General features: G+C 43.7%; 1 protein-coding gene across 2 annotated transcripts; it reads right to left on the bottom strand.

Moving 5' to 3' along the window:
* Window positions 1-28557: 28557 nt before the first annotated feature.
* On the bottom strand, window positions 28558-46103 carry LOC106600149 (phosphatidylinositol 4-phosphate 5-kinase type-1 beta). 2 transcript variants are annotated; one of them, XM_014191482.3, is made up of 19 exons: window positions 45695-46103; window positions 40882-40919; window positions 40606-40701; window positions 40187-40317; window positions 39800-39917; window positions 38521-38673; window positions 37203-37502; window positions 36672-36871; window positions 36384-36467; window positions 36224-36272; window positions 35513-35597; window positions 35183-35341; window positions 34852-34981; window positions 32979-33014; window positions 32788-32871; window positions 32104-32617; window positions 31221-31295; window positions 30794-30877; window positions 28558-30688 (listed from the first exon to the last, which is right to left on the bottom strand). In XM_014191482.3, exons 1-19 carry the CDS (start codon window positions 45810-45812, stop codon window positions 30686-30688), a joined length of 2457 nt encoding a protein of 818 aa, XP_014046957.1. In that variant the 5' UTR covers window positions 45813-46103; the 3' UTR covers window positions 28558-30685. The 2 variants fall into 2 exon arrangements, with proteins under 2 accessions (XP_014046957.1, XP_014046958.1); XM_014191483.3 differs by lacking the exon at window positions 31221-31295 and having other exon boundaries at window positions 45695-46102.
* Between the last annotated feature and the right edge of the window lie 19552 nt (window positions 46104-65655).

The raw sequence follows: 65655 nt of genomic DNA, 5'->3' as shown, positions 1-65655 counted from the left end.
AAAATCTGAGAAGGTTTCATTCAGGAAGTGGCCTGTCTGACAAGGTGTCGTTCTTCTTGTCTCTGTTTATTGAAGAGTGAGGATCTTAGCTGTCCCGTGACACTTCCTACGGCTGCCATAGGTTCTCAGAAGGCGGCAAAAAGCGGAATCGTGGCTTTGCAGGCTCTGGCTGAAACAAAGTAGCGCGTTTGGGTACTGTGAGACTCAGGCTCGTGCCCGCGTCGACCGAAAGGTTTGTTTTCATTCCTCTGTTTAGCTAAATGGACATTCCCGGTCGGAATATTATCGCTTTTTTACGAGAAAAATGGCATAAAAATGGATTTTCAACAGCGGTTGACATGCTTCGAAGTACGGTAATGGAATATTTAGATTTTTTTTGTCACGAATTGCGCCATGCGCACGACCCTTCTTTACCATTCGGATAGTGTCTGGGACGCACGAACAAAACGCCGCTATTCGGATATAACGATGGATTATTTTGGACCAAACCAACATTTGTTATTGAAGTAGCAGTCCTGGGAGTGCATTCTGACGAAGACAACAAAAGGTAATCAAACTTTTATAATAGTAAATCTGATATTGGTGAGTGCTAAACTTGCCGGGTGTCTAAATAGCTAGCCCGTGATGCCTGGGCTATGTACTTAGAATATTGCAAAATGTGCTTTCACCAAAAAGCTATTTTAAAATCGGACATATCGAGTGAATAGAGGAGTTATGTATCTATAATTCTTAAAATAATTGTTATGCTTTTTGTGAACGTTTATCGTGAGTAATTTAGTAAATTGTTAGCAAATTCCCCGGAAGTTTGCGGGGGTATGCTAGTTCTGAACATCACATGCTAATGTAAAAAGCTGTTTTTTGATATAAATATGAACTTGATTGAACAAAACATGCATGTATTGTATAACATAATGTCCTAGGTGTGTCATCTGATGAAGATCATCAAAGGGTAGTGCCGCATTTAGCTGTCTTCTGGGTTTTTGTGACATTATATGCTAGCTTGAAAAATGGGTGTCTGATTATTTCTGGCTTGGTACTCTGCTGACATAATCTAATGTTTTGCTTTCGCTGTAAAGCCTTTTTGAAATCGGACAGTGTGGTTAGATAAAGGAGAGTCTTATCTTTAAAATGCTGTGAAATAGTTTTGTATTTTTGAGGAATTTGTAATTCGCGCCACGCCTATCATTGGATATTGGAGCAGGTGTTCCGCTAGCGGAACGTCTAGATGTAGTACTGTAGCGCTTGACTACAGAATAGAAGAATGGCTGAGAGAAAGAAATGAATGAGTAGAGATGGAGAGAGTTTCGTCCTTTATGGGCTCCCTACCCTTCTATCTTAGTTGGGACGAGTTGAATATTGATAGGACAGACTATAGAGGAGGGGATTTGTATTTGAAATCAATTACTTTGTTGTCTCCGCCCAAGGCAAAGATAAACACAGACTCTGCCCAGAGATACTTAGGAGCTAAAACAAATTTCAACAATGTCAAATATTTTCTTTACTGTAAAGAGCTGCTGGTTCATAAGCCTGGCAATAAAACGTTTTTCCTTAGCAGCTATAGCCAGAGAGGAACACCATAAACCCCCCCCCCCCCCCCCCCCCCCCCCGACTGATAACACTGTATGTGTGCATGCGTGCGTGTGTCCATGAATGAACTCTTCACATGCCAGAACCTGCATGCAAGGTCAACCATTACATAGCCCTACTACACACAAATAACTCCTACCCTACCCCCTGTCATAGGGTAGTAAGGGTAGTAATCTACAGGGTAGTAATCTACAGAGGTCAGAGCAGAGCAGAGCAGACAGTCTTCATGGAACACTAACACAGTCTGCCTGTCACATCTCCCCTGAGAGAGAACTCCACCTCTGCCTCACCTCTCGCATGACCAGCCTCTCCCTAAACCTCTGAACCCCCTAACCCAACCCATCTTTCCCCCATCTTTCCCCCTCTATAAAAAAAACAGAACCACTACTGTCATAGGCGTCGTAAGGATTGGACCAAGGCGCAGCGGTTAAAGTGCTCATCTTCTTCATTTATTGAAGTAACGTGAACACTTAAAAATAACAAACGACGAAAACAGTTCCATAAGGCACACAGGCTATACAGAAAATAACCACCCACAAAACACAAGTGAAAACAAACCCAACTAAATATGGCCTCCAATTAGAGACAACAACAACCAGCTGCCTCTAATTGGAGGTCATTGCCAAAAACCCAACATAGAAATAGAAAACTAGATATACACATAGAAATAGAAAATATAGAACATAAACCAAAAACACTGAAACACACAAAACAAACACCCCCTGCCACGCCCTGACCAAACTACAATGACAAATAACCCCTTTTACTGGTCAGGACGTGACAACTACACGATGTTGATACCAGGACAGATTGCCAATCATGATGGAGTGCCAAAACCAACCACAGCAGTTGATACCACTGCAACCTTCCAAAACCACACTCCAGGCTCCAAAACCACACTCCATCACCAAATCACATTAGGAATATATATATACATATACAGTAAAGCCTGGAAATGTGTTCATTTTCCAGTAGACATGTGTTCAACATCCACTGAAGTAGATTGCAAGTTTACTAGATAGCTACAGTAGTTGCCTTGGTAACCAAACAAACAAACCTGTTAGTTTAGCTGACTGAACCATCAGTCCAACAGTAGCTTGCTATTATGAAAATCGAATTCAACAATACCAATACTGTTTTCAATTCGACTTTTGCTTTCAAAAGCAGCTCAAACAAAACATGTAAAAACGTACTGTAGCCATTGAATTCTATTCTGCAACTATACCGTCCGTTATAGGGAACTAATGCACGCTCTAGAATGTCCTTCAAGCCAATCAGAAAGGAGTATTCAACAATGCCATGGTATAATTAAGTGATAATGCCAGAGAAGCCGGTGTTTGGAGGATATATTGGCACAGGTGATGTTAGTTCGTCGATGGCCGGCAAAGCGTGCCAATATATCCTCCAAACACCGGCTTCGAGGGCATTAACACTTTTATACAACGGGTTACTAACATATTCAAATAATGAATGACATATTTTCATTTAAAAACGTAATTTTGATGAATTTATTCATACTATTTCATAATTCCAAAAGATATAGTCCCGACACAAATCAAGGGTTGCTACCCAAGCCGGCTGGTTGTTCATTCTATCAGTTTGGTTGCTAGAGACGCAACCCAGTGGTTCAGTCTTCTTGTTCCTTATCGATGGACAAGACCCAATTGTTCATTCTAAATGTTCCATTGCCATACTGGCTGGCAATGTCCTTATCCCTTGGTTGCTAGCTATCTACGGCTAACATACTGTACAGTCACGTCAAAAAAGTGCAGCCAGAATAACAGCAAAGTAGCTGCATTTGCATTTGTTTAAGCTGGTGACATTTATTTGAATATATCCATAACAATGAGCTAATGAGGCCCGATTTCGCCTGGCATAGAACATTTGCTCACTCGTCAGGACACTGTTGTTCAGAGGAGCTAGCCAACAACACTTTTAACACAATCACTTCAAACTGAACCTGGAAAGACTACAAAATAAATGCACTTTGTTTCGTTTTACCTTTTCTCAATTGACATTTCTTTGTATATATCCATAATGATGCCAGCTGATTCATGATTTTGACTGGCTGAGAAATGCTGCCTGACTGTCTCATCCCGACTCGTTCATTACTACGGGACAGCTGGAGGTCGAATTTGAATACTGAAACAATGTTGCAAATGTCGGTGAGACAGAGAACAAGGTTAATATAAATCTCTGCTGTTGAAAATGAAATATTAGTCTAAAAGAAATGTGAGATAATGTCTAGATGCTTTTTATAGTGGAGATAAAGTTTATAAATTGCTTGGCTGGGCTGATGAGACAGTTGATTGCGCAGTCAAATGGAACAGACTAAATAGGCATTTTAACATCCAAGAAATAGCCGGTAGTAACTTGTGGAATAGACACCAGCTGGAATGTAGTTTTAACCAATCTGCATTCAGGATTACACCCACCCATTGTATTACAGCCAGTGTCTATTCCGCAAATTACCACCGGCAAAATCTCGGATTACAGGCAACATCCGCATTGAGCTAAAGGCTAGAGCTGCCGCTCTTCTTGAACTGCACTGTTGGTTAAGGGCTTGTAAGCATTTCATGGTAACGTCTACACTTGTTGTATTCGGCGCACGTGACAAATAAAGTTTGATTTCATTATAATAGAACTTAATTTCAATGTGATTCCTAAAATGACTCCTATCCTGGCAGTATTCTGGCATGTTGTCATGGGAGCAAAGTGTGCAAACTATAAAACCGTCAACAGACCATGGTTGTAGGGCATTTGCTGTGCTGTGTAAATAAATCGTATCTAACTCAATATAAAATCTCAATTTTGGGCAAGCTATCCCATCGTATCAGATTTATATTTATATTACTATATCACTGGTTCCCACATCCCAAAAAACTCTGTAACCTTTCGTTGATTTCTTATGGGGGTTTATCATATCCATGGTAACGCGATAAGAACAGTGATGGCCCAAAAAACATGAGTGGGCTGATAGGGGTGACGCAATGCATGATGGGTAGGTACGTACGGAGTCACCTCCCACACAGGACCAACTCTTCGTCTCCGTCTCGTTCTCTCCCTCTGGAGTTCAAACACTTCCCATCTGCTTTGATCTGCTCTCTCCATCCATCTCCCTCTCTATCCCTTCCTCTCCCTCTCTCTCTCTCGCTCTCTCTCTCTTTCTAACTGATTCTGTCATTCTCTTTCACCCCCCCTCTCTGTTTGTTGTTTCTCTGCTGCTTTCTTCCTCCTCTCCTTTGTTCTCCGGCTCAAAGAATAAAAGAGTTTTCCCTGCAGATGAAACGTTTGCTTTGTTACGCCCCATTTCCCCCCTGATACAGAACATGCAGACTACACAGAAATGAAGAGGGGAGCGGGAGAGAGAGAAAGAGAGAGAGAGAGATGAGAGACCGTAAGGGAGAGGGAGGGGTGGGAGCTCTGTTAACATGTCCACATAGTCATGTGCAAAATATTTGCAGAAAACATGCGAAGCAGGTATAGTCATATGTGAATGAAACACCAATAGGATGTGGTGGGGAAGTACAGAACAGCTCATGTCATCACCATGAATGGGCTGTTTCACATACTCCTCCAGCACAGTGGAATATGAGGAGGACCAAAGCCACCACAAGCCACTGTTTGCTTTATCAGAGTATAGAATAAAAAGACACATTAAGCAAACGTGTCCACACACATAATCACACATGCATGCATCCAAGTTCACATACACCGCAATAAGTGAAATCTAAGAAATCCTACTTTAAATATCTTATGTTGAGTGATAATTCATTTAAAATGTGCTTTTTTCTTGTTTTTTCTTACCAAGCTAAATTATCTAACGTCGATCGCAGATATTTTTACTTATTTTAACCTAAAAAAGGCTTAATACAAGTAATTGATCTTTAATTGAGTTATTAACCTAAAATAGCTTGAAAAATATATTGAAATAAGATAAATTACTTGTAATAAGCATTTTCTATGTTAAAATAAGCTAAATACAAGTAATTGATCTTTAATTGAGTTATTAACCTAAAATAGCTTGAAAAATATATTGAAATAAGATAAATTGATCTTTAATTGAGTTATTAACCTAAAATAGCTTGAAAAATATATTGAAATAAGATAAATTACTTGTAATAAGCATTTTTTATGTTAAAATAAGCTAAATTATTTTAGATAACAATATTGTTGTCACGTTACTCAAATAAGCAGGAGGGGTGAAGTCAGGTGCAGGAGACCAAGGTCCGTGAAAACACATTTTAATAGGTATCAGTCCAAGACTGCCAACAAAATGCAAGGCAGGGCGAAAATACAACAACAGGTAAGAGCCCGAAAACAGAGTAGGGGCGCATCCCAGGAAAACTCGTAAGCCTTAATAAACAACTGGCAGAGGGAAAACCTAAACCCCAACCTAACCAATGTAGACAAAAACAATCCCGCACAATCCACAAACCTAAACAGACAGACTAAATAACCCCCCTACTAACGACCTAACACAATACAGGTGCACACATAAAACAGACCTCACCAAAAGAAAATGAAAAGAGGATCGGTGGCAGCTAGTAGGCCGGCGATGACGACCGCCGAGTGCCGGCCGAACGAGGAGAGGCGCCACCTGCTGTCGACGTTGTGACAATTGTTAGATAATTTAGCTTGGTTAGAAAAAATAAGACAAGCGAATTATCACTCAATATAAAATATTTAGGCTTGCTTAAATTTCACTTTTTACAGTGTGCATACGACCATACATAAAATACACTAGAGTATAGCAAAAATCTGGAACATGGACTTTAGAAGGTTTCGAAAGCCTTCCAAAGGGATGCCCATGTTGTCTCCAATTCTTCCCACAGTTGTGTCAAGTTGGCTGGATGTCCTTTGGGTGGTGGACCATTCCTGATACACACATGAAACGGTTGAATGTGAAAAACCGAGCATCTTTGCAGTTCTTGACACAAACTGCTGCTCCTGGCACCTAGTACCATACACCGTTCAAAGGCACTTAAATCTTTTGTCTTGTCCATTCACTTGACCAGGGATCATAGCTTTCACCTGGATTCACCTGGTCAGTCTATGTCATGGAAAGAGCAGTATATATTGAAAATGTTATCATCTGTTTCCCATAATCATAAATCAATGTCCTTCTGTGTGTTTGTTTGTGTGTGTGGGTGTGTGCTGTAGCCTAGTGGGTGAGCGCTGAGAGGGAGATTTCAGGCCTCAGTCAGAGACTGGACTGCTAATCTCTGTGGGGGGAATTCCGACCCGAGTTTAGTGTGTGTAAATGGAACATAATTCCCTTTTTATGCACTTTTCTCTCTACGAGTAATATGACCATGAATTTAAGCATGCTATTCACCCGCTATTTGTTTTGGGGTGTAGATCAAAGAAATGAAGGTGTGGGGGAGGTATCTCTACAGGTACACCGTATTCCTACCTTGACTTAATTCCCTAATAACTCCACCACCTTCATGTGCAATGAAACTATGGCTAAGGTCAAGCAACCTCTCGGTTCCAAGTGGAACAACATCTACTTGTAATGATTTTCGTAGGAGAAGTATCAGAGTCAGGCGCAGGACACAGGGATGAGTGCAAACAAAACGTGTTTACTCAAAACAATAATCCAACTTCTCCCACAGCAATAAAACACCTCCAACAATTACAAAACAGGAAACAATCATGGAGAAGACAAACAGGAAAGCCAGAGGGTTAAATAATGAACATAATCAGGGAATATGAAACAGGTGTGTATAATTAAGACAAAAGCAAACGAACAGGGAAACATAGATCGGTGGTAACTAGTAAGCCGGTGACGTCAATCGCCGAACGCCGCCCGAACAAGGAGAGGGGCCGACTTCGGCGGAAGTCGTGACACTACTTCATTTTTTCAGATAGAAATAACACCATTTTCCATGTACTGTAATTGACAAATTTATGAGCGCTATTGATAAAAACTAGGTAAATGAGTAAGCCAATTGGATAAGGGGATGGGCAATGGGCATGGGCAATTCTGAATTCTGGCATATGCCAGAAGGGCCGGACCAGATTTTATTGGGGTGGGCTGGTCGAAATTGACCCCAAAAAATATGGGATTGTTTTTTTTATTGACATTTGCGCAACTTCTCTGTTGTCATAATTATCTATATTGAGCATTTGGCTGACCAGTGGTCAACGGCCTGCCCCTTTACCAAGATGGGCATGCCCGATTTTAAGATTGGCTCAGTTGGCGCAAATTCACATCCAAAGTCAAAATGCACATCATTCAAGCTAGTGAGACACGCTCTGACTGTCTGTCAGTCACTCAGTCAGAAAATAAAAATGTGGTGCCAATGTGTGAAGTTAACCAACTTATTGGCTAAAAGTTCTGGTTCTGCTGGTCTGAGTGCTGTGTCTGTGTCTGTGAGAAATGACAGATCAGCTGCTGTGGTGCAGTCGAGGTAGGAAGAAAATGGAGAAAGACACACTTATAGTGCATTCGGAAAGTATTCAGACCCCTTGACTTTTTACACATTTTGTTACATTACAGCCTTATACTAAAATGGATGAAATCATTTGTTTCCCTCATCAATCTACACACAATACTCCATAATGACAAAGCAGAAACAGGTTTTTAGACATTTTTGCAATTTTATTAAAAACAAAAAACCTGAAATATTACATATACATAAATATTCAGACCCTTTACTCAGTTATTGTTGAAGCACCTTTGGCAGTGATTACAGCCTCAAGTTTTCTCGGGTATGACGCTACAAGCTGGGAACACCTGTATTTGGGGAATTTCTCCCATTTTTCTCTGCAGATCCTCTCAAACTCTGACAGGTTGGATGGGGAGCGGCACTGCACAGCTATTTTCAGGTCTCTCCAGAGATGTTAGATCGGGTTCAAGTCTGAGCTCTGGCTGGGCCACTCAAGGACATTCAGAGACTTGTCCCGAAGCCACTCCTGTGTTTTCTTGGCTGTGTGCTTAGGGTTGTTGTCCTGTTGGAAGGTGAACCTTCAGCCAGTCTGAGGTCCTGAGCGCTTTGGAGCAGGTTTTCATCAAGGATCTCTCTTTACTTTGCTCTGTTCATCTTTCCCTCAATCCTGACTAGTCTCCCAGTCCCTGTCACTGAAAAACATCCCCACAGCATGATACATGCTTCACCGTAGGGATGGTGCCTGGTTTCCTCCAGACGTTACGCTTGACATTCAGGCCAAAGAGTTCAATCTTGTTTTCATCAGACCAAATAATCATGTTTCTCATGGTCTGAGAGTCTTTAGTTGCCTTTTGGCAAACTACAAGCAGGCTATCATGTGCCTTTTACTGAGGAGTGGCTGACAATTTTACCATAAAGGTCTGATTGGTGGAGTGCTTCAGAGATGGTTGTCCTTCTGGAAGGTTCTCCCATATCCACGGAGGAACTCTGGAACTCTGTCAGAGTGACCATCGGGTATTTGGTCACCTCACTGACCAAGGCCCTTCTCCCCCGATTGCTCAGTTTGGCTGGGCGGCCAGATCTAGGAAGAGTCTTGGTGGTTACAAACTTCTTTCGTTTAAAAATGATGGAGGCCACTGTGTTTTTGGGGATCTTCAATGCTGCAGACATTTTTTGGTACCCTTCCCCAGATCTGTGCCTCGACAAAATCCTGTCTAGGAGCTCTACGGACAATTCCTTCCACCTCATGGCTTGGTGTTTGCTTTGACATTCACTGTCAACTGTGGGACCTTATATAGACAGTTGTGTGCCTTTCCAAATCATGTCCAATCAATTGAATATACCACAGGTGGACTCCAATCAAGTTGTAGAAATATCTCAATGATGATCAATGGAAACAGGATGCACCTGAGCACAATTTCGAGTCTCATAGCAAAGGGTCTGAATACTTACGTAAATAAGGTATTTCTGTTTTTTATTGTTAATAAATTTGTGCACATTTCTAAAAACCTGTTTTGACTTTGTCATTATGGGATATTGTGTGTAGATTGATGATAATAAATAAAAAATTATTCATTCCAGTGAGTCTGTCGAGAAAATTCAAATTAATTGTTGACCAAATTTAAACTAATGGTTATTGTCACGTCCTGGCCAGTATAAAGGTTAATTAGTATTGTAGTTTGGTCAGGACGTGGCAGAGGGTATTTGTTTTATGTGGTTCAGGGTGGTGTGTTTTGTAAAAAGGGTGTTTGATTTAGTAATTCCGGGTTTTGGTTTATGTTTAGGTATTTCTATGTGGAGTCTAGTGAGTGTCTATGTTTGATTAATTGGGGTTGGGACTCTCAGTTGAAAGCAGGTGTTGTCTATCTGCCTTTGATTGAGAGTCCCATATAGTAGGGTGTGTTTGTGTTTGCTTTTGTGGGTGATTGTTCTGTGTTTCGCCTTGTGCCTTACCAGACTGTTTTTGTTGATCGTTCGTGTTTTGTTATTTTTGTACGTTCATTTTGAAAGTAAATAAACATCAAGATGAGCCTGCACATACCTGCTGCGTTTTGGTCCTCCTTCACCGACGACAACCGTGACAGTTATAGATAAATGTACTGAAAACCCTATTGAATGAAAACTCCATGAGAAAATGTGTTGTACAGCAAGTGGGAGGGTTTTCAGCATTTAAATTACATTTAATTCAGCGTGTGCAAGGGAATCAAACCTGCAAAGCCTGTTACGCCCCTTCATAAGGTAAGTCTAAATACCAACTACTGTGAAGTGCATAGGAAAGGCATGCGTAAGAAAGGCATATTTTTCCTAAGTCTGAATCAAGCCCTATGAGAGGAGGAGACCCTGACCACACTGACACACACGCATGCATGCACACATACACCCACATTTCTGCATTGCCAGTTAGCCATCATTTCATTGCCACTGAGCCTTGTCATCAGCATGCACAAGTACCTGCCCACCCACCTGCTCCTGCCTCATTGGGTCGTCACGTATCATCACCCTGTGCCAGAATCTCCTAACAACATCATTGGGCTTTTATTCGCTCTCACTAACAGGTCTTTGGAGTCCAGTAAGTCACGGTTTCCTGTGGGCCACTGCAACTGCTATGGCCCCCATGGAAACTGTAAAGAGCCAAGGCTCATGAGGGATGATTGGCAGGAAGTGAGTAATTATTACGCACCATTAACACCCGAAACCTGGCAAAAACACACCAACCCAACCAATACATTTTAAAACCTTCACAACTGATGAAGAGAAAGAGGAAAAGAGAAAGAGAATGGAGTCTTCATCATGGGATGGTGTCTGTCTGAGTTTAAAACTGTTTTGACAAGGTGATGACAGAGTGCTTGTGTCTGGACGTCTGGCAGGAGAAAGTAGTTGTGGGGACAGGAAGAGAAGAAGAGGGGGAGAGACACACACACACACACACACACAGGGAATCTAAGGGATATAGAGAGAGATGAGAAAAGGGAGAAATACTCATAGGACTGGTGGTGTGTGAAATAGAGGGAGAAGTACCTTCAGTTCAGAGAGAATGAAGCATACTGCACAACATGGCAAGGATTTAGAACAGGTCAAAAAGGTCACTGATACTAGGACAAGATAGACTGTTTGGAAGACTAGTGGTGCTGCACAGACAGACATACACACATACGCGCACACACACACTCCATGCCTTGAAAATGTAAATAAACACCAATCGCCGTGATGACAGCCAGGCCGTGATGACAGCCATGGATGTCAGGAGAGTGCCACCAGAAGGAAGTTACAACGTCACAGAACAGGAAGAGACCTCGACGGTGGCAAACGGCGTGTGTTTCCTGGGCCAATGTGATGCTATCCAGACCTCATCCCAAATTCCCGAACCAGCCCCACGGCACTCTGATCAGCTTCCGATAACTGCCACAAAAACACTGCAATCATTCTTCACCTTCCCTCTCTCTCTGAACCACTTTAGTCCCCCCCCCCCCCCTTTGCCCCTCCTCCGCTCTCTCAAGGTTCTCGAACCTGTCCCTGTTTCTCTGTGGAACACTAATACAGCTGTAGTGAGTCAAAAAAAATCTTAGCACACACACACACACACACACACACACACCCCCCTTGACCTTACGTACATAATGTTTTGTTTTAACCCAGTAGTCTACCCAGCATTTTGCCCATAGTATTTCCTCTGTCTCTCTCTGTCTCTCTCATACTTTTCATGCCTCTACAAAGCCTCATGGGCATTCAGTGTATTTTCTTCCCAGACTCATTGACTTACTGCACCATATAATTAGCAATTTCTACATGTAGGGTTTATTGTCTTTCTTAGAAGGCATCCATCAAATTCCTTCCTTGCTTTCCAACAATATGTTTTATGTCTCTTTCTCAACAAAACATGAGTTAGAATCTATGATAGAGAAGAGATGAAAAGAGAGAAAGGGGGAGCAAGAGAAAGAGAGAAGAGAAATAGGAATCTTGTTTTCATTAAAGGAGAAGATTGGACCAGCAGCCTGTGATCCCTGTCCATCAGAGATTCCATTATGGCCAGACAGGGCTGAGTTAACACCCGCAATGACATTCACACACACACACACACACACACACACACACACACACACACACACACACACACACACACACACACACACACACACACACACACACACACACACACACACACACACACACACACACACACACACACACACACACACACACACACTCAGAGTCATATTCGTGTAAAGTTTAGAGAGGATCTGATGTCAAGTGCTGCCTCACCTAAAGCCTATTCTGGTGGGAAGCTGCTATAGACCACCAAGTGCTAACAGTCAGTATCTTGATAATATGTGTGAAATGCTTGATAATGTATGCGATATCAACAGAGATGTATATTTTCTGGGTGACCGAAATATTGACTGGCTTTCATCAAGCTGTCCACTTCGAACTGTAACCAGTGCCAGCAACCTGGTTCAGGTTATCAGTCAAACAACCAACTAGGGTATTTAAAAACAGAACAGGGGCTAAATCCTCCACGTGTATTGACCCCATCTTTACCAATCCTGCATAAATCTGCTCTAAAGCAGTATCCACACCCATTGGATGTAGTAATCATAATATACTGCTCAAAAAAATAAAGGGAACACTTAAACAACACATCCTAGATCTGAATGAAAGAAATCATCTTATTAAATACTTTTTTCTTTACATAGTTGAATGTGCTGACAACAAAATCACACAAAAATAATCAATGGAAATCCAATTTATCAACCCATGTGTAACAGTGTAGGTTCCGTCCCTCTCTTCGCCCAAACTCGGGCTCGAACCAGGGACCCTTGCACACATCAACTGACACCCCACGAAGCATCGTTACCCATCGCGCCACAAAAGCCGTGGCCCTTGCAACGCAAGGGGAAACCCTACTTCAAGTCTCAGAGCGAGTGACGTCACTGATTGAAATGCTATTAGCGCGCACCACCGCTAACTAACTAGCCATTTCACATCGGTTACACATGTAGGTCTGGATTTGGAGTCACACTCAAAATTAAAGTGGAAAACCACACTACAGGCTGATCCAACTTTGATGTAATGTCCTTAAAACAAGTCAAAATTAGGCTCAGTAGTGTGTGTGGCCTCCACGTGCCTGTATGACCTCCCTACAATGCCTGGGCATGCTCCTGATGAGGTGGCGGATGGTCTCCTGAGGGATCTCCTCCCAGACCTGGACTAAAGCATCCGCCAACTCCTGGACAGTCTGTGGTGCTTCGTGGCGTTGGTGGATGGAGCGAGACATGATGTCCCAGATGTGCTTAATTGGATTCAGGTCTGGGGAACGGGCGGGCCAGTCCATAGCATCAATGCCTTCCTCTTGCAGGAACTGCTGACACACTCCAGCCACATGAGGTCTAGCATTGTCTTGCATTAAGAGGAACCCAGGAGCAACCGCACCAGCATATGGTCTCACAAGGGGTCTGAGGATCTCATCTCGGTACCTAATGGCAGTCAGGCTACCTCTGGCGAGCGCATGGAGGGCTGTGCGGCCCCCCAAAGAAATGCCACCCCACACCATGACTGACCCACCGCCAAACCAGTCATGCTGGAGGATGTTGCAGGCAGCAGAACGTTCTCCACGGCGTCTCCAGACTCTGTCACGTCTGTCACGTGCTCAGTGTGAACCTGCTTTCAGCTGTGAAGAGCACAGGGTGCCAGTGGCGAATTTGCCAATCTTGGTGTTCTCTGGCAAATGCCAAACGTCCTGGGCTGTAAGCACAACCCCCACCTGTGGACGTCGGACCCTCATACCACCCTCATGGAGTCTGTTTCTGACCGTTTGAGCAGACACATGCACATTTGTGGCCTGCTGGAGGTCATTTTGCAGGGCTCTGGCAGTGCTTCTCCTGCTCCTTCTTGCACAAAGGCGGCGGTAGCGGTCCTGCTGCTGGGTTGTTGCTCTCCTACAGCCTCCTCCACGTCTCCTGATGTACTGGCCTGTCTCCTGGTAGCGCCTCCATGCTCTGGACACTACGCTGACAGACACAGCAAACCTTCTTGCCACAGCTCGCATTGATGTGCCATCCTGGATGAGTTGCACTACCTGAGCCACTTGTGTGGGTTGTAGACTCCGTCTCATGCTACCACTAGAGTGAAAGCTCCGCCAGCATTCAAAAGTGACCAAAACATCAGCCAGGAAGCATAGGAACAGAGAAGTGGTCTGTGGTCCCCACCTGCAGAACCACTCCTTTATTGGGGGTGTCTTGCTAATTGCCTTTAATTTCCCCCTGTTGTCTATTCCATTTGCACAACAGCATGTGAAATTTATTGTCAATCAGTGTTGCTTCCTAAGTGAACAGTTTGATTTCACAGAAGTGTAATTGACTTGGAGTTACATTGTGTTGTTTAAGTGTTCCCTTTATTTTTTTGAGCAGTGTATAATTGCAAAATCTAGAAGAAAAAAAACAATTTTCAAAGACTGGACATAAAAGTGTGTATAAACAATCATACAAGAGGTTTTGCATTGATTCCTATGTTGAAAATGTGAAAAATATTTGTTGGTCTGAAATGTGTAATGAGGAACATCCTGACATCGTACTTGAAGCATTTATGAAATTGCTTCTTCCGCTTACTGACAGGCACATAAAGAAACTGACTGTTAAAACTGCCAAATCCCCATGGATAGATGATGAACTGAAAAAACTGTATGGCTGAGATGGAAGAGGCAAAGGGAATGGCAAATAAGTCAGGCAACACAGTAGACTGGCAAACATACAGTACATTGAGAAATCAAGTAACTAAACTACACAAAAATGATTTTAAAAAACTATACTATGGAACAAAGATAAATTATATAAAGAATGATAGTGGAAAGCTCTGGAGTACTTTAATGAAATTCTAGGCACGAAAGCTAACTCAGCTCCACCCTTCATTGAGGCTGATGGCTCATTCATAGCAAAACCCTTTGATATTGCCAACCACGTTTTTGTTGACAAGATTAGTGAATTTAGGCATGTATGCAAACAACAAATGCTGAGCCTTCATATTCATGCACAACGGTATAAGGGCACAAGGCGAGACCCAAACGCAGACACAGGAGGCATGCGGTAGAGCTCCGATATTTATTATAACAAAAGGAGTAGGCAAAGGCAGGTTGGGGACAGGCGAGGGTTCATAAACCAGGTCAGAGTCCAAACAGTACCAGGCAATAGGCAGTCTCGAGGTCAGGCCAGGCAGGGGTCAGAAACCAGATTTGAGTCCAAAACAGTATAAGGGGTAGGCAGGCTGGTAGTCAGAACAGTCAGAGTGGTCAGGCAGGCGGGTTCGGAGACAAGGGTCAAAACCAGGAGGACTAGAAACAAACAGAGACTGGATAAAATAGGAGCAAGGAAAAATGCTGGTTGACTTGGCAAACAAGATGAACTGGCACAGAGAGACAGGAAACACAGGGATAAATACACTGGGGATAATAAGCGACACCTGGATTGTGTGGAGACAAGCACAAGGACAGGTGAACCAGATCAGGGTGCGACAGTACACCTCCTCTAGGACCGCCACCTGGCGTACTACCTGGGTGCATACCTGGTTGACCGGGGTGTCGGCGGTGGAAGTCGGTGATGAGGGCTGGAACCAGGATGTCTCTAGCGGGAACCCAGCACCTCTCCTCGGGGCATTAACCCTCCCAGTCAACCAGCTACTGGAAACCCTTGCCCCGTGGTCGAACACCCAGGAGGCGTTTTACAGTGTAAGCCGGATGGCCATCAATGACACGGGGAGGGGGGGGGGGCCTGGGGAAGACAAATGACTGACAGAAGATGAAGGACTGTGAGACACGGGCTTAATCCTAGACACATGCAAAATAGGGTGAATATGGAGGGTACGTGGTAACAAGAGACGGACAGCAGGGGAACTAAGGACTCCAGAGATGGTAAAAGGACCAATGAAATGGGGGGACCATTTGCGGGACTCTACCTGAAGGAGCAGGTCCCGTGTGGACAGCCATACCCTCTGCCCAATGCGGTATCGGGGAGCTGGAGACCTGCGACGGTCCGCTTGTCGGCGATACCTGGAGTTGGTCTTGAGAAGTGCTACCCGAGCTCTTCTCCAGGTACATCGACAGCGGCAGTTGAACATCTGGGCCGAGGGTATGCTGACTTCAGGTTCTTGTTCTGGGACGAGTGGAGGCTGGTATCCCATGGAGCACTCAAAAGGGGAAAGTCCTGTGGCTTAACAGGGAAGGGTGTTCCGGGCATACTCCACCCAGACCAGTTGTCGGCTCCAGGTAGTGGGGTTGGTTGAGATCGGGCATCTTAGTGCGGTCTCCAGATCCTGATTAGAACGCTCTGACTGGCCATTAGATTGGGGATGGAATCTGGAGGACAGGCTGGCCGACGCCCCAATAAGGGTGCAGAATGCCTTCCAGATCTGAGACAAAAACTGAGGACCCCGGTCAGAAACCATATCCACCGGGAATCCATGGTTTCAGAAGACGTGCTGCACCATGAGCTAGGCCGTTTCCTTGGCAGAGGGAAGTTTGGGGAGAGGGATGAAATGAGCAGCCTTTGAGAACCGATCCACCACCGTCAGAATGACGGTGTTGCCATCAGACGGGGGAAGCCCAGTGACAAAGTCCAGAGAGATATGGGACCAGGGATGATGAGGGACCGGTAGTGGCTGAAGAAGGCCAGAAGGAACTTGCCGTGGAGACTTGTTCTGAGCACACACTGTGCATGCGGCGACAAAGGCAGAGACATCAGGAACCATTGTGGGCCAACAGAAACGTTGTTGGAGGAATGCTAGGGTACGGCGGGAACCTGGATGACAGGTCAGCCTGGAGGAATGAGCCCATTCCAGGACCCGGGACTGGACTGAGTTAGGGACAAACAGCTGGATAGCCGGGCCCCCTTCAGGTCCAGGCTGGGAATGTTGTGCCTTGCGAACCAGGGTCTCAATCCCCCAACCCACTGAGGCTGCAAGGCATGAGGTAGGGAGAATGGTTTCGGAGACCGAGGGTATGACAGAGGAACTGTATAGGCGGGAGAGGGCGTCAGGCTTCACATTCTTACGCCGTAGATCCTCTCTTAAGGATTGAGACGATGGGACAGGAAGGCACAGGGATGAAGCTTTTTGTCCTGGGCAGATTGCTGGGACAGGATGGCCACAACTCCAAAGTCAGAAGCATCAACCTCTAGCACAAATTGATGGGACAGGTCCGGATGGACGAAGATGGGTGGTGAACCGATGCTTCAGGTCCACAAAGGCTCTGTCGACAGCTGGAAACCATGTGAACGGTATGTCCATGATAAGGCATTGCTCTGCTTTCTTGATATCGCAGTCAACCAGACAGGTCCTACAGGCCCTAGTATTGTCGCACCTGGACTACTGTCCAGTTGTGTGATCATGTGTAGAAGTTTAAGAAGTACATAGGCAAGTTGCAGTTGGTCCAGAACAGAGCAGCACTTATTGCACTTAGATGTACACAGAGGGCGAATGTCAATGACATGCATGTCAGTCTCTCCTTGCTCAAAGTTTAGCAGAGATTGACTGCATCACTATTGGTCGTTGTGCGAGGTGTTGATGGGTTAAAGGTACAAAACTGTCTGTTCAAGCAGTTGGTACACAGTTTGGACACTCATCGGTACCACACAAGACATGCAACCAGAGGTCTCTTCCCAGTCCCCAGGTCCAGAACACAAGCTGGGAAACACACAGTATTAAATAGACTTATGACTAAATGGAACTCTCTGCCACCCCAGGTAACTCAAGCTTGCAATAAAAACAGATAAAAAAATCAGATAAAAGAACACCTTATGGCACGACAGGGACACACAGACACCATTATGTATTTTGTATTGTATTTTGCATTGTATTATGTATGTGATACGTGGTTGAATACCACTGTAATGTGTGCTTGTCTCACCTGGCTATCTTAAGATGAATGTACTGGCTGAGCGCCTGCTAAATAACTCGGCAACATTGGGGATCCTAATAAATACTAAATACTCAAACACACACACACACACACACACACACACACACACACACACACACACACACACACACACACACACACACACACACACACACACACACACACACACACAGCTTTGTTTTCTTTAAATGTCAAATTAAATCAAATTGTATTAGTCACATGCACCGAATACAACAGCCTTACAGTGAAATGCTTACTGACAAGCCCCTAACCAACAATGCAGTTAAAAAAATATGAAAAATAATAAGAAATAAAAGGAACAATTAATTAAAGAGCAGCAGCAATGCAAATAGTCCAGGTAGCCATTTGATTAGATTAGAGTCTTATGACTTGGGGTTGGAAGCTGTTAAGAAGCTTCTAGGACCTATACTTGGCACTCCAGTACCGCTTGCCGTGTGGTAGCAGAGAGAACAGTCTATGACTAGGGTGGCTGGAGTCTTTGACAATTTTTAGGGCCTTCCTTTGACACCGCCTGGTATTGAGGTCCTGGATGGCAGGAAGCTTGGCACCAGTGATGTACTGGACCGTACGCTCTACCCTCTGTAGTGCCTTGCGGTCAGAGGCTAAGCAGTTGCCATACCAGGCAGTGATGCAACCAGTCAGGATGCTCTCGATGGTGCAGTTGTAGAACCTTTTGAGGATCTGAGGACCCATGCCAAATCTTTTCAGTCTCCTGAGGGGGAATAGGTTTTGTCGTGCCCTCTTCACGACTGTCTTGGTGTGCTTGGACCATGTTAGTTTGTTGGTTATGTGGGCACCAAGGAACTTGAAGCTCACAAAACCTGCTCCACTACAGCCCGTCGATGTGAATGGGGGCGTGCTCTGTCCTCCTTTTCCTATAGTTTACAATCATCTTCTTTGTCTTGATCACATTGAGGGAAAGGTTGTTGTCCTGGCACCACATGGCCAGGTCTCTGACCTCCTCCCTATAGGCTGTCTCATCATTGTCGGTGATCAGGCCTACCACTGTTGTGTCATTGGCAAACTTAATGATGGTGTTGGAGTCGTACCTGGCCGTGTAGTCATGAGTGAACAGGGAGTACTGGAGTGGACTAAGCACGCACCACTGAGGGGCCCCTGTATTGAGGATCAGCGTGGCAGATGTGTTATTACCTACCCTTACCACCTGGGGGCGGCCGGTCAGGAAGTCCAGGATCCATTTGCAGTGGGAAGTGTTTAGTCCTAGGGTCCTTAGCTTATTGATGAGCTTTGCGGGCACTATGGTGTTGATCGCTGAGCTGTAGTCAATGAATAGCATTCTCAGATAGGTGCTCCTTTTGTCCAGGTGGGAAAGGGCAGTGTGGAGTGCAATAGAGATTGCATCATCTGTGGATCTGTTTGGGCGGTATGCAATTGGAGTGGGGCTATGGTTTCTGGGATAATGGTGTTGATGTGAGCAATGACCAGTCCTTCAAAGCACTTCATGGCTACGGAGGTGAGTGCAACGGGTCGGTAGTCATTTAGGCAGGTTACCTTAGTATTCTTGTGCACAGGGACTATGGTGGTCTGCTTGAAACATGATGGTATTACAGACTCGGACAGGGAGAGGTTGAAAATGTCAGTGAAGACACTTGCCAGTTGGTCAGCGCATGCTCGCAGTACACGTCCTGGTAATCTGTCTGAATGTTGACCTGTTTAAAAGTCTTACTCACATCGGCTACTCCGGAGCAGCTGGTGCTCTCATGCATGTTTCAGTGTTATTTTCCTCGAAGCGAGCACAGAAGTAGTTCAGCTTGTCTGGTAGGCTCGTGTCACTGGGCAGCTCTCGGCTGTGCTTCCCTTTGTAGTCTGTAATGGTTTGCAAGTCCTGGCACATCTGACGACCATTGGAGACGGTGTAGTACAATTCGATCTTAGTCCCTTATAAACGCTTTGCCTGTTTAATGGTTCGTCGGAGGGCATAGCGGGATTTCTTACAAGTTTCCGGGTTAGAGTCCTGCTCCTTGAAAGCGGTAGCCTTTAGCTCAGTACGGATGTTGCCTGTAATCCATGGCTTCTGGTTGGGCATATGTACGGGAGGCCAGCCTCCCGGAGTCGCCTCTTCACTGCTGACGTTGAGACTGGTGTTTTGCGGGTACTATTTAATGAAGCTGTTGAGGACTTGTCAGGCGTCTGTTTCTCAAACTTGACACTCTAATGTACTTGTCCTCTTGCTCAGTTGTGCACCGGGGCCTCCCACTCCTCTTTCTATTCTGGTTAGAGCCAGTTTGCGCTGTTCTGTGAAGGGAGTAGTACACAGCGTTGTACGAGATCTTCAGTTTCTTGGCAATTTCTCGCATGGAATAGCCTTCATTTCTCTGAACAAGAATAGACTGACGAGTTTAAGAAGAAAGTCATTTGTTTCTGGCCATTTTGAGCCTGTGCTGATGCTCCAGATACTCAACTAGTCTAAAGAAGGCCAGTTTTATTGCTTCTTTAATCAGCACAAATGTTTTCAGCTGTGCTAACATAATTGCAAAAGGGTTTTCTAATGATCAATTAGCCTTTTAAAATGATAAACTTGGATTAGCTAACACAACGTGGAACACAGGAGTGATGGTTGCTGATAATGGGCCTCTGAACGCCTATGTAGATATTCCATAAAAAATCTGCCATTTCCAAGTACAATAGTCATTTACAACATCAACAATGTTTACACTGTATTTCTGATCAATTTGATGTTATTTTAACGGACAAAAAATAGCTTTTCTTTCAAAAACAAGGACATTTCTAAGTAATCCCAAACTTTTGAATGGTAGTGTACATATGAGATGGGTAATGCAATATTTACAAACAATTAAAGTGACTAAGATACCGTAGAATAGTATAAAGTACAGTTTACACATCTGAGATGAGTAATGCAAGACACGGATACATTATTAAAGTGGCTAGTGTTTCATTTCCTTAAAGTGGCCACTGATTCCTAATCTATGTCTACCGGCAGCAGCATCTGATGTGCTGGAGATGGCAGTCAGTGGTGTAGTATAGAATACAATACAGTATATATATATGAAATGGGTGATGCAATATGTAAACCCAATTTAAAAGTGACTAAGATACCGTAGAATAGTGTGGAGTGCAGTTTGTACACATGAGTAATGCTAGATACGGAATATTCTTAAAGTGGCTATTATCTGGGGCCTGTTCCCGGGAAAGCAGTATGTCATTCATGTCGGGCTCATCGGACTCGTTAAAGGAGAAAAAAGCTTCTACCAATTTGTGGTGAGTAATCGCTGTTGTGATGTCCAGAAGTTATTTTCGGTCATAAGAGACGGTAGCAGCAACATTACGTACAGAATAAGTTTTAAAAAAGAAGTTACAAACAACGCAAAAAAAATGAACAAAAAAACACATTTGGTAAGGAGCATGGAAAAACATCAGCCATCTCCTCTGGTGCCATCCTATTTTCCCTAAACCCGAACCATAAACCTAAACTTAAACCTAACCCATATCCTAACCTTAAACATAAACCTAAACCTAACTTTAAACCTAACCCTAACCCCCCAAAAATCTAAACCTAACCCTTAAGCTTATTATAGCATTCAGGACTTGAAAAAAGTCCAGACTTTTCCAAAAAGTTCTGGTTTTCCTACCTTTTCATGACATTCGGGTGAAATGTTAGGACATTGGGGTCCGGGTCCGATAATGTAGGAAAACAAGTACATGTATGCAAGTACACACACGCACACACACACACACACACACACACAAACACACACACACACACACACACACACACACACACACACACACACACACACACACACACACACACACACACACACACACACACACACACATACACATACACATACACATACGCACACACACATATATCTCATGGATTTCATCTTTTGCTCTTGTTTTCCCCTTCTGTGGTAGAGGTGGAGAGTACTGTAGGCAAACATAAAACAGAAATAGAAATGTGTGTGTGCTGCCTGAGATTATAAACAAGCCTCTAGATTGAGTGAGGTTGAGTCATATCGACCCAAGGCAGACATTTTATTTTAGCACTAAAGAAATACACCATCAAAATGTGCTTTGTGTGTCTGGGTGTGTGTGTGCTCTCCTGTGTGCGTGTGCGTGTGTGTGTGTGTGTGTGTGTGTGTGTGTGTGTGTGTGTGGTGTGTGTGTGTGTGTGTGTGTGTGTGTGTGTGTGTGTGTGTGTGTGTGTGTGTGTGTGTGTGTGTGTGTGTGTGTGTGTGTGATCAAGGTTTCAGAATGGAAAAAGGAAAGTCTCTCCAGGGAACAAGAAAAAGGGCAAATCAGAAAACACACACAAACACTCAAGAACACAAGCAAAAAATCATCATACTGTATGGGAAATGAAACACAATTGTTCAATTGAATTTTGTAATAGTTTCAGTAATGTCAATAAACTCAACTCTCCTAAACGGTACAACTTTGCCACCTAGTGGCAAAACCCCCCTAACACAGATTTGTATCCTGTATGCCTCGTGAAATTCTCTTGAACTACTGCAGGTCAGATAAAAAAAAGAAAATGTTGCCGTTTTAAAGCGTGTTTTCTGCAATTCGACACATTGTGCCATGGGGCAGAGAGAACATTTAGCAATTTTATGAACACATGTCACATAATTCTACTCATTTTGCCATGGGGCAGAGATAAAATGTATCAATTTTACAACACATTTCATGCTATTCTACAATTTCTGCCAGGGCAGAGAATTTTTGCAATTTTGCATCTAATTTCCTGCAATTGTACCCAGTTTACCATGGGGTGGAGTTTTTTTGTTTGTTGCAGTTTTAAAGCATGTTTTCTGCAATTTGACATATTTTGCCATGAGGCAGAGAGAATATTTTTGCAGTTGTACAGCAAATGTCCTGCATTTCTACACATTTTGCCATGCATAGGGTGGAGATACATTTTAGCACTTTTAAAGCAAATTTCCTGTAATTCTACACATTTTTCCATGACTTATGCCATGTTAATTGCATGATTGCCTACGGAGCTGTGAAGGGAACGGCACCTCCATACCTTCAGGCTCTGATCAGGCCCTACACCCATACAAGGGCACTGCGTTCATCCAGCCCTGGCCTGCTGGCCTCCCTACCTCTGAGGAAGCACAGTTCCCGCTCAGCCCAGTCAAAACTGTTCGCTGCTCTGGCACCCCAATGGTGGAACAAGCTCCCTCACGATGCCAGGACAGCGGAGTCAATCACCACCTTCCGGAGACACCTGAAACCCCACCTCTTTAAGGAATAGGATATAGTAATCCTTCTAACCCCCCCCCCCCCTTAAAAGATTTAGATGCACTATTGTAAAGTGGTTGTTCCACTGGATATCATAAGGTGAATGCACCAATTTGTAAGTCGCTCTGGATAAGAGCGTCTGCTAAATGACTTAAATGTAATGTAAATGTTAATTATATCTGAGTGAGAGTAGGGCTGTGGCGGTCGTGTTTGTCAGATGGTTATTGTCATGCAAAAGACTGCCGATCTCACGGACCACTAATGAACATGAACACATTTAGCATCTCCAGGCCTCCATAGATAGCAGCTACTGATGCGTACCTTTGGTACATCAACATTTCAAAAAGTCTAATAAATCAATTGAATGTACACCATCACAATAAATCCATGATTTATTTTAGGCAGGTCTAAAGAAACATTATGATATGAAGAACAGGTATTTCAGAAGAACAGAATATGAGTTGGCCTACTGTATGTTATCTGGTTATGCGCCATGCCACATCCCGAGACGTTATTTTATATTATATGATTTTATAGTAAGAAGAATATAATTGAACTTACCTGAATAAAATAGAAAGGATATGTTTCCCATTCTAGAGCAAGAGTGCGCATATGAAGTGACTATGTTCAGCATAAAATTGATTGTTTGAAACAGGTGTTATATGCTAGATTTAAAGTTGTGGATGATACGGACCTTAGAATGCCTTAGAAATCTTACTATATATGGGCTGCTTGATGGACTATAGGCCAGTGATCATTTGAGAAAGTTGCAACAAAAAAAGCATGCGCTCTGTTCTTTGCCTCAGGCTGCACATGCTGTTCTCTCATCAATTTATCATATTTTCACCCATCAGACTATTCTCAATTTAACCGTGTCTTTACTAATATGTAAAATGTGTTTTGATTTAGAATGGTCCGTTATCAAATGGGCAGGAACAGAGGCAAGAGAAAAAAAACACATGTCATCCGTATGCACTCCAATAAGCGAATGGAGGCCACTTTCCTGCTGGTTCATTTTTTACTCATTTTCGGTGGGCTACGCTAATCAAATCAAATCAAATCAAATGTTATTTATCACATGCACCGAATACAACAGGTGGAGGTAGACCTTACAGTGAAATGCTTACTTACAAGCCCTTAACCAACAATGCAGTTTTACGAAAAATAAGTGTTAAGTAAAACCTAGATAAGTGAAACATTTAAATAACAAATAACAAATAATTAAAGAGCAGCAGTAAAATAACAGTAGTGAGGCTATATACAGGGGGTACCGGTACAAAGTCAATGTGCGGGGGTACAGGTTAGTCGAGGTAATTGAGGCAATATGTACATTTAGGTAGAGTTAAAGTGACTATGCATAGATAGTAAACAGAGAGTAGCAGCAGAGTAAAAAGAGGGGTCTGGGTAACCCTTTAATTAGCTATTCATGAGTCTACCAGGGTTCTTCTAGGCAAATGAGAAAGGCTTTGTTTGCACCAAGGGGTTCTCTTCAGAAGGCTCCTAGATCCTAGAGATGGAGAGGAAATGTGGCAGTTGGTAGTGCCAGAACCACTGCAGTTCCAGGCGTATGAAGCGAAGCACGACCATGGAGGTCACTTTGGAGAAAGGAACACCTTTGCGGCAATGCATAAGAGCTACTTCTGGCCTGGTATGCTGAAGACTGTCCAGACATGGGTGAAACAATGTAAACGCTGTGCCTTGGATAGGGATGTGTTCCCCATGCAAAGGGAATGCATGACTTTCAGCAATGTGATGACACCAAGAGAGGTTGTGGCCATGGGCTTCACGCTGTTGGAGAGGACAACAGATGGATTTGAGAATGTTTTGGTCTTAACAGACATGTTTACCAAGTTCAACATAGCAGTGCCGACAAAGAACCAGACAGCTCACACTACGGCTAATGCTGTGTTGCAGTATTGGATCAAATACTATGGTTGTCCAGCAAGATTGCATTCTGACCAATGGAGGTGTTTCGAGGCCAATGTGATCAAGGAACTCTGCAATCTCTATGGTATCGGTAAAAGTCGCAGTAGCCCCTACCACCCTCAGGGAAATGGTCAGTGTGAAAGGTTAAATCGTACGATGCATGACATGTTGAGAGCACTGCCCCAGGATGGTCATGTGGATGTGCCAGCAGGGGTACTGCAAACGGAAGTAGGCATAGAAGAGCCTGAGTTGATGTCAGGGGAAGAGGAGGCACCCCCTGAGGAGGAAGAAAGCATGCACACAGCGAATGAGGCGTTGGAGGGTCCCTGACGGTCAGAGAGGAGCTCTAGGGTTACATTGCCTGTGAGGTTTCGGAAGGCTATGTCTTATCCTTATCCTGTGATACCGAAACTTGAAACCTGTAGAAGTTAAGTTGATGTGCACTGCAAGGTCAAGCATGTGAATTGTTGTTTTCTGTGTTCAGAGATACTCGGGCTTGGCAGGGTTTTGCAGGGGGGAATGTGGCAGAGTCTAGGGATATGGCTTTTGCCGTTCTGTTCAGGGACTTTCCAAGACAACTATGAGGCAGGTGACATCACCGCCGGCTCTGAAAGGTCCTGGGGAGAGGTGGCATGAGTGAGTGTGTGGGCAAGTGTGTTGCAAAAGGAGGAGAGAGTTAGAGAATAATAACGAGTAGAGAGGAGACAAATTCAGAAAGTAACTTCCGTCGGAGTATCGTGGGAGAAAGAGGACGTGCTAGTTCTGGAAGACGATTGTTCCATACCACCGATGTGTCATTTTCAATTGATGGAGCTAGGTACCAGCCGGAGTGATGCTAGCCAGCTACAAACTGGAGTGATGGACATCAAATAATTGTTACCAACATCAGAAGAGAGCCGTAAGTTAAAGTTATTTATTTATAAAAGATTCCAGTGGAAATAACTGTAAGCTCTAATATGCATATCTTGTGTTTTGATTTTATCATCACCTTAGAAAGCACTGTCCATTTTGTTGAGTTAGGCTTTGAAGCAACATCCACAATGACCATGTTTTCCACTCAGTTTCAACCTGTTGTTCATATTCTTTCTTCAAACAGTGAGATGAGGTTTAAAAGCACATACTTTTTTGATGATAAGTGTTTGATGTGATTTTCGGTTGCATTTGCATTGATGTCAGAGTGGTTAGAGGGACAATAGAGCCCTGAGTACCAGACCATTAGCGACCTGATGATCATTAGCGAGTTAGGTATTATTACCTAAGTCATAGACTGTTTTCTCTGCACCAGCACAGCAGGCGCCAAGTCTAGGACCAAAAGGCTCCTTAACAGCTTCTACCCCCAAAGCCATAAGACTGCTGAACAATTAATCAAATGGCCACCGGACTATTTACAATGACCCCCCCCCCCCCCCTTCCATTTTTTTGTACACTGCTGCTACTTGCTGTTTATTATCTATGCATAGTCACTTCACACCTACCTACATTACAAATTACTTCAACTAATCGGTACCGGTACCCCCTGTATATAGCCTCTTTATTGTTATTTTATTGTGTTACTGCACTGCTGCTTGTAAGTAAGCATTTCATGGTAAGGTCTACACTTGTTGTATTCGGCGCATGTGACAAATAAAGTTTGATTTGATTAACGCATGTCCGCATGTGCATAAAAGGAGATTACAGTGACTCAATGGTCGCATAGAATTTTACTGCGGTCATGACTCAACTGCAGGTGTGGTGGTAACATGGTCACCGCAACAGCCCTAAATGAGAGTGACGAACAAAATTAAATCAATGGGGAACCCCTGGAGCTCGGGGCCCCTGGGCACGTGCCCTGCATACCTGGACCCAGTTTCCTGATAGCCCTGTAACATAGGCTTCCAAGTGTTTTAAAGATGCATCTTTCCTACAATGGCCAAAAATGTAACGTTTCCCAAAACACCATGCAGAAGGAATGTTTGTTAAGTGCGTTGTTGGAGCATGTATTGATACTGATAGGATCTAAAGGCAGCGCTGCTCTCAGATCAGCTTTCTCCATTCAAATCTTACCTTAACATCAGAATTATTTCACAATACTGATGACGGATCACCTCCAGAGATATTACCACATACGGATGCAAATATTGAGGCGGCTTATTCCAATGCTTACCAAATTAAAATGCACTAAATCACCGATTTGGCACATCACAGTGCACGTTAGGCTACACATCATGAAATATATTGAAACAAATTATAGACAGTAGCCTACAAGTAGCAAAATAGAACTCAATTGATTGAACATGAAATGTATATCAATATGATTTAAAATAAGCCGATTACTGTTTCGTTTTTTATGCAGTCTAACGACACACTTACCTGTTCTACAGGTGTTCTGAGGCAGGCGTTACGATTACAAGCGTTTTCAAGTGAAACAATAATAATGATGGTTTTGGGAAACAGCTCAGAGTTTTAATGATGCTCCTACGAAGGGTCTAACGATTCATTTAGCCTTTAGATGCTTTTGGGAAACCGTGTCCTAGTTGGTATTCGGACATGATTACTAAGTTTAGATAACTGGCTAGACTCTTAAAAATTGTTAGCCAACATGGCTAATTGAGTGACAGTCAGTGATTGACACAAGAGAAAAACTGTGGATGCACATCCAAATGTGGAAATAGCTCCTTGTCTACTATTCTAACTCTCAACAGTAAGTCGAGACCCTGAATTCCCCCCAAAACACAATAATATTTTTTGGGGGGGGTCGCTAAGTGACCGCTTATGTTTCTTATGCGTGGCGCCGTCCCTGAATATAGTACCTCTATGGGTCAGATTCGTCAAGTATTTGCAACCCTGCGCAAATAAATAAATATCAGCCATTATTTTCACCTAAAATGACTTACCCAAATCAAACTGCTTGTAGCTCAGGACATGAAGCAAGGATATGCATATTCTTGGTACCATTTGAAAGGAAACAGTTTGAGGTTTGTGGAAATGTGAAAGTAATATAGGAGAATATAACACATTAGATCTGGTAAAAGATAATATAAAGAAAAAAACAACCGTTTTTTTGGTACCATCATCTTTGAAATGCAAGAGAAAGGCCATAATGTATTATTCCAGCCCAGGCGCAATTTAGATTTTGGCTACTAGATGGAAGCATTGTATGTGCAAAGTTTTAGACTGATCCAATGAACCATTGCATTTCTGTTCTAAATTTTGTATCAAGACTGCCCAAATGTGCCCAATTGGTTTATTAATAACTTTTCAAGTTCAAAATTGTGCACTCTCCTCAAACAATAGCATGGTATTCTTTCACTGTAATAGCTACTGTAAATTGGACAGTGCAGTTAGATTACCAAGAATGTAAGCTTTCTGACAATATCAGATATGTCTATGTCCTGGGAAATGTTCTTGTTACTGACAACCTCATGCTAATCGCATTAGCCTACGTTAGCTCAACCGTCCCGTGGGGGACCCACCGATCCTGTTAAGTGAGAGATTTAATTTAATAATTCTTACACAAGATATTATTTAATTTTTACTCAGTGATGATAAGCTCTAACTCCTTGTCAAAACACTTTACACACAGCCATTGATTTGTCTTCAAGGGGCAATCTGTACGTTCACCCCAACACTTTTCGGGGGATTGATGATGAAGTCGTACAAGTACAGTATCATTGACAAATTTGAACTAGATCTTTTTTTTTTGTGTATTGTTTCAGGTCAATTGTGTTTTTCCCTTTGTCTGGTTGCCACAGTGGGCCAGATAACTTACAGATTGCACCTTAAAAGGATGGACATTGATTAAATGTTACAGTAATGTTTAGAACCTTTAAAGTTCCCTGGAGTGGAACAATTGTATCTTTTTTTACCCTTGATGTTTTATATTATTGACCAGGACAAAGTGCAATATCCTCTTTTCCTCGCCAACCCTTTCGCTCTTTGTCACCCACGCACACACACTATTTACAATTCACAGAATATATATTTTTCTTCTTAGATGCTGAAGAATGACATTATAGAACTACTGAGGAGTGTATGGACCTCTTATAATATAAACAATACTGATAATCATATTATTATTTTTTAAAGTTACGCTGAAGTTCAACACACTGTGTTGGTCCTGTGCGGCTCAGTCGCTTGCAACTCCGAGGGTGGTGGGTTTGATTCCCGCTGGCGCCACCCATCAGTAAAAATGTATGCATGCATGACTGTAAATCGCTTAGGATTAAAGCGTCTGCTAAATGGCATATATTACTATATTTTATATTACACCTACCCTGGTCCAATTGATCAAAATGAATTTAAAAAAGGAAAACTGATCAAGGGAATATTTCTCAGTAAGGCAATAATAACACATTTGTTCAGTATATCTATAAAAATTAACATTCCCCAGCAATAGAGACAAATAATTCAACAAATAAATAAACTGAACCAACACTTACACTTGACCCCCCCCCCCCCATTTTACATTTACATTTTAGTAATTTAGCAGACGCTCTTATCCAGAGCGACTTACAGTAGTGAATGCATACATTTCATACATTTTTTCTCTGTACTGGTCCCCCATGGGAATCAAACCCACAATCCTGGTGTTGCAAACACCATGCTCTACCAACTGAGCCCCCCTTTTCTAGCTCTGACTTTGCTGATAGCTACTTTATTGAGGAAAAGTGTCCTTACTAGGCATATGATCTGCGATTGTCCCACCTAGCTATCTTAACGTGAATGCACTAACTAACTGTAAGTTGCTCTGGGCAAGAGCTTCTGCTAAATTACTCAAATGTAACATTTAAATGTAAAACAATGACAAAGATATGGTTTCAAAAAAACATTTACAAAATGATAGTTTTAGAGAGCTAATAATGAAATAAAATGTTCAGGTTTTCATGACCATTGTGAAGACTTCAGTGTGCCCTGTGAGAACACGGAGCACGCACAATTCCAGACAGAAATGTTCACGATTCTTAACACGACTTACATTATTGATCGAGCTGAATTTGAAACCATCACCATCAGACCAGTGATCACTACAAAACATTATAAACAACTGAGAGAAAAAAAGTTTTGCTTCAGAAAAAGACAAAACTCTCCAACATTTAACCATAGGAGTCAAAAACCTGACCATGACAATATTGCACATGATATTCAATTCGTGATATTACAGCACAGTTAACAAAAGACAAGCACCAGTAACAAAAGACAAATATCATTCTTAACAGCACAACAAGACCAACTAAAGTACTGTACGATAGTCTCTGGGCAGCCTTAGCTGATGTTTGGAAAGGGTTGCAATATGGTTTTATTCAAAATGCATACTTTCATGTTCATGAGTTGATTTTGTGGCAAAGGGAACATTTTTGTTGCATACTTATATAGGACAATGTTAGAGTGTGTGAGTGTGAAGACGCGTGTGTGTGTGTTAGGAAGGTGTTGCCAAAGCAGAGAAATAACATTTTATTAAGTTTTCCCACAGAATCCTTCTCCATCCATGTGGGTAAAACAAGCCTTCACATGCAGATTGGGCCACAAGGGTTACACAATGCCGTAGAAGCTTCATAGAGCTTCATGGAGCTTCGTAAAGCATCACAGCTTCTGTCTGTAGTCTTCAAGCCTCTCAAGTGATTCGCTTACATTGGAGACTCCACTCAACTTACTGTTGAGAAAAAGAAAGAGACATTTGAGAGAGAGGGCGAGTTCAGAGTTAGGGTATGAGTGAAGGAAACTTCTTTGTAGGGGTATTGACGAAGTGCACACTTACTGTCTCGCTCTCCCCGTCAGAGCCAGGTCTGGACTCTGAGCCGTAGTGCAGAGGAGAGTACACCCAGCTCCTGTCCTCCTGATTCTGTTGTTACGCCACCCAACCAGCAGGGGCAGCAGACACAGGTCAGCATACGCAGAGACAGGAGGAAGAGAGAGAAAAGTACATTTAGGGAGGAAGACCTTCGACAAGTCCTAAATAGCTCCTCTAACCCTATGTCGGGTATTAATTGTTTAGTTGTTTTGCCATTTTGCTCACACTTGTCCAATCTTTTCTGATCTAAAGTGCCTAAGGGGCTATGTTAGGGGTTGATTTGAGATGGGTTCTAGAAGCTCAGAATCAGGGGAAGGAAGCCGACACCACTCTACACCACTTTACATGACACTACAGCTGACTATGGCTTGTGCAACCAGCAGCCGTGACTTACATTGCAGCTAGAGCTTGAGTTGAGCTTCTTACGACCCAGAATTGGGGAGTACACCCAATACCTCCCATCAGCATACTGATAATACACAAACACGTGCATACACAAAGACACACAGACACACATGTAAGGACGGGGGGGGGGGGTAGATGAAGAGAAATGGAAAAGGAAGTAAGAGAAAAAGAGGGAGAATGAAGAGGAGCAAGAGAGACAGAGACACATAAAGAGAGAGAGAGAGAGAGAGAGAGAGAGAGAGAGAGATGGACAGAGGGATGTTGTGACAACATGGGTGGGGTGGGGCAGTGGAGACAGAGTAATACAGAATAATACATATTCAAAATGGATGAGGAAAGAACATAATGTTGAATGAACCACCAGGCCAGATTGCTGTTGACAACCCATCATGATATGACTGGGGGATTATAAGAATGAATCACATGACTGGATTAATATGGATCAGCCAGGCATGAGCAACACACAAGCCACAAGCCAACATGCAATCCACGCGACACAACACAAAAGAGACTTTTAGTACTGTATACTGTTCTCTCTCCCAGTTGCTATTTCAGCAGAATGTTTGTTATCAGGCATGTGGTGTCTCAGGATTCAATCCAACCTCTTTATTGCAGGGAGAGTAACCAACATTGCCACATGCTTTCAAGCCACACTTTGTGATTAATGATCAATGATCAATGACAGCAAACTACACAAACCCTCACCCTCATAGATCAACCACGCTGTCCTTACTGCCCGACTGTAAGAAATCCAAAACCCCAGTAAACCACAAGAGCTTCAGAGCTACACTCACACGCTGAAGACTGTTACACACACACACACACACACACACACGCACACACACACACACGCACACACACACACGACTTACAAAGTAGATGTCTGAGACTGGCACCTCCCCCTCCAGTGAGTTGTGGCTGACGGACGAGGTGACAGACAGATGATTGGACGAAAAGCGTTCTACTGTCACCTGGGGGCTCGGAGGGAGAGAGGAGGGAGGGGTGCTTGGAAGGAGGGGGGAAGAATGGGGGGAGGAGGAGGGAAGGGTGGAGGCGGGAGTGGTGGGAGAGGGAGAGTTGGAGGGTGGAGGGACTGCAGAGGGTGGAAGGGTGGAGGCGATGTGAGCTGATGATTGATTGGTGGAGAAAGGACGAGTGGAAGAAGAAGGGAGAGTGGAGTTAGAGTGAGGGGCAGAGGAGGAAGGGACTGAGGGAGGAAGGGAACGAGGGAGAGTGGAGGCTGGTGGGACTGAGCAGGGAGGTGTGGAGGATGGAGGGGCGGAGGAGGGAGGAGGGGTTGAAGGAGGTGTAGAGGAAGCAGCTGTGGTCTGTGTGATGACTTCCTCCTCTGTTACTTTAGAGTCCTGTAGGTCCTCTGGAACCACACTGTGACAGAGATAGAAACACTGCTGTCAGACAGGTGATAATGTGTGTGTGTGTGTGTGTGTGTGTGTGTGTGTGTGTGTGTGTGTGTGTGTGTGTGTGTGTGTGTGTGTGTGTGTGTGTGTGTGTGTGTGTGTGTGTGTGTGTGTGTGTGTGTGTGTGTGTGTGTGTACCTGGTTGTAGGTTCCCTCTTCACCTCTACAGCCACAGTGATGGTCTGCTCGTGCACCGCCACTACTTCCTGCTGTGGCCTGAAACTACATGGGACAGCACAGGAAGTGACATCGGACCATCAATTACAGTCAGAATGGTCAGATGAGAAGAGATGTGTTAGATTGAAAGGGTACGAAATAAGACTGCTTACCTCCCCTCACGGTCCCGTGGAGAGTGGGTTGGCCTCCTGTGGGGTAGAACAGGGACAGGTGAGTGTGTATCTGTAGGAGCGTGTGTGTGTTAGAGAAAAATATGTAATTTTTTAGGGCCGATGATGATACCGATATTTTAGGCCAATATTCAACATAATAAAATGTTAACATTTTGATGACAACATTTCCCAGAGACAGCCATGTATGCATTAATGCATCCATTTTAAAATCAAACAGCTAGCTAACACTACACATGAAAGGGTTAGTTATCGTAATCTTTGCTAACAGGTCACATAGCCATCTGCTTAGCTAGCTTGCTTATTGCATGAATGTCCCGGGCACCTCGACACAAGCATTATTATTAGTGAATTAACTCAAGTTTGCAGACAAGACAACAGTGGTAGGCATGATTATCAACAAAGACGCACCAGCCTACAGGGAGGAGCTGAGGGCCCTGGTGGAGTGGTGCACTCCCTCAAAGTCAACAAAGTGAAGGAGCTGATCGTGGACTTCAGGAGACAGCAGAGGGAGCACACCCCCATCCACATCGATGGGGGCCACAGCTGAAAAGGTGAAAAGCTTCAAGTTCCTGGTTGTACACATCACTGACAATGTGACTGATGTCTTGAGACGTTGCTTCAATATATCCACATAATTCTCCCCCCTCATGATGCCATCTATTTTGTGAAGTGCACCAGTCCCTCCTGCAGCAAAGCACCCCCACAACATGATGCTGCCACCCCTGTGCTTCACGGTTGGGATGGTGTTCTTCGGCTTGCAAGCCTCCCCCTTTTTCCTCCAAACATAACTATGGTCATCATGGCCAAACAGTTCTATTTTTGTTTCATCAGACCAGAGGACATTTCTCCAAAAAGTACGATCTTTGTCCCCATGTGCAGTTGTAAACCGTAGTCTGGATTTTTTATGGCGGTTCTGGAGCAGTGGTTTCTTCCTTGCTGACCGGCCTTTCAGGTTATGTTGATATAGGACTCGTTTTACTGTGGATATAGATACTTTTGTACCTGTTTGCTCCAGCATCTTCACAAGGTCCTTTGCTGTTGTTCAGGGATTGATTTGCACTTTTTGCACCAAAGTACGCTCATCTCTAGGAGATAGAACGTGTCTCCTTCCTGAGCGGTATGATGGCTGCGTGGTCCCATGGTGTTTATACTTGCGTACAGATGAACGTGGTTTGTACAGATGAACGTGGTACCTTTAGGCGTTTGGAAATTGCTCCCAAGGATGAACCAGACTTGTGGAGGTCTACAATTTTTTTCTGAGGTCTTGGCTGATTTCTTTTGATTTTCCCATGATGTCAAGCAAAGAGGCACTGGGTTTGAAGGTAGGCCTTGAAATACATCCACAGGTACACCTCCAATTGACTCAAATGATGTCAATTAGCCTAACAGAAGCTTCAAAAGCCATGACATAATTTTCTGGAATTTTCCAAGCTGTTTAAAGGCACAGTCAACTTAGTGTATGTAAACTTCTGACCCACTGGAATTGTGATACAGTGAATTATAAGTGAAATAATCTGTCTGTAAACAATTGTTGGAAAAATGACTTGTGTCATGCACAACGTAGATGTCCTAACCGACTTGCCAAAACTATAGTTTGTTAACAAGAAATGTGTGGAGTGGTTGAAAAACGAGTCTTAATGACTCCAACCTAAGTGTATGTAAACTTCCGACTTCAACTGTATGTGTATGCGACCAATAAAATACAGTTCAATTGTATTTAATATTAGCAACAGGAGTTCGATTTTGGTCACTGTGTCAATTCACTTACTTCTGAATACTGCACCTTTCTATTAGAGAATGAGCTAGCTTGCTGCTGCTGCGGTCGTTCTCTAGTGTTTGTGTGTGTGTGTACCTGAAGCGTGGGTGTTCTGGTGTATCAAAGGGTGTGGTAGGGAGAGAGTTGTTTGAAGAGAGAGTGGTAGCGATGGATGCTGTGGTCGCATCCTCAAAAGACGGAGGAGTATGGGGATGCTCTCTCAGACCTGAGAGGAGAGAAGAGAGAGAGAAATGATTGTGATAGAGCATTAGTCATCTACCACCACAGCATGACACTTCACCCAAATAGCCGTGTGGAAAAAAAGCTATTGGTCCTCAAATGCTTGTCGGCCATTTTGGCTCAAACAGGAGAAACAGTTTCCTTAGGTCAGCCTCTGTATAGATATGGAGTGTGGTAACCATCTTACCGTCCTCCTCCAGCAGAGGGAAGCCACGAGCCCCTCTGAGGTGCAGGTCTTCGTTCTCCTGGTTCTCCTCTCTCTCTACGGAAAGCTGTGTTTGGACACTGTTTTTGGGTGCGGGCAGAGCCCCCCCTCGCCCTCTCTTGGAGGGAGAAGACCTCAGGGCTGGAGGGGAGGAGAGGCAAGAAAAAGAGGGTGGAGATGGATGAGAGAGAAAAGAGAAAGCAGTCAAGAGGTAAACTCAATGAATCGATTACTCAATCTCGACATGTAGATTGTGAGCTGAAATATCAAATAAAACATTTGTTGCATGTCGTGTAATGTGTTCCTACTCACAGCAGCTCTTTCTAAAGACGGTGGTGCTGCAGAACTTGTAGAACCTGTCTGCATAGAAACTGGGCCTGTGGACAGACACTGTGTCCTGAGAGAGATAGAGAGAAGGGGAAACCATCTTAGCAAACAAACCATCAAACACATTTGTACAGTCAGGCATAGGGAATTATTGAAATGGGAGAGTTAGTCCATGTCACCTTTTCAAACGTCTAGTTGGTTCTAAAATAATAACCTACTAGCCATTCTCAGTATCAGACTAATGTTGCATTCATTGGTTACTCCTTAAAGGTTTAAGGACACTTTGTCTGTCTATATGCTGTTGACTGTCTGTGTTGAATTATGCAGCTGTAAGTAGAGCAGCTCGTCACCGGGCCTGTGTAAGCCTAGGAAAGGTGCCAAAGTCTGAGGACTGGACTGCAGGTTGGCATTTATTGTCATAAATCTTGCCCTGGAGGCACCTCTGTAGAGTAGTCAACAGCTGGCACAGCCACAATGTCATAAGATCTGGTTTTAAACCTAACCCTAACCTTAACCACACTGCTAACCCTAATGCCTTAAATTAAGAAAAGAAAAGCTCATTTTTGTTTTTATGATTTTTTTTCTCTCGATATAGACAATTTTGACTTTGCAGCTGGCCCATCTAACAGAAATCGCTCAGTTCTGCCTCCAAGGTAAGACTCATGACAATAAACGACAACCTGCAACTGGACTCACCCCGTCACTGATCAGAGACTTCCACGAGTGCTCCAGTTTCTTGATTAGCCTGCAGGACAAGAAAAATAACTCAGTAATTCATATATTATTCAATTAGTACTAGTCCTTTTGATTAGCAGTACATCAGTAGTAACGCAATGAGTGATTTGGTGAAATTGACCTGTAGGACTGCAGGATGTCGATAATTCCAATAAAGAGAAGGAGACGCTCTCCTTTACCATCCACAGCAGGAATACCACCCATCCTGGAGAGAGAGCGAGCGAGAGAGAGAGAGAATCTCATTTAGTGGGAGAGGACTCCAAGACACTGAGTGAGTGTGTGTGTGTGTGTGTGTGTGTGTGTGTGTGTGTGTGTGTGTGTGTGTGTGTGTGTGTGTGTGTGTGTGTGTGTGTGTGTGTGTGTGTGTGTGTGTACATGCATGCCTGTGTGTGTTAGCTCGGTAACTCACGTAGCATCGTGGTCTGATGTGTCTCTACAAGCCTTCCCTCCCTGTATAGACTCCATGGCAGTAGAGTAGAGGGCTCTCTGGGCCTGAGGCTTCTTTTCATCGCCCCCTGCTGGTGAGCCCTGGGACTCTCTCACAGCCAGGCCCAGGTTATGGACCCCCAGCAGTAGACTGTAGTCCATGATCTTAAAGCTCTCAAGCACCTGGAGTACCACAGACAGAGAATGAAGGTCAGAATGAATGATCGGCGGATCTACCAGACAGCACAGACACACAGGTCATAATGGCTTTCATCCTCCCCTTCCTTCCACGTCTAATCTCTCCTCCTCTCTAAGCCAGTCTCTCTTTTGGGTTTACCCCTGTAAGCCCATCCTAAACCACCCTACTCTCCTTCCCCTCTCCTCCCTCCCTCCCCTTCTCCTCCCCTCCTCCCTCTCTCACCAGACAGGGAGGGTCTTGACCAAAGCTCTGTATGTATTATCCCCCCACCCTCTCCTCATGTCCCTGCTCCTCATCCTCTCCTCCCTCTCTCACCAGACAGTCTCTCTGTAGGGTCTTTAGCAGGGCGCTGTATGTATCCTGATCCAGGGTCAGTCCTTCCGGTACATCTGATATAAAGTCCAGATCTTTAAAGGTGGGATTCGATTTCTCCCTCTCTTTCTTCGATGCATGCCGTTTATACGTGGAGCCCTTCAGGTCAAACTTGAGGTGCATGCGTACGGCGCGTGGTAACACATTGTTCATGACCACGATACGGATGTTTTTACCCCCAGACTGGACGCAGTAGAGACCAAAGAACTTAGGAAGCAGGGTCCTCAGGTTCTGATTCAGATTCTAGAGAGAGGAGGAGAGGAAGAGGGGAGAAGAGGAAGGAGAAGAGTGAGAAAAATATAATTATGTGCCTATTGTAGTGTTCTTTACATGCAACAATGGGAAATGATATGGTGCCATCATATTGATTATATAAGAATATTTTGAAGATAAATGCAGAACGCAGAGGAGAGGACGAGAGGACTAGAGTTAACGATCAATAGAAGTTGGTTTTCAGTTCAACATCTGTTTAGAATCTGTGGAATGTCACTCCTGAACTCAGAGCTACATGTGCCACGTTTTCATTGGTCTGTATATTGAGTCGGGAGCAGGATACTTGTTATTTGGCCATTGACCAAGTTGTACTGCAAGGACATCTGATTGGTCAACCCCAGGCTAGGGCGGGGGGTTATAAATGACATCCGGGGAGAAAAGCTGAGGACAGGGGAGACTGAACATCTACCTCCCAGCATAACATCTTAATTTGTCCTTCTCAAATAAACCTATTTTTCTCCCCTTGATTTGCTTTGGAGTTTGTGATATTGAAGAATTACATCAATTGCTAACAATCCAGTGGATTTTAGATATGTCAGTTCGACTAGTTAAATATTTCCCCTTAAAACATTTGTAGAACTAATAAATGCCTGGGAAATTAATGTTCATTAAGCCATACATTGATACAAAAACAAGAATACTGTACAAAAGCTTTATTGATGAACTTGCTATACGTTATAAAAAACGTTATTATAATAACATTAAGAAGGCATGCCTTTGCAGATTCTGCCTGCAGTGACCCTGACTCCTGGCTCCTGTCCAAGACACCTGACAGACGTGAGTCGGTTGGACTTAAAACCTCTGGCCGTGTGTCTACTAAGACGTGTGCGCTTAAGGCGTGTGACGTTTCTTAGTGATGTGCTTAGCCCATGGCAGTCCCTACTGGTGTCATAGCTGAACATAGGTTAACCCCAGGGGCTAAGATGTGACCATCACACACGCACACATGCATGAATTGGAATGAAGGAGGGGCTTGTGACATACTGACCATGTAGTAGCCAGGAAGTAGTTTCTGCAGAAACTCCGCCTCCTTGGCATTGACTGTTTTGATGATGAACTCGTCGTCCCTGGTTACGTAGAATATGGAGCCGCTGGCACCGGGATTGGACAGCTCGATTAGGGGCTCATTACATAGAGAGTACTGAAGAGAAAGCACATATATACACACAGGATACATCAGTGGGCCGTAGAGATAACATATAAAATGGCACCAACACTGGAGAGGTTCACATAGGGCACTTTATAGGGTGCTATAGATGGTCCCTCATTAGACACTTTATAGGGTTCTATAGATGGTCCTTCATTAGACACTTTATAGGGTGCTATAGATGGTCCTTCATTAGACACTTTATAGGGTTCTATAGATGGTCCTTCATTAGACACTTTATAGGGTGCTATAGATGGTCCTTCATCAGACACTTTATAGGGTTCTATAGATGGTCCTTCATTAGACACTTTATAGGGTTCTATAGATGGTCCTTCATTAGACACTTTATAGGGTTCTTTAGATGGTCCTTCATTAGACACTTTATAGGGTGCTATAGATGGTCCTTCATTAGACACTTTATAGGGTTTCTACAGCTCCCTGAAGTGGAGTCTGGAAGGCAAGATAAACACAGGGGCTTGAACAGGCTTAAGGGGAGAGATTGAAGATCCTCTCTACACACTGAGGATAATTACATACCCACGCACTCTCTTTTTTTCTGAGAACAACTAAGAACGTTGCGGAATGGATTCCTTATGCTGGAATAATACAGTGAGTCAAATATTCCATTTTCCTGCAATTGTGAAACCATGCATGTACATAGAAACCCATAGAAACAGACACTCCAACTTTGTCTCTGAGTTGGCCTATACTCTACCGGAGTGTCTACTGTAATCAGCTTGGAGCTTTACAAAGCAAGTCTTAGTACGCTAACCTCCATCTGGTGCAGGTAGTGTGAGGTTACTGGAGCGACTGTGTGTGTGCACGTGTGCATGTGCACGTCTTTACAGTATGTGTGTCAGGGTGGATGTGTGTCCAGCCTGTGTGTTAATCAATCTGTGCATATCTCTCCAGCTCTTAACTGACTTTGCCTAGTTAAATAAAGGTCAAATTAAATATGCATTCCAGTGTGTGTGGCCAGAGCATATGGGAGCATATGCTTCCTTGAAAAATCCAAATGATGTCATGTTATGCAAATAATCACCTGATGTAGGATACTACATTTAACCTAGATATTAACAAGACTATCTGTAGTGTTTTTACTACGGTTACTGTCTCTCACCAGGTAGTCATCGGGTCGGATCCCGAACAGCTCTCTGAAGTAGCGGAAGGCCACTGGGGCGTAGGTCTTAAACCTGAAGTCTGGGTAGTGGTGTGCAGGAGTCAGGTTACTACCCTCACTGGTGAGAAGAGGGAGAGAATATGGGATTGAGAGCCAGAGAGAGAGAAAGACAGGAGAGAGAACGGGGCATCGTACTAGAGAGCACTTCACATTGGAGGTGTTTTAAGTGTCTATGCCACACACACACACACACACACACACACACACACACACACACACACACACACACACACACACACACACACACACACACACACACACACACACACACACACACACACACCATTTACAAACACATCTGCCATCCATACACAATCAGAAACACACCTGGGGAAGAAAATGCTCTCCACCACATAGAAGTCCTGCATGAGGACATCTCTCTCTGGCTTGGAGCTCAGGTTGCCCACCGTGTAGCCGATGCCCAGCTGGATGGCACCTTTCAGGGCAGAGGACGTGGTCTGTAGGGCACAGGCAGTCAGGAAACAAACCCCAAGTCACTTAAATAGAGCCATGAAAACGAATATGAGGGAGGAAGAGGATGAAAGGAGGACAAGTGAGATAGGAGAAGTAAAAGAAGTACAGAAAGGTCAGGGGAGAGTGGAAGGATGAAAACAGAGAGGTAAAGACAAGAAGAGAGGGAAAACAGGTATAAAACAAAGGAGAGAGCAGAAAGAGAAGAGAAGAAGAATGGGAAGATGAGGGAGGAAGGAGAGAAAGGGATGCAGAAGAGGAAAGGAGTAGTGTACCTTCTTGTAGGTGGTCTCTCCAGAGGCGTCTACTCTCCTGTGGCCAATCTTCTTCTCCTGACCTGGGCCTAGACCCTGAGCTGTGGGGGACGGCATCTGAGGGAGAAAAGGGGGGACTAGTTTTATTTGTGGGTTACTTACACTGCAGTGCACGCTTTACTGCATAAAACATGTCATTTTAGGTATATGTAGCGTGTGTGTGTGTGTGTGTGTGTGTGTGTGTGTGTGTGTGTGTGTGTGTGTGTGTGTGTGTGTGTGTGTGTAACTAGCCCTCACCTCGCTAGTTATTGTAGACCTCCTAGGACCAGCGTCTTCTGTTGAATAACAGAGGAGACAGAAGGAGAGAACATCAATGCATGACTTAGGCCTAACTGTTAGATACATGCAGGAACTAGGGAAAAGGGTTCCAGGGCAGAGTATGCACCTGTTATTGCCAGCAGTGTACTAAAAGACTGAAACCAAAGCTACATGCATCAGTGTTCACGCACTGTATCTACACGACTATTAAAAGGTGTATTCCCTCTGGAAAGTATCAGTGGCGTAGTGAAGATGGCCCAACCAGAGCTTGTCTACTATCACCATGTTGGACACCATCCACGACACACACACACACACACACACACACACACACACACACACACACACACACACACACACACACACACACACACACACCACACACACACACACACACACACACACACACACACACACACACACACACACACACACACACACACACACACACACACACCTATCCATCAAATGCCTTACGCTGCGCTTGGATTCTTTACACCTGGTTCTAGGCTCAAATAGCATTACAGGCGTAGAAATACAATGCAGCAGAGTGTAGTTAACTAACACTGATGCCCAGAATTAAAATAACAAACTCAATCAGAATATCCACTGGTAGTACATGAAGGCTAATCCTTCATGGATATGTACACAAGCAATGCCAAACACAACCCAGGAAACAATTTTGGTTCGACATATATTCATATCTTTAACACCCTGAGTACGCGTAAACATATCTACCCTGAAGAGTTTTGAATGTCTCACCCAACTCTTTGTCACTCAAGCCTCAACGTGAAACGGCACTCCAGTTATAGCCACCAAAAACACACAAAAATACCAAAACACCCCAAAACTCAGACCTGACGGTAGTTTGTGTCTGCCTTTGATGTAGATATCATCTATTTCTAGAGCAGATCTGTCCTGGAAAGGTGACTCTTTAGGATCGACAGGCTCTCTAATCTGAACTCCCTGTCATTGGTTGACACCACCACCGTCTCCCAGGAGACCGGAAGCCCTGAGCAGTGAGCAGCCAATCAGAGTGCAGGATTAAGAGGGGTGCCAGCCGCCGGAACAACCGGCGCCAGGAAGTTGGCCCGTGAATAGAAAAAGAGAGACTTACAGATGAGTGAGAGAGAAGGACAGAGAGACACACACACCAGAGACAAAACAATGGGACTCCCTAGAGCCGACCCAATCTCGTTAGTCATCGACCTAAAGGTCTAGCAATGACACTGGGCTAATGACCAACAGACTACAGATCAGCTTCTGGAAGGTTGTCTTGCTAGAAGGGTCTTTTTTGGCAGGACTTTGCCAGTCACGCAGAGTTCTAATTCCTAATTATATATGCAGAACATTTAGAAAGATAGAACACACAGACTCATACCCAGACGGAACGCTCAGACAGACAAAACACTCAACAGACGGAACACTGAGAAAGACAGAAGACTCGGGACACGAAACATGTACGGGACACTGAAGGGGGAAAAAAAAACCCACTCAAGACGGAACACTCAGACAGACATAACTCTCAGAACAATCCCGAGACAGAAAACTGAGAAAGAGCACACAGACAGAACAAAAAATAAAGACAGAACACGCAGATGGAGGAGCACTCGGATGGAACACAAACAGAATCGAACACTCGAACAAACACTTCAGAAACGAACACTCAGGTAGCAAGGTAACTCTGTGCTGTAGGATTAAGGCCAGTCATAATATGCTGAGGAGCTATCCTCAAAGGGCAACTATTACTAGACAATACACTACTAGTGTATCAGGGTCAACATAGTCTCGCGTTGCCATGCTTCCAAGTCTCGTTCCTCACTCGGTTCGTCCAGGAGCAAAGCGAGAAATGTGGGTCAGTGCCTAAGACGCTGGCATTCTTATATGCTCAACGGTTCTTTTTGCAATATAGAGTGAAAAGACTGAATGTTTCAGATCATACAACGACTGATTGGGTTTCCAGGGACTGCGTTGGAATTTTGTAGGCATTAGACTGTTCGGCGTGTGGGTTTTATGGTATAAAGAGGATTAGGCCTCTCACTGGCCAGCTCAGAAAATGGCTGCCTGATGGCAAGTGTTATTGAGACGTAAACAAGAGTTGTGTAAGACTGTCTAATAGCACAACACTGCCGACTAAGGGATAAAGCTGTTACATGCAAGCGTGCACACACGCGCACACGATGCTGTACACACAAGTGTGCTCACAGGCACACACACGTCCCTTATTTCCAACGTAGGAGATTTGAGACAATTCCCTCAGGCTTGAGCAAGTGCAGTTTTGGGCTGGTGCCAACACTTAGTAAGAGAAATCAGACTGCTCAGATAGCAATGTAAACTGAGTATACACAACCTTAAAAACACCTGCTCTTCCCATGACAGACTGACCAGGTGAATCCAGGTAAAAGCTCTGATGCCTTATTGATGTCACTTGTTAAATCCACTTCAATCAGTGTAGATTAAGGGGAGGAGACAGGTTAAATAAGGATATTTAAGCCTTGAGACAATTGAGACATGCATTGTGTGTGTGCAATTCAGAGGGTGAATGGGAAAGACAAAAGATTGAAGTGCCTTTGAACGGGGTATTTTAGTAGGTACCAGTTTGTGTCAAGAACTGCAACGCTGCTGGGTTTTTCACGCTCAACAGTTTCCTGTGTGTTTCAAGAATGGTCCAGGACCCAGAAGACATCCAGCCAACTTGACAACTGTGGGAAGCATTGGAGTTAACATGGGCCAGCATCCCTGTGGAACGCTTTCAACATCTTGTAAAGTCCAAGCCCCGACGAATGGAGGCTGTTCTGAGGGCAAAGGGATGGGAGGGTTAAAAGAGAAAGAAAAAAGGAGAGAAAGAGAAAAGAGGAGAGCGACTAAAAATAGAAAGCGAAAGAAGAGAGAGAGTGAGAGAGGAAGAGAGAGGGGCTAGAGGTCTGCTGGATGAGGATTCGACCAGATGCCAGTCTCTAGCTCCATCACTAGTCTAAGTGCTGCTGATAAGCTGATTACAGCAGATAATGGTCTGCTACTGTGTGTGTGTGTGTGTGTGTGTGTGTGTGTGTGTGTGTGTGTGTGTGTGTGTGTGTGTGTGTGTGTGTGTGTGTGTGTGTGTGTGTGTGTGTGTGTGTGTGCAGTTGCTGCTTCTCTACAGATGGGAAACTGTAAAAATTCAATAGGGAAATGACTGCAAGAAGAGCTGCAAAGAAAACCAGTCAATTATGTTGTACAAATCAAATGTATGTGTCAACTACAAACACAAATACCCCTGTTGCCCATGCAATTTCCATTTACTCCATGTGCAATAGGGAATCTGCCATGGTATTGAAATTCATTCATTCCTACTCCGTACTGTTCATTCCCTCATACTTGGTTTGTAAAAGGAGGAAAGCACAAATGTGTGTATGTGCAGTGTTCAACTCGGCTTGAACAGCTTCACTGAGAGGATGCACAGAAGGTGGAGTACAGCTTGATGGGTTGGTTAACATGAACCTAACCATCGAGCCAAACCATCAAGCTGTAATACATACATACTGCTTTCCAGTTCATCTCGGACTCTTGCCTTATCATCTTTAAATAAAGATTGGTTACATTATACTGCTGTTATACCAGAGTAATAGCAGTGGAACTATGCAATAGTCTATTGTGACAGATATCCTGTAACGGACTAGAATACAATGAAGGACTAAGACAGTTTTCTGTTTTTCCATTACAATTGCACGTTCGCTTACATACATATCTGGTACAAGGTGTTCTTCCTATATTCAAGGCTACGTAGGATTATTGTAATATAGGCTAAACTGTTGCGCTGCTGCCTATTCACTCTATATAGTCTGTTCTCCTGGTCATTCAGTGTACACTCAGGTAAAGCAGAGGCAGAGAGGCTCAGGACATTTCTGTTCATTTATCATTCGACGCCGTTGTATTAAGTTTCTATCTGCTTCCTGGTGTTTCATCTTTAATTGTAACACTTTTATGTGACAAAGACATTGGCCTAGTTTGATCTCTAAAGGGAAAGGGGGGGGATACCTAGTCAGTTGTACTACTGAATGCATCCAACTGAAAGGTGTCTTCCGCGTTTAGCCCAACCCTTCTGAATCAGAGAGGTGAGGCGGGCTGCCTAAATCGACATCCCACGATTAAATAAGATAGTGAAGATGATGATCAAAGAACCATATAGATAGTCTGTTACACAGACAGACAGACAGACAGACAGACAGACAGACACTCTCTCCCTCTCTGCAAATCACAAACGTATACAATCATGAGCTCGACAGTAAAGGCCCGATTCCCTCTCCTTTTGATAGAAATTGACCAATGATCTGATGCCACAGACTGGCAGACATGACCTTTAATTGGGTTCCCGAGCGGAAACTAGACAGTTTGTCTTGACCTGTTTCACATAGTCAGGCCCTGGACATTGCCTACCAACTAATGCATGCTGTACATTTTAATCTGGACTTGGTCAGCTTCTGTATGCTCAATGTCTGCATTAATTAATTAGGCTTTTGCTTTTGGTGATTGCTGGCAGCTTGTCCTTGTCTTTAGAAATAGCAGGATGACCATCTTGGTTAGTTATAAGCCTATTACCATAAAGAATTTATTAGGTCTGGAAACTGACAGATAATTTAGTCTACTGAGACAAAGCATAATTGACAGCTGGACCAAAACCTGAATGAACCCTTATACTCACCGTCGAACGGTGCCAGCGCTCTCCTGCCAGTTTAGCTCATCTGAACAATCTCTCATGCAAAAGTATTTAGCCAATTAAACTAGTCTCATAATAAAGCACAGACATACGAACCCATGTCTCCAGAATCCAGCTTGAGAGAGAGGCCGGCCGTATCCATCTGGTCCGATCTACCCGCCCCCGATGTGGGCATGCCTCCCCCGGCCTCTCCCGCTGTCGCAGTCTCATCCATTTACAATTCCAGGATAAGCGTCGCGATATAATAATGTCCTTTGTTGAAGCAAGGGCAAATACGAAATGTAGCCTACAGGGCACTCTGACATCACGTTGAATAGGCTAAATACGTGGCCTCATCGACATTTCTTCAACACCAGTCTTATTTGCATCGTGGTAATTGTACACCCATAATACAAACAATAGCCTATTGGTGATGCCTTGTCGGATATACTACCGCTATATCCTAGGCAACTGCTCGTCTAGCAGCGTTGCATGACAGCGGTTGCTGCGTCATTCACGTAGGAGGGTCTGTCATGCATGTCATTGGAGCATCCTTCTCTCTCTCTCTCTCTCTCCCCCTCTCCTCTTGCTGGTTGACATGCTCATATAGAATGACAGAAAACCAGTTTATGCGAAATCAACTCGTAATTTCATTGCGCATGTTTGTCCACTAAATGGTGTCGGAATGGGTAGCCTACTGAGAGCAAAAAAGGATTTCCGTTCCAAAATGGATAATAAGGATACATTATGTTACATACAGAGTACAGATCTTGCAGCAACACTGTCATGACATAGCTCTTTCATTATAGCACGTAACTGTCACCATTGAGTTGTATAATTAGTGTGTGCTGTAATGTAGCTTACAATTGCAGACCGTAAACAATGTCAGTAGCTTTCAGTTTATTCTTCATTCTATCAAATGCAATACAATAAACACATTCGGATTGTCATACAATAACACTGGTACATAAAGGTGTATCCAAAAGTACAGTTAGACATTCATTTCAGTGCCCTGAGGAGGCAGTACTTCTCATCTTTGTTGGGGTGGGTTTTGACAAGGGGTTCAGGGTGTTAGCAGCTACATCAGTTGTGTGTTACGGACGCGCATCTTTCACTTTCAAGACGATTCGATACATATCTAGATACATGGGCTCCGATACATTTACATTACATTTACATTTAAGTCATTTAGCAGACGCTCTTATCCAGAGCGACTTACAAATTGGTGCATTCACCTTATAATATCCAGTGGAACAACCACTTTACAATAGTGCATCTAAATCTTTTAAGGGGGGGTTAGAAGGATTACTTTATCCTATCCCAGGTATTCCTTAAAGAGGTGGGGTTTCAGGTGTCTCCGGAAGGTGGTGATTGACTCCGCTGTCCTGGCGTCGTGAGGGAGCTTGTTCCACCATTGGGGTGCCAGAGCAGCGAACAGTTTTGACTGGGCTGAGCCGGAACTGTGCTTCCTCAGAGGTAGGGAGGCGAGCAGGCCAGAGGTGGATGAACGCAGTGCCCTTGTTTGGGTGTAGGGCCTGGTCAGAGCCTGAAGGTACGGAGGTGCCGTTCCCCCCACAGCTCCGTAGGCAAGCACCATGGCCTTGTAGCGGATGCGAGCTTCGACTGGAAGCCAGTGGAGAGAGCGGAGGAGCGGGGTGACGTGAGAGAACTTGGGAAGGTTGAACACCAGACGGGCTGCGGCGTTCTGGATGCGTTGTAGGGGTTTAATGGCACAGGCAGGGAGCCCAGCCAACAACGAGTTGCAGTAATCCAGACGGGAGATGACAAGTGCCTGGATTAGGACCTGCGCCGCTTCCTGTGTGAGGCAGGGTCGTACTCTGCGAATGTTGTAGAGCATGAACCTACAGGATCGGGTCACCGCCTTGATGTTAGTGGAGAACGACAGGGTGTTGTCCAGGGTCACGCCGAGGCTCTTAGCACTCTGGGAGGAGGACACAAGGGAGTTGTCAACCGTGATGGCGAGATCATGGAACGGGCAGTCCTTCCCCGGGAGGAAGAGCAGCTCCGTCTTGCCGAGGTTCAGCTTGAGGTGGTGATCCGTCATCCACACTGATATGTCTGCCAGACATGCAGAGATGCGATTCGCCACCTGGTTGTCAGAAGGGGGAAAGGAGAAGATTAATTGTGTGTCATCTGCATAGCAATGATATGAGAGACCATGTGAGGATATGACAGAGCCAAGTGACTTGGTGTATAGCGAGAATATGAGTGGGCCTAGAACAGCGCCCTGGGGGACACCAGTGGTGAGAGCACGTGGTGCGGAGACAGATTCTCGCCACGCCACCTGGTAGGAGCGACCTGTCAGGTAGGACGCAATCCAAGCGCGGGCCGCGCCGGAGATGCCCAGCTCGGAGAGGGTGGAGAGGAGGATCTGATGGTTCACGGTATCAAAGGCAGCAGATAGGTCTAGAAGGATGAGAGCAGAGGAGAGAGAGTTAGCTTTAGCAGTGCGGAGAGCCTCTGTGACACAGAGAAGAGCAGTCTCAGTTGAATGCCCAGTCTTGAAACCTGACTGATTAGGATCAAGAAGGTCATTCTGAGAGAGATAGCAAGAGAGCTGGCCAAGGACGGCACGTTCAAGAGTTTTGGAGAGAAAAGAAAGAAGGGATACTGGTCTGTAGTTGTTGACATCGGAGGGATCGAGTGTAGGTTTTTTCAGAAGGGGTGCAACTCTCGCTCTCTTGAAGACGGAAGGGACGTAGCCAGCGGTCAAGGATGAGTTGATGAGCGAGGTGAGGTAGGGGAGAAGGTCTCCGGAAATGGTCTGGAGAAGAGAGGAGGGGATAGGGTCAAGTGGGCAGGTTGTTGGGCGGCCGGCCGTCACAAGACGCGAGATTTCATCTGGAGAGAGAGGGGAGAAAGAGGTCAAAGCACAGGGTAGGGCAGTGTGAGCAGGACCAGCGGTGTCGTTTGACTTAGCAAACGAGGATCAGATGTTGTCAACCTTCTTTTCAAAATGGTTGACGAAGTCATCCGCAGAGAGGGAGGAGGGGGGGGGGAGGGGGAGGAGGATTCAGGAGGGAGGAGAAGGTAGCAAAGAGCTTTCTAGGGTTAGAGGCAGATGCTTGGAGTTTAGAGTGGTAGAAAGTGGCTTTAGCAGCAGAGACAGAAGAGGAAAATGTAGAGAGGAGGGAGTGAAAGGATGCCAGGTCCGCAGGGAGGCGAGTTTTCCTCCATTTCCGCTCGGCTGCCCGGAGCCCTGTTCTGTGAGCTCGCAGTGAGTCGTCGAGCCACGGAGCAGGAGGGGAGGACCGAGCCGGCCTGGAGGATAGGGGACAGAGGAAATCAAAGGATGCAGAGAGGGAGGAGAGGAGGGTTGAGGAGGCAGAATCAGGAGATAGGTTGGAGAAGGTTTGAGCAGAGGGAAGAGATGATAGGATGGAAGAGGAGAGAGTAGCGGGAGAGAGAGAGCGAAGGTTGGGACGGCGCAATACCATCCGAGTAGGGGCAGAGTGAGAAGTGTTGGATGAGAGCGAGAGGGAAAAGGATACAAGGTAGTGGTCGGAGACTTGGAGGGGATTTGCAATGAGATTAGTGGAAGAACAGCATCTAGTAAAGATGAGGTCAAGCGTATTGCCTGCCTTGTGAGTAGGGGGGGAAGGTGAGAGGGTGAGGTCGAAAGAGGAGAGGAGTGGAAAGAAGGAGGCAGAGAGGAATGAGTCAAAGGTAGATGTGGGGAGGTTAAAGTCACCCAGAACTGTGAGAGGTGAGCCATCCTCAGGAAAGGAACTTAAAGGTAAAAAGATACGATACAGGAACGATAGTTAAAACATATTCGGTGCAACTCGGTTTGATTAGAGAACGAATCGGTGCGATTCGGTTCGATGCACTAACATTTGTGGCATAAACACGTTCATTGTCCATTTATCTGCTGTTGATGGAGCTCATGGGCTGGGCCTCTCTGAGGTGGATCTGTCTTCTTGTATCCCCCCCTTTTGACTTCCTCCTTTCCCGCACGAACCAGTGATCCGGGTCAATAGCATCAATGTAACAGTTTTTCTTCCGTCCCTCTCCTCGCCCCTACCTGGGCTCGAACCAGAGACCCCCTGCACACATCAACAACAGTCACCCACGAATCATCGCTCCACAAAAGCCACGGCCCTTGCAAAGCAAGTGGAACAACTACTTCAAGGTCTCAGTGACGTCACCGATTGAAACGCTATTAGTGCGCACACCACTAACTGGCTAGCCATTTCCAGTGATGCCAATTTAGCAATTTTGTTGCTAGATTTAGCAACTTTTCAGACTAGCCTGGCAACTTCTTTTTCAAACAGCACCTAGCAACACATTTAGCTACTTTTAAAAATGTATTTGGAACTTTTAGCAACTTTTGAAAAGTGACTCAAACGTTAAAAATGCACACATTTTCCCTCTAAATGACACAAAAACTATTTTCTCTGTCACACACTCAGTCACAACAAACGTGCCTGGCTGCAAAAGTGCATTGTGATTGACGTCAGCAGCAGGCGCTCAGCTCGTGCACAGGCAGCAGCAGGCCAGCAGCAATTTCAGCAAATTGCAAATCATTGTTGGCTGATGCAGCAGCAGTATTACTGGTTCGACAAGCCAAACCCAATGAATGTAGTTGGTGACTAATGTTTGATCTTGAACAGAACTTACAACATCAATCAACATGTCTCAATTAAAATTGTACAGCCAGAAGTACAGAAAATAGTGGGAGTATGTACCTGAACAAATGTCAAATCATATTTTTTGGCCGAGATGGCCAGTCAATTTGAGTAACGTTATTGTGTATTCTACATAATGACGCAGTTTTACGTTATTACGCAATGACATCACAACGTCATTTAGCAACTTTTAGCAACAAATCAACCTGCCTCTAGCAATTTACCCTGAAAATTAGTTGGCAACACTGGCCATTTCACACCGGTTACAATAGCACAATTTTGGATTTCACCCACCATCTCAAAATCGAATGGTTTTGAGCATTTAAACGTTTTTGTATAGTGATCTTCTCTTCTCCTCTTGATTCGGTCATGCAGTGCATCTCGCAAATGTGATTGCTGTCCCCACGATGAAATTATAAATTTGACCCTGTATATCAACAAATTACCATATACACTGATTGTTTAAAGCAAAACTACCAAAACTATTACTGATGGTGAACCTGAACAATCAAAATAAAATCTATTGTAAGCCCCATTCAGCAGGTATATCTCCAGTAGCTTACTTTTATTCTGGTAAAACACCATTTCCAACAGCCCATAGATAGCAATAACCTAGCAAATGACAGATTTCACTCACTGAATAAATCCTAATGTCACGAAAGCCATTGTAGCATTTTAATTCTGAATGTGCTAGCATTTGAATGCTGAAGGTGCCACGCAGATTAGGAACAGGCTGCCTACCTCCCGTTGGTCAGACACAGACCGCCACCCCTTGTCTTACCGGAGGCAGCTGTTCTGTCTTGCCTATGCACGGAAAAACCAGCCAACTGTATATTATCCATGTGGTCGTTCAGCCACGACTCGTGAAACAGTATTTTCTTCTTTGTGTTCCTTTGGTAGGATAGTCTTGAACGGAGGTCATCCAGTTTATTCTTCAATGATTGCACGTTGGCCAATAGGACGGCTGGCAGAGGTGGGTTACCCACTCGCCAACGAATTCTAACAAGGCACCCGGACCTGCGTCCCCTGTATCGGCGTCTTTTCTTGAAGTGAATGACGGGGATTTGGGCCTGATCCGGTATCTGGAGTAAATCCTTCGCATCCGGCTCATTAAATAAAAAATCTTCGTCCAGCTCGAGGTGAGTAATAGATGTTCTGATATCCAGAAGCTATTTTCGGTCAAAAGAGACAGTGGCAGAAACATTATGTACAAAACAACTTACAAACAATGCAAAAAAACCACTAAATAGCACAATTGGTTAGGTGTCACACCCTGATCTGTTTCACCTGTCTTTGTGATTGATTGTCTCCACCCCCCTCCAGGTGTCGCCCAACTTTCCCATTGTGCCCTGTGTATTTATACCGGTGTTCTCTGTTTGTCTGTTGCCAGTTCATCTTGCTTGTCAAGTCAGCTCGCGTTTTTGTATCAGCTCCTGCTTTTCCGCAGTCTCCCTTTTCTCATCCTCCTGGTTTTGACCCTTGCCTGTCCTGACCCTGAGCCCGCCTGCCTGACCACTCTGCTTGCCCCTGACCCTGCCTGCCATCCTGTACCTTTGCCCCGTCTCTGGATTACCGACCTCTGCCTGACCTGACCCTGAGCCTGACTGCGTGTACCTTTGCCCCTGTTGCTGTAATAAACATTGTTACTTCAACACAGTCTGCATCTGGGTCTTACCTTATCCTGACAGGTATTTAGGCTTCTCCAAGCTCTGATGCTGCTGATGGCCATTAGTAGCCTACCAAACTTTCTAACTGCCTGGTACTCAGTACTCTATTGTCCCTCTAATCACTCTGACATCAATGCAAATATTATCGAAAATCTAATCAAACACTTCATGAGCTTATGTTGCGCAACATTTCAATAGGCTATGCAATTGCGTGATGGCCTCTATTAAAAAGAGGAGGCTCCCATTAGCTTTCTATAGGCTTACTATATACATTTCTCAACTTTCGTAATATTAAGCACATTGCTTCTCTTTACCACAGGAGTATACCCTACCTGGCTGGCATGAAAATGAACCACGAAAAAGCATCCTCCATTCGCTATTTAAGTGCATAGAATACCTTTTTTTTACCCTGCCCCTGTTTCAAGACAGGTGCATGATAATGATCCATTCTAAATCAAAACAAATTTCACAATTATATTATTTAGTATATGTAAAGACAGGATTAAATCAAGAATAGTCTGATGGGTGACTATATTAGCCTATCACTTGTGAATGATGCCCAGCTTGTTTGCAGTAAGGCAAGAAACAGTGCAAGTCTTCTTTTTTGCGACTTTTTCAAATTATAGTCGCACACCTAATGTAGCGTAGCCCATAGGCCTATATGTTTTGGAAAGGTATGTATCACTAAAGTGGCCAAATAACTTCTTAAAACTAAGCACATTAATCCACTTTACAACAGGTGTAGAGCCTAACTGGTATACATTTTCACCATAAAAATGCACCATTATAATGAAAGCATTGCAGGCATAAACGCATTTGCTGTCATTTTTGAGAATGGTGTTTTCCCGTTAATTGATTGTATTTTGGAACATTTGCGTTATAGTCTACTATCGTGTGCGCATTGCTGCGCTTATAATGTGAAGAAATAGCCTAATAGTTTATCCACAATTTAAGCTAAACATTCTGATCTGTTGCATCATCCTCATTGCTTTTAAATGTTTTTTTGATGTGAGTGGTTGTATTAATTTGGCATCCCACAACTGTCCCAGACTATGTTTGGAACATTTATTTCACGCACAGAATAGGTCAACTTTTGTACTACGTGGGAGAGTAGATTGGCATAGGCTAGTGGTTTTGCTGTTCATTAGGCCTACTCATCTTTTTAGCTGACATAAAGTAAATGTGGACAGTTCTTCCAATATCTTCAATATATGCCTCGGAATTGGATAAGGACACACGCAGTTGTATCCCCGATGTGACGGTCTTCACTTGTAGCCTGTGTAAAAGACAGGCATTGTAACGCTCATCGTTAGAAGGAGAAGTGGACCAAGGCGCAGCATGGTAAGTGTTCATGATACTTTATTTCAAGAAACACTCAAACAAGAATAACCAAAAGCAAAAAAATGAAAGCGAACAGTTCCGTCAGGCATAGACGCGAAACAGAAAATAACCTCCCACAAACACAGGTGGAAAACAGGCTGCCTAAGTATGATTCCCAATCAGAGACAATGATAGACAGCTGCCTCTGATTGGGAACCACACTCGGCCCAAAAACAAAGAAACAGAAAACATAGACTTCCCCACCCGAGTCACACCCTGACCTAACCAAACATAGAGAATAATAAGGATCTCTATGGTCAGGGCGTGACAGGCATTGGCTAATAAGAATTGAGCTATCTGAGGGAGCCATGTGAGTGAGATGTGCTTCTGAGCACGCAGCCGGAAGAAGGGAATTATAATTATTATATTCAGGGCACAACGGCCACTGGCCGCAAAAGGCATGTACTTTTTTAGGGGGCATTACGGCCACACAAAGGGGATGCCGCCGGGGGTTTCAAGGCATTATCAAGTGCTTGTCAAATTGTGAATGAGAGACTGATGAAGTTTGGGCAGTCTGCAGAAAAAACTAAGTAGAGCTCATGTCTTTCATGCAACTTTTTTAAAATCATCATCAATGTCGCATCACGCAGCCTTAGAATGTATTAAAAATCAAAACATGTAGCCCACTGTTTGTATCACAATGAAAGATAAATAAATATCTAAATTAAGCATATAGGAGGACCTGTTCCTTTGTTAACCGCTCAACACAGAATAGCCGTATGTGCACACTCCCTTAAATCGTTTTAAGAAAATATCCTTTCTATTTTATTCAGCTATGTGCAGTTGTATTCTTCATACTACAAAATAATGCCACGGATTTCTAAGCAAATCTTCTCTGCTAAATGAACTAGTGTAGCCCACATCAATATGGCATAGCCAGATCAGGGGCTAACATAAGGACAATTCTGTTTTTCGGAAATAGACAACATTTTCTTCAAATCGTGTTTCTTTGGACCTGTCTAAAATAAATAATGGATTTATTGTGATGGTGTATGCTATATTACATGGATTTATTCTACTTTTTAAAATGTAGATGTTCCAAAGGTTTGCATCAGTGGCTTGTAGGCCATGCGTGGAAGCCAGGAGATGGTAAACATGTTTACTTTAATAATCGGTAATTTACTTTGAGACCGGCAGTTTTTTGCTTGACAATCACCGGCTGACAAAATGTCATGACTGCCACAGCCCTAGTCACACTCTTCTTCATTTTCTGCAAAACAATTTTATGAAGGTAAATAGTAAATATAGTGAGAAAAAAAACAAAATGATTTTAAGGCGATCATGATTATTATACCTGATGTCATCTTCCGTTTCACCAGTTTGAATGTACTGTATACAAGTCCTCTTTTGGATTCAGTTTTTGAAAGTTGTCGCCGTGGGGCGTGTGGCCGTGAGAGGAGCAAATGGCACCAATTACTTGCTATCACATATTTTGTCCCCCAGCACTTGCGCAGTATGCCACAGAAGCAAATGGCGATTCAAATACCGAATTCAAATTGTAATAAATTCACTTGTTAATATTGTGCACTCATATGAATACAGGAAAATTTGTTTAAAAAAAATAGATTTGATGAATATTTTGTTGTGGATATTTCCATACAGCCACTATAATTTTAAATATTCAATTTATGATTATTTTCGTGGATTTCATAGTACAGCAAGCCAGCAGTCGGGCTGATCTTCAGCTAAATTTGGACCAATACGGAGGGACTAAACATAGCCAAATTTGAAACTACTATTTTTGGATGAGATAGAGGCCACGACTGACAGACCTGATATCACCCGTAATTCCACGTCCATGGACATCTCGTGCTGAGTGGCAAGCATCAAACATCATGTCACAAGAATAAGACCCTCGATATTAATAGGAAAGTAGCATCAAGCTCATCGCGTGCACTTTCACCATCCTGTGAAATTCAGCATAATGAATTTAATCTGCAGCCCAATAAACTGCATGCTTTCCCAAGACGTAGTGAGAGGAACACACAAGATATCGTGTGACTCCAAGTTTACTTCGATATGATGGTTACTATATCAATATTTGTGCATAAAGGCATTTCCACCGCCATTTCTCGCATAGTAAATTTTACCGACACAGAGATCCCACCATGTCGAACAAAGAATTTGTCTGTCAGCATTTATATAAATGTATCGGCATATCCTGTTTCCATCAGCCCAGTCGTGACTTTTTTCATGCGTCAGGTAATTCATCCACATGAAATAGTTGGATGGAGGAAACCTGGTTAGTGTCATGTAGCCACAATGTTTGAGCTGATACAGTATTATCAGCATGCACAAGGGTTAGGTTAGGTACCACAAGTTAGCTAAGCTAACTTCCATAACTGAAACTCTTCTTTAGCAACGTTTAGTATGACTTCAGGGAGGGTTTGCAACAAGGATGGGCCCGCGGCCCCCCTTTTGTAGGCCCACGGATCAATTTCTAAAAATAACAAATACATTTATATTTTCTATTTGTGCAATTTCTAAATTTGGTTGTGCATCAGCAGTTTTTCTCTTGTTATGTCAGCCATTGACAGTCACTCAATTAGCCCATGTAAGCTAGCATTTTTTAGATTGGTAAATTAGTCTAGCCAGCTATCTAAACGTGTAGTAATAATGGTCGAATTACGGACCGGGAGGCCCCCATTGATTTTGCAAGTGACTCTCACTCAGATATAGTATTAACATGGCATAAGTCATGGCAAAATGTGTAGACTTGCAGGAAATTAGCTGTAAAACTGCACATTTCTCTCTCCTCCGCATGGCAACATTTTTAGAATTGCAGGAATTTACATAAACAATTCCAATATTTTCTCTGTGCCCATTTTTTACATTTAGCAGACGCTCTTATCCAGAATGGCTTACAGGAGCAATTCAGGTTAAGTGCCTTGCTCAAGGGCACATTGTCCGATTTTTCACCTAGTCGGTTCGGGGTTCGAACCCCGAACATTTGGTTACTAGGCTACCTACCACCCCTCAACGCGACGTGCCATTCCATAACGCTGCTTGGCTAAATTTGTATAATTACAAACTCAAAAAAAATAAAAAGATTCTCTCCGCTAAAATGTTTTGCTCGCAATGCAGGGGTACCCCCAGCAAAATGTTACTTAGGGCCGGCTTAAGGCATCCGCATGCTTCGCATCCGAAGCAGTGTGGAACAGTTTGTGCATATATTATAATGACACTGATGTTTTTGTTAGTTTTGGTCTTCGGCAAGGGTTTTTCCCGCTGTTGTGCACACTATATTTTTTCGAGCCACGCCGAAGTTTATGATCCAAATTGATCCCGCTCCAGAGTACAGGCCTCGGTGTAATGCTCATTCCTTCAACGATAAACGTGAATCCGACCATCATCCCTGGTGAGACAAAACCACGACTCGTCAGTGAAGAGCATTTTTTGCCAGTCCTGTCTGGACCAGCGACAGTCAGTTTGTGCCCATAAGCGACGATGTTGCTGGTGATGTCTGGTGAGGACCTCCCTTACAACAGGCCTACAAGCCCTCAGTCCAGCCTCTCTCAGCCTATTGCTGACAGTCTGAGCACTGATGGAGGGATTGTGCGTTGCTGGTGTAACTCGGGCAGTTGTTGTTGCCATCCTGTACCTGTCCCGCAGGTGTGATGTTCGGATGTACCGATCCTGTGCAGGTGTTGTTACACGTGGTCTGCCACTGCGAGGATGATCAGCTGTCCGTCCTGTCTCCCTGTTGCGCTGTCTTAGGCGTCTCACAGTACGGACATAGCAATTTATTGCCCTGGACACATCTGCAGTCCTCATGCCTCCTTGCAGCATGCCTAAGGCACGTTCACACAGATGAGCAGGGACCCTGGGCATCTTTCTTTTGGTGTTTTTCAGAGTCAGTAGAAAGGACTCTTTAGTGTCCTAAGTTTTCATAACTGTGACCTTAATTGTCTACCGTCTGTAAGCTGTTAGTGTCTTAATGACCGATCCGCAGGTGCATGTTCATTAATTGTTTATGGTTCATTGAACAAGCATAGGAAACAGTGTTTAAACTCTTTACAATGAAGATCTGTGAAGTTATTTAGATTTTTACTAATTATCGTTGAAAGACAGGGTCCTGAAAAAGGGACGTTTCTTTTTTTGCTGAGTTTATATGCGTAATCAGGTGCTCGTCTTTACTCAACATTGACAGGAGAATAAATTGACAAAACTCGTAACTGGAATGAAATAAACCAAAACATGTTTCTCAGAAGTGTAGCATAGGCTGTGAGCTGTGCAAACAACGTGTCCATTCCGACAATGAGAACGGTAAACTACTGCGATGATATATATTGAATGCATTAATAGAAATGACCGTAAGCAAACAAACAGTCTATTCGTAATTTTGGGAATTAACGGTAAATGCAGACTACTAATGGTGATATATTTAATGGGGACTTGATAGACACTAACAATCACAGGGCAAACAATTCACACAATGACGTTATGAAACAAAATGGCGGCAAAGAGCGCATTCTGGAGAGAGACCTGCCTTGTGCATCTTAGCCACACCTTCCTTCTTGCAACATGGCATCCCGAGGTCTCCTCAATGGATTAGTCCACTTAGAGAGGTGCAAATCAGACAGGTGTCTCATGTGCTATGAAAAATAAATATCTACTTGCGACTGCTCAAAATAATAAAAAATCCTGGTCGACAAACAGCTTATCGACCAAACAAAAAACCAGTCGACTAAATGGGGTCTGCCCTAATTTGTTGTCATTTAACCATAGATGACTCGTTTTCATGGAAACCGTGTGTTTGATGTATTTGATACCATGAGCACATTCTCCCCAATTAAGGTGCCACCAATCTCCTGTGGTATACTCTATACTAGCTACGGCGTCTCAAGATGGACAAACAGTACTATTTTCTAATTTTTCAAGCAAAGGTCTTTTAAGGGAGTATGCAAGCACACCTGTACATTGGATTGGTCTCCCATCGCTGAATGTGACATCCCGTATCTCCGAAAACATATTTACCAGTCCTCCTACTTACCAGTAGCCACAGCAGCCATTATGGAATGGCATGTCGCATTGAACAACAAAGTAGTTAATTGGCTGACATTGCCATTGCAAAATGGCTGCGGTGGCAACCGCTAGCTAGCATGAGGATGAAATGGGCAGTTTTCCAAAAAACAAGCAGTATTTAAATCTTCTTGATGGAGCAGTGTGGCTAATTTGGAGTACAGTGGCACATCCTATCCTTGAGGTATGTTTTCTGACCCATATCTCACGCTGGCTCCACAGTGTCTTAAAGATACACTACACAGAAATTGCTTCACCATTTCCTGGCTGCTAAAATTCTAATAGTTCGCCTAATTTTTGTTTATGTGACAAAACACGCAAGTATAGTGTAAAGAATCATTGTACCATCTAAACCGCTGTGAAATATATTTTCCATAACCAAAAATATTGTATTTTCAGCTGTTTGAAGCTAGTGTACAAAACCGAAAGAAAAAGATGCAAAAACGAAAAGTAAGAACAGGAAGCATAGAAATAGTGCACATAGAACAGATAATACGCTTTGTAGACTTGCTTTCAATGAGAATGACAGATCTAGGACACATATTTCTATGTGAATTTGGTCAGGTCGCCCAAAAAGTTACATATTGCAGCTTTAATGTAATCATGATTGCATTTCAACTGCAGTGCAGCTAAGTGTAAACAAGCGTAATGGTAGGGTCAGTGTCTTCTGGCAACAAGCCAGCCAGTCAGTTCTGCAATAACGTTAGTTTACTGGCCAGCTAGCTAACATCAACGTTACTTAGCTAACTAGCTAGCTACCCGTTAGCTAGCTAGCTAAATCACAGCATTTAGACCGATGTCGGTTCAATTTATTTTATTTTTTTGTGGTCCCAACACGCCATTTCTCTAGAGAGAAATCAAATCATTCCCCAGAGAAATACATTTTTTGAACTACAGTGGGGGAAAAAAGTATTTAGTCAGCCACCAATTGTGCAAGTTCTCCCACTTAAAAAGATGAGAGAGGCCTGTAATTTTCATCATAGGTACACGTCAACTATGACAGACAAAATGAGAAAAAAAATCTGAAAATCACATTGTAGAATTTTTAATGAATTTATTTGCAAATTATGGTGGAAAATAAGTATTTGGTCACCTACAAACAAGCAAGATTTCTGGCTCTCACAGACCTGTAACTTCTTCTTTAAGAGGCTCCTCTGTCCTCCACTTGTTACCTGTATTAATGGCACCTGTTTGAACTTGTTATCAGTATAAAAGACACCTGTCCACAACCTCAAACAGTCACACTCCAAACTCCACTATGGCCAAGACCAAAGAGCTGTCAAAGGACACCAGAAACAAAATTGTAGACCTGCACCAGGCTGGGAAGACTGAATCTGCAATAGGTAAGCAGCTTGGTTTGAAGAAATCAACTGTGGGAGCAATTATTAGGAAATGGAAGACATACAAGACCACTGATAATCTCCCTCGATCTGGGGCTCCACGCTAGATCTCACCCCGTGGGGTCAAAATGATCACAAGAACGGTGAGCAAAAATCCCAGAACCACACGGGGGGACCTAGTGAATGACCTGCAGAGAGCTGGGACCAAAGTAACAAAGCCTACCATCAGTAACACACTACGCCGCCAGGGACTCAAATCCTGCAGTGCCAGATGTGTCCCCCTGCTTAAGCCAGTACATGTCCAGGCCCGTCTGAAGTTTGCTAGAGAGCATTTGGATGATCCAGAAGAGGATTGGGAGAATGTCATATGGTCAGATGAAACCAAAATATAACTTTTTGGTAAAAACTCAACTCGTCGTGTTTGGAGGACAAAGAATGCTGAGTTGCATCCAAAGAACACCATACCTACTGTGAAGCATGGGGGTGGAAACATCATGCTTTGGGGCTGTTTTTCTGCAAAGGGACCAGGACGACTGATCCGTGTAAAGGAAAGAATGAATGGGGCCATGTATCGTGAGATTTTGAGTGAAAACCTCCTTCCATCAGCAAGGGCATTGAAGATGAAACGTGGCTGGGTCTTTCAGCATGACAATGATCCCAAACACACCGCCCGGGCAACGAAGGAGTGGCTTCGTAAGAAGCATTTCAAGGTCCTGGAGTGGACTATCCAGTCTCCAGATCTCAACCCCATAGAAAATCTTTGGAGGGAGTTGAAAGTCCGTGTTGCCCAGCGACAGCCCCAAAACATCACTGCTCTAGAGGAGATCTGCACGGAGGAATGGGCCAAAATACCAGCAACAGTGTGTGAAAACCTTGTGAAGACTTACAGAAAACGTTTGACCTGTGTCATTGCCAACAAAGGGTATATAACAAAGTATTGAGATAAACTTTTGTTATTGACCAAATACTTATTTTCCACCATAATTTGCAAATAAATTCATTAAAAATCCTACAATGTGATTTTCTGGATTTCTTTTCTTCTCATTTTGTCTGTCATAGTTGAAGTGTACCTATGATGAAAATTACAGGCCTCTCTCATCTTTTTAAGTGGGAGAACTTGCACAATTGGTGGCTGACTAAATACTTTTTTGCCCCACTGGTTGTGGGACGCTGAGCTGAAGGGAGTGGTAGTTTTCATTAAACAAATAGTAAACCTAATTCAGCGCATAAATGTGATAATTAACTACAATGACCATAATCCATTGCGCCATTTTTTCCCGGCTCGGACAGGGTCAGAGAGGAAGAGGCAAGCCTGCCTTCCAGCCTTTGGGTTAGGGTTAACCCTAACCCTCCCATTGTTAGGTTGGAGACATGAGCATCTCGTCATTATATACAGATCTCTGGATGGATACACTTTTAAACCTGATAAATTAGGTTAGATCAGCATGTTCCTAAACTAGGGGCTAGTGAGTTCCTCTGTCCAGTGTCTGAGTTATTTTGCCCATCTTCATCTTTTCTTTTTATTGGCCAGTCTGAGATAGGGCTTTTTCTTTGCAACTCTGCCTAGAAGGCCAGCATCCTGGAGTCGCCTCTTCACTGTTGACATTGAGACTGGTGTTTTGCGTGTACTATTTAATGAAGCTGCCAGTTGAGGACTCGTGAGGCGTCTGTTTCTCAAACTAGACACGCTAATGTACTTGTCTTCTTGCTCAGTTGTGCACCGGGGCCTCCCACTCCTCTTTCTATTCTGGTTAGATCCAGTTTGCGCTGTTCTGTGAAGGGAGTAGTACACAGCGTTGTACAAGATCTTCAGTTTCTTGGCAATCTCTCACATGTAATAGCATTCATTTCTCAGAACAAGAATAGACTGACGAGTTTCAGAAGAAAGTGCTTTGTTTCTTGCCATTTTGAGCCTGTAATCGAACCCACAAATGTTAATGCTAATGCCAGTAATATTGCTTCTTTAATCAGAACAACAGTTTTCAGCTGTGTTAACATAACTGCAAAAGGGTTTTCTAATGATCAATTAGCCTTTTAAAATGCTAAACTTGGATTAGCTAACACAATGTGCCATTGGAACACAGGAGTGATGGTTGCTGATAATGGGTGTCTGTACGCCTATGTAGATATTCCATAAAAAATCTGCCGTTTCCAGCTACAATGTAATTTACAGCATTAACAATGTCTACACTGTATTTCTGATCAATTTGATGTTATTTTAAGGGACAAAAAAAATTGCTTTTCTTTCAAAAACAAGGACATTTCTAAGTGACACCAAACTTTTGAACGGTAGTGTATATATATTCTAATATTGTCTTTGTATCTCAAAATCATTGTAATATGGTTAACCTTAAAAAGAGAGCACCCTTAGATCAAGGGAAAAGGCTGCACTTGACCATTGCACAATTCCCACGGTGAATGACTAGGCCCGCTACGCTATGAAACCACACACTATTGCAGAGACTTTGATATTACTGGCCGCAATTGATATGGTGAAAACAAGGTGTGGGGAGACAGAAGCACAGCAACTCACATCAATACCTTTGTCAGATAACACTGTTAAACAAATAATGTATGCTATTGCTAGCAATCAAGAGCAAACACTCACTGAAAGACTCAAAAACTCCCCATCTTATGCCTTCTAAATAGACGTTAGCTGTGAGGGACGAGATGCCCATGCATTGACTTTTGTTCGCTATACATGTTGGGGGATGCTATTCACAAGGACATATTGTTCTGTCTCACGATTCCCGAGCATGAAACGGCACAGGGGATATATAGTGTGTGCATGGCTATATTGACGAAAAACTGAATCCATGGGATTGAATGATGGGCTTTTGCACAGATGGGGCTCCATCTATCACGGGACAGCAGACAGGCCTCTGCACTCTAGTTATGAATGTGTCTCCGTCTGCCATATGGACGCATTGTATGATACAACGAGAGCAACTGGCGGCAAAAGAGCTGAGCACAGAACTCAGAGATATACCGCAGCATTGATGTGGGTTTGAGTAATGTTTTACGACACTCTTTTCCTATACCTGTTGTGTATGCGTGGCAACTGTCGGAACAACATAAAAAATGCGTTAACTATGATTGACGGTCGTCTTTGCTCGCTGTAACCAACAAAGTAATACATGGTACCAGGAGTGAAAATCTTGTTTTTTCTGTGAATGTTGGAGTTTATGGAAATGTAATGGATGTAATCAAGCCACCAGAGACTTTGATCCTGGATGGGAATGTGGACGTGAATTGGAAAACATTTTGGCACCGGTTTTTGCTCTATATGTCTGCCATTGGAGTTACAAAAGGAGCCAGATTAACATAAAGTTGCTCTCTTGCTAACCAAAGCGGGAACGCAGGCATTCGATATATTCAATACCTTCACGCTTGCAAATGAGGAGGATAAAGACAGTTCGCATTGGTACTGAATCATTTTGATGCATATTGTTCACCGCTGTCGTGTTCAACGGCAAGGTGAGAAGTTCGATGTCTTTCTTACGGACATGAAATTAAAAGCACAGACATGCAATTTTGTAGACCTAACCTCATCTATGCTTAGAGATCAGATGGTGTTTGGTGTGAATGACTCCAAAATTAGAGAAAGATTGCTGCGGGAAAGTTAATTACATTTGGACACTGCAGTAAAAATATGTCAGGCAAATGAGCTGGCACAGTTGCATATTAAAATATTTAGCTCCATACCAACAAACACTGCTATGGAGGTGGAAAGTGCAGCAGTGGATTTTGTTGGCAAGGACACAAGGAGGCACTATGAACAAAGGCACCACAAGCATTGTTATCGGCAGACTAAACAGCCTTGGTTTCTCAAATGACTGCCTCGCCTGGTTCACCTACTTCTCTGATAGAGTTCAGTGTGTCAAATCGGAGGGCCTATTGTCTGGAACTCTGGCAGTCTCTATGGGGGTGCCACAGGGTTCAATTCTCGGGCTGACTCTCTTCTCTGTACACATCAATCATGTCGCTTTTGCTGCTGGTGATTCTCAGATCCACCTCTACGCAGACAACACCATTCTGTATACTTCTGGCCCTTCTTTGGACACTGTGTTAACTAACCTCCAGACGAGCTTCAATGCCATACAACTCTCCTTCCGTTGCCTCCAACTGCTCTTAAATGCAAGTAAAACTAAATGCATGCTCTTCAACCGATCGCTGCCCGCACCTGCCCGCCCATCCAGCATCACTACTCTAGACGGTTCTGACTTAAAATATGTGGACAACTACAAATACCTAGGTGTCTACAAATACCTAATGACTTTGACTGGCTACACAGTGTTCCGCAGGTGACAATTATCAAAACGGTGAGAATATTGCTCAAAGATATGCTGATGTGTTCACAGAATTTGGAGAATTGCCTCTCATTCACTATATTACTCTCACAGAAAATGCCAAGCCAGTGATTCATGTGCAGTTGCAAACCGTAGTCTGGCTTTTTTATGGCGGGTTTGGAGCAGTGGTTTCTTCCTTGCTTAGCGGCCTTTCAGGTTATGTCGATATTGGACTCGTTTTACTGTGGATACAGATACTTTTGTACCTGTTTCCTCCAGCATCTTCAGAAGGTCCTTCGCTTTTGTTCTGGGATTGATTTACTCTTTTCGCACCAAAGTACGTTCATCTCTAGGAGACCGAATGCGTCTCCTTCCTGAGCGGTATGACGGCTGCGTGGTCTCATGGTGTTTATACTTGCGTACTATTGTTTGTACAGATGAATGTGGTACCTTCAGGCATTTGGAAATTGCTCTCAAGGATGAACCAGACTTGTGGAGGTCTACAATTTTCTTTCTGAGGCCTTGGCTGATTTCTTTTGATTTTCCCATGATGTCAAGCAAAGAGGCACTGAGTTTGAAGGTAGGCTTTGAAATACATCCACAGGTACACCTCCAATTGACTCAAATGATGTCAATTAGCCTATCAGAAGCTTCTAAAGCCATTACATCATTTTCTGGAATTTTCCAAGCTGTTTAAAGGCACAGTCAACTTAGTGTATGTAAACTTCTGACCCACTGGAATTGTGAAACAGTGAATTATAAGTGAAATAATCTGTCTGTAAACAATTGTTGGATTAATTACTTGTGTAATGCACAACGTAGATGTCCTAACCGACTTGCCAAAACTATAGTTTTTTAACAAGAAATTTGTGGAGTGGTTGAAAAACAAGTTTTACTGACTCCAACCTAAGTGTATGTAAACTTCTGACTTAACTGTATGTTCGTAAAAGGAATGGAGATCTGAGAGTCTGTATGGAATCAAAGGACCTTAATAAATGTATCAAAAGGGAGCATTTTCAGATTCCTAAGAGGGAGGAGTCTATATGGTATGTGAAATGGCTGGTGCATACTAATTCTCCAAGTTGGATGCTTCAAATGGATTCTGGAAGGTGAGGTTGGATTTAGCAAGCACCAAACATTGTGCAGTCAATACCCCTAAGGGAAGATATTCCTTTAAGGGCTTACCTTTTGGCATAAGCTCTGCCCCTGAGCTCTTTCACAAGGCCAAGGAAAGTGTCATTGAGGGATTAGAGGGAGTCCGAGTGTATATGGATGATTTTGTGGTCTGGGGTCCTCCGTTCAGGAACACATTGAGCGGCTGGAAAATACTCTGCTCAGAGTTCAGGAGCATGGTTTGAAGCTAAACCAGGCTAAATGCCAGTTCTGTGTGAAGGAGATTACATTTAATGGGGATAAGCTGTCCTCTGAGGGTGTACAGCCTGATAATGCCAATGTCAAAGCTGTGAGGGAGAGGGCAAACCCCACTGATAGGAAAGGCAGTCAGTGTGTTTTGGGCATGGTCAATTATTTGGAGAAGTTTGTACCTAACCTGTCAGCTAAAACAGTGAACTTAAGGACACTCCTTCAGGACAAGATAGAGTTCTCATGGAACAGAGAACATGAAAGATAGTGAAAAGATAGTAAAGAACATTTTAGCTGAAGAGACAGTGCTAACTTTTTTAGAACCTGACAGGCCTACAAAAGTGTCCACGGACGCCTCCAAAGATGGCA

The sequence above is a fragment of the Salmo salar genome, chromosome 03 (genome assembly GCF_965601325.2).
Source record: "Salmo salar chromosome 03, fSalSal1, whole genome shotgun sequence".
Classification (NCBI taxonomy): Eukaryota; Metazoa; Chordata; class Actinopteri; order Salmoniformes; family Salmonidae; genus Salmo; species Salmo salar.
Note: the sequence above shows the minus strand (reverse complement) of the source record. Positions and strands in the feature narration are given on the sequence as shown.

What these genes read in the sequence shown, in the direction of transcription:
- LOC106600149 (XM_014191482.3), bottom strand. Translation starts at nt 45,812, where the DNA reads ATGGATGAGACTGCGACAGCGGGAGAGGCCGGGGGAGGCATGCCCACA. An exon ending in GCTGGATTCTGGAGACATGG is followed by an intron (nt 40,920 to 45,694) that starts GTTCGTATGTCT and finishes GTTATTCAACAG; the next exon opens with AAGACGCTGGTCCTAGGAGG. An exon ending in TACTTCCTGGCTACTACATG is followed by an intron (nt 37,503 to 38,520) that starts GTCAGTATGTCA and finishes TCCTCTCTCTAG; the next exon opens with AATCTGAATCAGAACCTGAG.